At 41.0% G+C, this 68013-nt stretch overlaps 4 protein-coding genes across 5 annotated transcripts; 1 reads left to right on the top strand and 3 right to left on the bottom strand.

Annotated features, from left to right (window-relative positions):
- Window positions 1-11519: 11519 nt before the first annotated feature.
- Window positions 11520-26202, bottom strand: LOC103993174 (endoribonuclease Dicer homolog 1). 2 transcript variants are annotated; one of them, XM_065078872.1, is made up of 20 exons: window positions 25858-26202; window positions 24745-25775; window positions 24550-24663; window positions 22466-22676; window positions 21929-22323; window positions 21629-21851; window positions 19193-19365; window positions 18971-19093; window positions 18522-18682; window positions 18188-18421; window positions 17944-18094; window positions 17681-17863; window positions 15308-15469; window positions 15138-15233; window positions 14417-15045; window positions 14029-14129; window positions 13738-13931; window positions 12748-13665; window positions 12483-12647; window positions 11520-12342 (listed from the first exon to the last, which is right to left on the bottom strand). In XM_065078872.1, exons 2-20 carry the CDS (start codon window positions 25729-25731, stop codon window positions 11782-11784), a joined length of 5781 nt encoding a protein of 1926 aa, XP_064934944.1. In that variant the 5' UTR covers window positions 25732-25775; window positions 25858-26202; the 3' UTR covers window positions 11520-11781. The 2 variants fall into 2 exon arrangements, with proteins under 2 accessions (XP_064934944.1, XP_009411416.2); XM_009413141.2 differs by lacking the exon at window positions 25858-26202 and having other exon boundaries at window positions 22466-22635; window positions 24745-24885.
- A 2336-nt stretch (window positions 26203-28538) lies between these two features.
- On the bottom strand, window positions 28539-30406 carry LOC135587451 (protein CURVATURE THYLAKOID 1B, chloroplastic-like). The gene is made up of 6 exons (XM_065078873.1): window positions 30043-30406; window positions 29680-29780; window positions 29513-29599; window positions 29324-29386; window positions 29002-29039; window positions 28539-28752 (listed from the first exon to the last, which is right to left on the bottom strand). Exons 1-6 carry the CDS (start codon window positions 30218-30220, stop codon window positions 28692-28694), a joined length of 528 nt encoding a protein of 175 aa, XP_064934945.1. The 5' UTR covers window positions 30221-30406; the 3' UTR covers window positions 28539-28691.
- Window positions 30407-35113: 4707 nt separating this feature from the next.
- On the top strand, window positions 35114-37566 carry LOC135588969 (transcription factor bHLH57-like). The gene is made up of 4 exons (XM_065081300.1): window positions 35114-35627; window positions 35912-36514; window positions 36595-37029; window positions 37118-37566. The coding sequence occupies exons 1-4, from the start codon at window positions 35589-35591 to the stop codon at window positions 37202-37204; spliced, it is 1164 nt and encodes a 387-aa protein (XP_064937372.1). The 5' UTR covers window positions 35114-35588; the 3' UTR covers window positions 37205-37566.
- A 1943-nt stretch (window positions 37567-39509) lies between these two features.
- Window positions 39510-42224, bottom strand: LOC135587450 (flavanone 3-dioxygenase 2-like). Its single transcript, XM_065078871.1, has 4 exons — window positions 41928-42224; window positions 41588-41835; window positions 40331-40655; window positions 39510-40016 (listed from the first exon to the last, which is right to left on the bottom strand). The coding sequence occupies exons 1-4, from the start codon at window positions 42123-42125 to the stop codon at window positions 39762-39764; spliced, it is 1026 nt and encodes a 341-aa protein (XP_064934943.1). The 5' UTR covers window positions 42126-42224; the 3' UTR covers window positions 39510-39761.
- Window positions 42225-68013: the final 25789 nt, after the last annotated feature.

The following is a 68013-nucleotide window of genomic DNA, read 5'->3' as shown; positions in this document are numbered from 1 at the left end:
TTCAGCGACGTCGGCAACAACGGCGGCCTTATATCCATGTGAGGAAAATCCTCTATTATGTTGAGGAAAATCCTCTCTCCTAATCCCTATAAATAGGGATTATCTTCAATATATTCAAGCTAAATTTACTTCAATAATTGTTCTTATCTTCTATTATTTTCATCACTCCTAAGGTAAAAATATTATGCTTCCGATATGTCACCTGCATGAAGACCTAGGTCTGAAGGGGTTTCTTGATCTGATTTCTCTGATGCTCAAGTTAATAATATAAGGTCCTAAAATGCGGGTTCAAGTAATTCAAAAAGAGTGAGTTCCTTCTCTATTTTTCTATTTAGGATGTTGATAGGGCATATTTTGGCACAACTTGCATGGCAACGGGCAGTAGCCTCCTTATGCTGATGTGGCGATGCACGCTAACAAAGTACCTAAAATTTGAGGGCGATAGAAGTTGTACCCATGTAGCTTGGATCTATGCGAGGCAACACTACCCTACCTCAAGCCGTCCGTGATCATGCAAGATGGTGCCGCATGGTGCGGAGCTGTGTAGGTCCACCGGTGTCGCGCGAAAAGCATGAGTTGACCTCCCAAGATATCGTAGATCATTAACGAGCCTCATACAATCAACCCTCCAACAAATAAGTATACAAGCTAATCTCCTCCCCATAATAAAGGAGCACACTTCAAACACCTATATACCACCATGAGTTGACTTAAACTTCGAAAGGGTCAAGTCGAGAATCCCCCTTCCAACATTAACTTTTTTTCTTAGCAGGAAGGAGCAGTAATCAAAGGCTCGCCTCGAGCTGACCGATGAGGTGCTCCCCAACCTGACTTAGTTCTCCTGTCACATCACTAGATCCTCATATGGGTGACACTGCATCTTGAGACTGAACCTAGTCGTGCCGACTCTTTTGCCACAACATTAAGTTTCATAATAGATATGTTTTTATATTTTTGAAAGAGCAGAAGTAAGTTTATAATGACTTTCTTTTATCATAAAAAAGGAAAAAGGGATTTAGAAGAATCTATGTTTTGAAAGCCGATGGAGGATAATTTAGATCTTATGTGGGAATTGCATGTCAACTAACGATAGATTTCCTATCACATACTAAATAAGCTTTACAAAAGTCGATAACATGTGCAAAATATAAATAAAATTAATTCTATAAACGAGGATAAAACTTTAGAAAATAATTCATCGAAAACAAGTTTTAGAGTTATCTTAAATTATTTTAGCATTGCTTTTTACGAGTCCCTTATTTTAATGGCTTTTTTGGGATCCTCCGTTGTTAAGGAGAGTCCACGTTTGGGGTCCTGATTGATAAGATATGCACTGATAGATGATTGTGTGTCTTCTTTAGTAGATTCCTAGATAAAAGACAGCAAGATGTTCATTCGGCACAAGAAAACAATGCATAGTTTTGTTGATGGGATGATGCATAGTGTGTTCAACACACCTACTTTGATCCATAAAAGTTCCCCCAATACATCTCACTTTTTCGTTTGTTTTGTTGGGAAGCAATTCGCTTTTGTGAGACCACTCCAAGTGAGTAAAGAAGATAAGGCTCAAACTCCGGTGGTTACTATGTTTAGGTCAAGATAAGAATGATTACTCGTTTCTTTTTTTTTGTCGATGGGATGATGAGTAGGAACGATTAATCTGTTCACAAAGCAGATTAAGCAACCCTGGGGACTAATTAACAATTAGGAATAAGAAATCCCCAAAGCGAAAAGGCTGCCGGAATTTTATTTATTATATATGAAAATCCTTTGCTATTTGAAAATGTGTTACTTCGTCAAATAAATATCATTAAAGTTATATTTTATTCACATGACAGACTCTTAAATTTTGTAAGATTATGATCGATATAAATGTAAATCATCATTGGTTTCATTATACCACAGTCATTATTAGTATTGTAGCACCAACACATCATCATTATGATTAGTAGTATCATCTGGCTATCATATTATCATCATCATCATTATCATTATCGTTCGTCATTTTATTACTATCAATACAACAAATTTCATCATTAATCGCTTCAATTCAAATCAGTAATTATATTATCATGACACCATATCATTGTAACATCACTATCCAAGGTATCATCAGTAGTATTTCAAGCTAATCAAAATTGGAGCCTAGTTAACTAAATCGATCATGCCAAGATTCATTGGAGAGGGGAATAGTTCTTGATTCAAGAATATTTTTTTATTATTCTTACACAAGACCTCAAACTTATTTTAGCATCGGAGGAGTGATCCCATCGAGCGCACTCCCGATATTAATTTCATGACATCCTTAAGGAAGCGAATTAGGTTTTCTCGACTTCTTAACAAGCACCTTCATTTATCATCATTATCACTATTACCGGTACAAAATATGAATTAATAAAGAAAATAGAGACAATAAAGTTGAATAGTATTTTATTAGCACTACAATAACAAGACATTGCATTAGAACGTAGGAAGCATTCTTTTGTAGGCCATATAGATTTCTACCAAACAATCCAAAGAAGGAAGAGGCATAACTTGGGACCAATTCAATTCTTAGACGGCACCTTTAATTTACCTAAACTTCAAAACATAGTTGCGTTGGTTGCGCCACCATAGCAGGAGAGAGAACATGCATGCCTATCTAACTTCACTAATATCAATCCGGTCCACCTGTGTCCCATCTAAGAAACAAAGTTAGTCTTTTAAGATCTCCCTATAGCGTTCTCAACAAGGAGTAAGAATCTTTCTTTCTCTTTATACATACGTTATCATTAGATCCTGATAAGGCACATTTCGTAAGATTTAGAGTTAATTCTTATCGTTTTCAGATTAGTCGTTTGTCACTCACTCTTATTGGTAGTATGAGTTTGAAGAGAATTTTGATATGCTGTGTGTGTGTCTCTCTCTCTTTCTTTCTCGGAACTACGTGAAAGCTGGGAATTTTCTTTTGGAATCTTTTAGGCAATTGTGCGTAGATTCAATGATTATATCCCAATCGAGAAGTCACATCGAGACATGAATGATGTGGTTGGAGTCCCATCAACGAGATGAGCAATACTGATATCATTTATCATGACACACATTAAGTTCTTATAGACTAAGTTAACTCTCCTCCCACCCGAATGCTTTAAATGATCGGTTTGAGTGAAGCAACGGAGAATTCGTGATTAGTGTGCTGTGTCCCAAAGTTGAACGGGTCAAATTTCCAAGACAACGACGGATGAGCGCGTTAGAGAGAGAAAACGTAGGACAGGTAAGTCTCGTGAAGAAGCATGTTGGTAGGAAAGCTCATCGTTCCCCTTCATGCCCATGTGACATGTTCAGTCGTCTTGTTCCCTACTTTAGAAGACGTCAGACTCTTCTTTAACTTTATAGCCATTTCCTCCCACTGTTTGAGGAAGACGAAAGGTGGTGATGGTGTAATATCGACTCGAGGAATGATTTCTGGAAACGCGTTTTAAATCTCGATGGCTTCATATTTGTTTCTCTTTCGAGGTGTGTGGGACACTACTCCTCGGCTCGATCAGGATTACAGACAAAAAGATCACTCCGTCCACCGTACTGTTATGTTGTTGACTGTAATCGTTCTATTGATGAATCATCGTCACGAAAGCATTTGGTGTTGACGTCTCCGGATCTCGATTCGTTCTCCCAAGCCACAAGCTTCTCGAGATCAGTCATCAAGTAGGATGGTTTCGTGTTTGGAACATGTCACTACGAACGCACTAATTGTGGCCTTTCGGCAACTCTTTCTTTGCTCCTCCTTCCTTCCTTCGCTCTTGAGCAACACCGTGGGAGAAGATCCACCAAATCAGGCGCGGACTGCATCGCGTGGTGGCCACACCATGATGATCTTTCATTAAGAGGCCAAGCAAAAGTTGACTTGGTGCTCACCATGCGACGGTCGTGGATCGATTAGATATTGGCAGATAACATACCGCACATGTCTCCGAAGCGGTGGAATGATTGGTTCTTAGTTTGTTGAGACAGTCTTTAATATGTGATGCAATCAAGCGAGTGTAAACATTAAAAATATATATTATATTATTATTATGTAAAAAACTTTAATATCAAAATTATTAAAGATCAAATAACAATTGATTATATTTATGATGAATATCTCTTGATGTCATTTAGAAAAATCTTTATATGATATGCAACGAGACCATCCTCGGATCCAAAAATCATATCGATCTCAAAGAAGAACTAGACTTGTTTTCTTTTCTCTTTCTGTCCTTTATAGTATCATTATGATCGATGGATTAGTAATAAGAATAAATAAAAAATATCTATAACCTCTCACGTATCCACATCTTCATATTAAGTTAGTACTGTCTATTTATAACCAAGAGTAGAAGGTCTAGGATAAATAATTAAGAGAATTCATCTTATCTCCTAAAGAATCTAGTTATTATTGGACTTACTTTTTATTGGCTGATAGCTATCATCAGAATATAATCAGATCTACAATATATCTTATCTAATTAGATAGTACCACATAATCCAATATTTTCCTACTTCACCCATTAATTGATTAGATATAAAATAAATTTAAGATTAAAATAAATATAATAAAATTTATTTAAAAATAATTTTACCTAATTGGATTTTAAAAAAATATTTTATATATTGTCATTAATTTTAAAATAAGTTAATAAATCCAATAAGCATAATAATACCATATTAAATTCAACTACTAATGTGAGTCATAATGGTTGTATATTAGTAATATCATACTTCATTCTTTATAACACAATACTATTAGCTTTTCCTAATGTAGTATATAATGATATCTATAATTTATTTTATCAAGACAATCTTATTATTACATCTAACTATAATATTCATAAACATAAATGTAAACAAAATAGAAAAATAAATAACTTTAATTAAGTAAGAAAAATATTAATAATAGTATCCACCTAAGAACATATTTTTTTAATATTTTAGACTATAAAATTTTAGTAAATAAATCAGCAATTATTAAGATGGTGCTTAGGTTCTCAATTAACACTTGTTGTTTTTGGATTCTTTCTCTAACCACCAAATACTTTATCTTAATGTACTTAAAACCATTAGAATACTTATCATTCTTAGAGAAGAAAACTAATATAATGATATTACAAAATATTTTCAGGCCTGACATTTAAGTCGACCACATCAAGTCCGAAGATGAAATTCCATAGTCATAAAGCTTGATTTGTGGCCTCAAAGCATATCTCAAATTTCGCTTCAATTGTTGATGAAACAACAAGTGATTGCTTTATATTTTTTCAAGAAATTAGCCCAATTAACATGAATATAAATCCTAAAATGAACTTCTCGAGGTAATTTGTAAAATCAACATTTGAGTATCCTATCACCTCAAGTTGATCTGATCTTCTATATATGAGCATGTAATATTTCTTCCCCTATAGATATACAATTATATTATTTGTAGTTTTTCAATGTTTCATTCTTGGGTATCTACCTAATATTGTAACTGCAAAACTAAGTAGGCATAAGGAATATCTTTTATTTGATTTCTTTCTAAATCATTTTTTGGACACCGGCTTTGATTAAATTTTTTACCTCTAGTAATAAGTGTATCATTATCTGAACAAAGCTGTATATTAAATCTCTCCAAGACTCTATTAATAATTTTTTTTGAAACATTCCTAATAATATTTGAGATCTATACCTAAATATCTCAATACTAATAATATAGATTGTCTCATTCATATCAATCATCTTAAAATTCTTAGTGGGAAACATCTTGGTTTTATATAATAAATAATATTACTATTAGCAAATAAAATATCATCAATATATAAGATCAATATAATAAATTTGCTCCCAACGTGATGCGTAACTTTCCCCTATGCATCTCTTACTATCGCCTATAGTGGCGGTAGTACTTATCGCCTATGCAATGTTGTGCCACTATGTACACACATCGCTCGACATAATCGTTGGGGTGAAGCATCCAATGACATTATCGACAGCCAGCAAATGTCGTCGTAGCGACATTACTGCAATCGTCATAACGGGCACACATAGCAACGTTGTTGTAGTTGTCGTAGTTGCCATCGGAGTGATGATGTGTAGCCACCACATCTGCTATAAGCAACGGTGCTGCTATAGCTACCCTAGGTACTTTCGTTACGTACGCAACTACTACCCATGGCTAGACAGGTGATCATCGAAGACTACGGCCCTCAATAATAATATCGTCGATAGTAAGCTATCGACCGTGGTCCATTAATCAAATACAATGAATGTCGCATCGCCTGTAAGGAGGCAATAAGACAGATTAAATAGAAAGGCAGATCGATAATATGCATGGATCATTCAAGCATTGTAAATCAAAACCAATAGATCTAAGGTATATTTGATTTTAAAAAACTTGGTTCTGATTCTAATTGTAAGCATAAAAAATTATAACATGATACTGTTATATGAAAAACTTTAATGCTAGAATCATTAGAATCAAATAATAATAATCAGATTTATGAAGTGTAACTTTAAGAATCATCTAGAAAAATCTTTATCTAATCTACAGGGGCACTATCCTCGAATCCAAAAATTATAGTGATGTTGATCTATAAAGGGATATGAGTGAAGATATGTAATCTCTCAATGACCGGCTCACGTGACTATATGAGAGAATAATTGTAATCTCTCGATGATGTCACATATCTACGTCTTCACACTAAGTCTCCAAAAAATTTCTTTTATTTATAGACGAGATGATATAAAACAAGTAATTAGTAGAGTCCCTCATATCAAGATCATCTCCTAATAAAAACTATCATAATTAATTTTTTATATTGCTTGATAATTATCATCATAATCTATAAGATTTATATTATATCTTATCTAATTAAATAGGATCAAATAATCTAACAGTAAAATTTATATATGATTTACATGCAAATTTAGAATGATAAATTCAGACTAGTATATTATACATCTATGTTCGAATTGTATGTGAATGTTTAAGTACGTTATTTGATATAATAAATTAAAAATAATAAAAAAAATAGAAAGCTCCTCTTGTCTTTTCAACGTGCCAAAAGATGAGAGTGAGTCGGCGATGGAACCCATGGGTTGGCGGAAAGGGACGGCGTCATGTTCCGTCCATGTCCCATCAGTTGAAGTCGACTTTCCAACGACCACAAGAAGGACGGGAAACCAATGGGAGCAAACTGCTCTCTACCAACCGAAACCAAATTGGCCGTCGGAGGCTTGTGGGGTGGCAGCGATGGATGGGCTTACTTTGATCGACGAAGCCGTCTTTTTCATGAGTGATCGAGAAGAGAAGCACAGGAAGAGCATCCAAAAAACACCTGCAGTTCACCTCATGTAAAAGAGGCTGTCGGCCGAGCTGTAATGTGACGACGGAGTGGTGGCCTGATTGCTTTTGATCGGAGAGGGTGCAGATGAGCTATCAGTCTCAGCTACTCCACCCCGAGTGGAATAGTAAATGGCTTTGGGAGAAGATTTGTGCCGTGCGTGGAAATGACCAGCCACCGAACGCCTCTCGCGATCAGAATGGATGCATACATAAAAAAAGGACCAGCATTGGATTTCGATTTCATGTGTTAGATTATATATCGAATGCTTTCTTTAAAGGGTGATTTCCCTCATAATAAAAAAAATTAAAAATAAATAAAAATCCTCTTTTTTCATTTTTTTTTTCCACCAAAAAATTGTTCCGTATTTTGTGCCTCAATTCGTATAATACCCAAAATATCCCTCTCACCAACTCGAATGATATATATATTTTGTTCTGTTAGAATAGTTTACTAGTTTTAAACTGTTTCAGTATTTTCATTTGATTCACTTCTAATGTATTTATTGAGATGCTAAAAATACTACAAAATTATTAAAAAAATATTATAAGTGACATCATATTATATCTCTTTTGCTATTATTGCACGATGTCATGTTTTTAAACTTATAGTTAATTTGGTTGAGGTTAGAAATCCATCTGAATCATTTATAATATTTTTAAATATATTTTGTAGTATTTTATTACGAATACCAAATTTATAACATGTCAATTTTTTTATCCCTATTTAGACCATATTGTTTTTAAACTATTATACATATCCATTTAAATCTTAGTATGAAATATCAAAAATGATTTTTAGTGTGTTTTTGTTTCATTTGATTCACTCAGTGTTTTTGTTGAGGTATCGAAAATACTATAAAACTATCGAAAAACATTGTAAGTGATATCATATATTGTATCTTCCTAAAATTTAAGTTTAAACTTAGTTTGGTTGAGGTTATGAGTTCATTTATATCATTTACCATATTTTCAAGTAGGCTTTATAATATTTTTATTATTATGATTAAAATATTATAATAACTCAAAAAATACTGTAATAGATCAAAACATTGCAACGTACAGAACAAATATCATTGGAGTTGGTGAGAGATATTTTGGACATTATTCAAAACAGAGATACCATTTGGAAAAAACTTAGAAACCTTTTCTTCGGAAAAAGGAAAAAAAAGAAAGTCTTTTCAAGAAAATCATCATTTTCCCTTTTTTTTTCCAAAAACTTAAGTTTTTATAAATTATAATCATCCAATCATATATTTTATCTATCTCTTGTTTCTATTTCTAGTATATATTTAAAAATAAATATTTATGCATGTGGTAGGCTTACTTGTGAGAAAATGCTAAATTATATATTACGCATGTGCTAATTTTGTTTACTCGTAAATATTAGTATGTTTCGTGGACACAAATTATATATTAGATCCCTTCCTAAAAACTTAATATTTCGAGAATTACGATCACCCAAACATCATAGTTTACTATAGTATAATTTTGAGCCCTATCATAATTAATTAATTAATTAATTAATGCAAATTTACATTATTGATTATTTGTTTCATGTTATATTACTCGAGTTGGGATGGAAAATTATCGTCTCAAAACTCTTGCTGTTGATAATGTCTTATAGTCAGAAGTTAAATAGATTACATTCAATCACTATAGTCATTAATTTTGATCTATTTCACCGTGCATGAGCTTGGTATCGAAGAAAGGAAAGAGATGCCTCCTTTGTGCTCTGTATGCCGTCGGGGCAGTTAAACACATTGGTCGAGTAGAATTAGAAGTTCAAATAAGGGTCGTATTGTTTGTTTTATTGCATTCAGATTTTGATTTGATACTTGTTATCTCCAAGATCAATGATCTTAGTGAGATGTCGAAAATGACTCGACGTAGTTCGATCCTAAGCGAAATAAAGTCAATCACGTCTTAGATGTCGAATCGAAGCCAAAGTGTGCACTTAAGACGTATGTTGGGTTTTCCTAACTCCATTCTCTACGTAAACTTGCTATGCTACTTGACGACTTATGTCTAGCAAAACATCAAGAATGATTAGAGGAATACATTATATTAAGACATTTACTGATGTGATAGATTTGATGTAAAGAATTTTATCATTTCTTCTCACGTTAGTGTCCATATGTCGACTAGTGAAAGGATGATGTTGCACTCGTCAATATCGATTAATTATCCATATTTAAGTAGGATTCATATTTGAACCAACAAAATTTATTTTATTTATTAAAATAATAAATAACTTTCTATCCTTCCATCTACCCCCCTAGCTGAGTAGGGAGCAAATGTGAAATATATTACCAACTTAATGATAATATTTATCTTTTGGAACAAGTGAATTCCCACACTAATATATGAAATTTGAGAAATGTTCCACTATGATAAACCCTATCTATAGTTTAAACTAGTTGTTTACGTTGGATTACATGATCCTATCTAATTAGGTAAAACATATTATAAATATGATTAGATTTTTATTATGATTATTAATCAATTAAAAGTAAACCCAATTATGATTGGATTTTTTAAGAGATGACCTTGATGGAATATACTCTACACTCGTCTATAAATAATTAAAACTTTCTAGAGACTAAAAGTATAATACATAGATGATATGCAGATAAAAGGATACATGAATATATTATATTATATTATTGAAAAATTATATATCTTTTCTTATCCCTCCCGAGTCACGTAAATCTCTCAATAAGAGATTATATATTTTTTCTCATCTTTCTTTTGTTCCTAATCGAGTTCTTCTTGTAGATCAGTACCGTCGTTATAGATTTCGGATCTGATAACGATGTACTCACGCATCAGGAAAAAAAAAAAAAAAAAAAAACTTTTTGAATAATATCGATTTCAAATTTTGACATTAAAATTTATATATAAGAATAATTTTTGTACTAACGGTTGATGCCATAGAGTCGATTCGACTTTGTCTTTTTCTTTTTTTGTTCCAAGGTCACGTCATTCAAATTGGATCATCTAAGCGGTTGGATGCTCCTGCAAGATCTTACCCTTAGTTAGCCTCTCAAGTCAGACGTCACTTGCAAAACAGTAACGTCGAAGACATGTCGACGAAACCACTCCTACGCTCAATGGATATGTGGCTCAAACGAAAGAGCTAACAGAGCTCTCAAGTACTAAGAGAAATATTGCTCGAACAATATTTTTCAGTCACCGCATGCTGACAAGACAGGTCATTCTGCCTGCACTCCGATAATGAAATGATACGACTCATTCAATATCTAAGCTACGTGGAGGACATCAATATAAAATAATAGTTAAAGAAATATTTTGAGAATGAGATAATATAAAATATTTTACTCGTAAAATATTCTTCTTGATAAACCTCTTTTAAAAGATTATCTTGGACACGAGAATCGATATAAATTATATTATATTATTTTTATCGATTACTAAATTAAATATTGAAGGAAATATGTTGAATAACTCATCCGACAAGTCGATCGTGAAGAATGGGCTCGAATCCATCTCAGCCCTCAAATGGATATCTGAACCTCTCTTCCAACCATACCAGACATATTATACACATAAACCTTGAATCGAATAATGCTAATCGACATCACCTACACAATCATTATCTAGTTTTATTTGACGATTCCGAAATATAGCATTCCGATGTCCAAACTAAATTTATTCAGATCTTGTGTATGATCTCAAAACCCAATGTCTGAAGCATACCTCATGTTTGGCAATTCGGGATTCCAGAATCGAAAGCCCAATGTCTGACACATACCTCATGTCTGGCAACCACACCAGACATGTTTGACACATACCTCTCCCTTCCTCCCCACCATCCCCGGCAGCATGACGGCCAAGGTGGACAGGTGTATGCTGGTGCTCCGGCCGACGATTACTAGAGCCGAGAAGAACCCCCAGATATCGATCTTGCTATTATGAGCTCACTGTCTCATTAATTTAGAATGATCTTTACGATCATTAACCCTTCTCTGCAACCAAGGTCTCCAAGACAAGATCGTAGCCTTGAAATCCGTGTTCAATGTACAGTCAATGAGACGGGGAAGAGAGGTTTACCGGGGCAACCAAAATTTGCAACGGATATGCTCTCACCATTCTCAGCATTAAGAGAATAATTAATAGTCCTGACAATAGGGATTCCCATCACAAAATACATTGCACAGGAACGCAAAACTAAACATGATTTAGTGGTGTTGCATATAAACAAATATCCACCGAATGGTACAGAGAAAATGCTGAAGCACAAAATCCAGGCTGCTCAAAGTGACTTGGTTATAGAGTGGTTCTTTTTTCGGCACTATGTAAAAAGACCGCAACAACTTTTGTCAAAACTAATGGGAACAACAAAATGTTACAAACATACAACATCCCAGCAATTTCAAGACCCATGTTTTTCTTGCTCATCAACAATTAGCTTTACACAGCAGCATCTATTTGTTATCGGGATAGCATCTGCTAAGAAGCTCAAGAAGAAGAGTAGCAGCCGAGTCCTTGGCCTTTTTAACACTGGGCATAGGTTCTCCAATGCACTCATCGGTCCAACCACGATCGGATGTATTAACACGGACTGCATAGACAAATCGTTTTGCATGAGCAGGACCACCTTCATTAACACAACGGTACTGAGGCATGGGCCACTGCCTTCTTAAACATATGTCATTAAGAGTTTGCCTAGTGAAGATTTGAATACCATTCTTCCTCTCTCCATTTTTGTCCATATCCTTGGCTATTGCATTCTCTTTTTCCTTCTCCTTCAAGACTACTAACGCATTCCTTGCAGCCAACTTTTGTGCCATCTTCTTCTGTGGGTTTTGGGCTATGCCAATCTGAACCCCATCAATGAAAACTTCAACGGTTGCTATGTTACCTGTCCGTGTGGCTTTGTATTCTAAACCTTCTGCCTGTTGCTGGCATCGTTCTTGAAGTTCCCTCACTGGATGCATTGGAAGGGTTTCAGGAGTGACCATCGGATGCAATAAGGGTTGGAAGACCTTGTCAAAGTTCCAGCAAGAGAAAATCAATGACAAAATTCAATAAACAAAACGAGAGAATCTGATAACATGCAACACAACTATATCATTACATTCTACGATTGCACAAATAAAAATTATGCTTTTGAATTGAGAATCACCTTCCAGACGATTGATGCATCATGCTCGTTGTCCAGAAAAATGGCACCAGCAATAGACTCAACAATGTCCCCAAGAACTTTGGGAGCCTTGCAATCTCCAAGACCAAAATAGTTAAAACCTGTTCTCGATAATTCATCTTGGACATCCTTCACGAAGTCCCGTATCTACAAAATTTCAAAAGCAATTTCATCAAAAATGATGATACTACCATCGCTTGAACTATAACAGTGATATAAAAAGACTAATAGGAAAGCAGGCAAACACCTGTGCTTCCAGGGCACTCGAACCATGACGAAGATGCACATGCAGCTTGTGCTTGACAGCAACACGGGCAAAGTTCTCATTATTAACGGCAGCAGCACGCAAGTCTGTCAGGCGTCCAGGAGGTAGGTCAGTGTATGTAAAAAACAGGTGTTTTGTAATCAGATGGTCCAATACAGCATCACCAACAAATTCCAGTCGTTGATAACAAGAAACCCCAGACGAGGGCCGCGAAGCATGTGTAATGGCTTCGACGAGCAAGCCCCTATCTCTGAACTTCACATTAAGTGCACCTTCTAGTGCATCAAAGTCAACACTCCTCATAATGCTTTCAGGTATATTGTATGGTTTTGGACATGGAATGTCATGAGGGTCAATGTCCACCTGAATCCCAATCCATTTCATAAGGTGATTTGCAGCAACTTCCCCGCCTTCAACATAATACACCCCAATCAGTGCTTCAACAACATCTGCAAGAGTTTTACTGGATAGAACCCTGTAGCAGCTGGAATCACTCTCAACTTCCCCATCTTCCCTCATATTTTCTATACAATCATCAGCATAGAAGTCCTTTAGTGGCTCAGTCTCATCAGCAGGACATTCCTCATCAAAAATAGAGTGTTCTGCTTCCTTGCTGTCCTCATCAAAAACAGGAAGCACACCAGGCGCGGCCCATCTAGATGGAGCAAATCGGTCAGCCTGGATATAGGACTGAAGTCCCTTATTAAGTGCATACTGGTACAGAACCATGTTGCTAACCATTTGTTGCCTCATCCTTGTTAGCTGACCTTCATGTTTTTGGGGGTATTTGAGGAAAAGAAAGATACTGACAACCCACTTTAGGTATGCATCACCAAGTAGTTCTGCTCTTTCGTAGCAGAAGGTCTCCTGACATGAAGCAGCTGTTAAAGCTTCTAATATCTGCACAAAAATAACACCTCAGACATGATGGTATACAAGTTGACAAAAGGAAAGCAAAACTATATACAATACCTTAGTTGCAGGAACAGGATATCTGATCATATCTTTCAGCTGAACAGCCAGAAGCATACTTTCTACTCTTCTCATTATTGAGGGTAACCTCTGTGCGCCACGAACAAGAGCACCCGGAAGTGGATGAATAAGGCATAGTTCAGGAGGTAGATATACATAGTATGTTTTGTCTAAATTCTCTTCATTTTCAACTTCTGGTGATAAGACCAAAAATTTCACCATGAGAATTATAGAATAGCAAAAGCTAGAATGACAAAAGCAGGCAAACACAACTGAGATGCATAACAATACCCTCAGAATGCTCGAATCTAGGGGAGAGAAGATTTTTGCAGTACGAAACTCCACGTCCTCTTATAAGAGGTTGTCTCTTGTACATCAAGTCCACCCCATACCTGCCAATAAAACAATAAAAGTAACCTCTAGTCAGATACAGCATATGTACCTGCCTAAACAGAGTATTTTATGCCATCTGACAAAATAACCAGTCAATCGATCAGAAATATCGAAGTCATGGAAATTGAAGTCCTTACATTGATGTAAAGAAAAAATATATATCACTTATAGTAAGAATCACTTTATATTTACCATTTTAAATTCCTATTTTATATGTAAGATCCCAACAGTGGTCAAGTATTATATAGAAAACCCCTTGCAGAAGTTATTCGTAAGAAACTCTTACTTCTGTCTGTAGTAGTCAGCATAGGAACTGTACTCCAATGGCCCAAGGTAGCCCTCCTTTCTTGGAAAGGAATTCTCAGCATTCATGTCATAGCGAACAGAATCCACATAGAATCTTTTCCCTGAATGCGCAGCAGTTACGATCCTCCCTACAAGATCCTTCACATCAATCCAAGAATCTGCCAAAAACAGTTTTCCTTCACAGTGGTAAAGAAAATCTATGGGTTCAATTGATTCTCGACTGGGAAGCAATCCAGAAGCCTTCACAACATCAAACTGAGCAATAGCCCCTCTTATTCCATACGTAGGGTGAGCTTTGTGACCAAATGCCATGCCATGTCGTAATTTCCCAAATCCATATTCCCTCCTATCACCACCTAGGGTTCTCTCATTAGTGCCAAGATAAACATCTGGACGTGCCCTCTGAAGAGGATTATTCCATGCATCAGTCTCCACTATCTTCTCAACTAAACACCAGTCAATCTCTTTCAAAGGATCATGACATTTCTCAGCCACCACAGGGATAAAGAGATACGCCTTTGTAGGATCCCAAGGAGTAGTCAAAGGATCAACATCAATATCAAGAACAATGCTCATAAGTCTGACGTGAAAGCTCTTTAGTGAAACCAGCTGGATGAACACATCAGATTACCATTTAATCAGGAATAGCTACGCTATCAAAAACAGAAATGAAAAGGTAAAAGACAAAGAAAGCAACTTACTTGAGTTTCTGTGATCATTATGGTTCCCCGGAAGACGAGAGATGCCTTTGTTATCATTGTTCTAGCAACAAAGAGATCCATCGTCATCGATAAAACCTACAAGACCAACAAACCATGAGTAAGCAATTCCTCACATTACGTACATATACCAGATTGTTGCTTAGATATACCTCTGCATCCAGCTCATTTCCAAAAAGTATAGCAAAACATGAAACTTGTGTAAGGAATGGATCCTTGGAAGTTCCAACATTGACACAATTTACTGCATACATATGCAACTCGTGAAATTCCGAACTGTTGCAACCTTCACTCCCAGATAATATCCATTCACCCTGTATTTCAAATTTTGAATGTGTATAGAAAAAAAATCATACAATTGAAAATTAAAAAAGATAATCAAAGAGAAAAGGATAGGAATGAAAGTTTGTCTTTCGAATAATGTAAAGGATTGTCACATTTGAATCACATGGTACGGCCATTGAAAGTTCTAACATTTCTGAAATTCTGTACAGAAAAATATTACATTCATGTGATTCACACCAAAAAAATGTATATACTGGAATGCATGATCATCATATTAATAATATATATATCATAAATAATGTGCAGAATTTGCAAAGGAGAGACAATGGTGGTGCCTCATAACTGTGTACAGGGAGACACAAAAACATGTCACAACAAACTAAAATCCTTCAGGCTCAACGTTTCTGCACATCATATTTGCTCTTAGTTTCTGAAGTAGGATATAAGTGGATTGGCCCTAGGATGTGCAATAGAACTTAACAACTCCAAGAATACCTAGATAAAGCATTAACCTCCGGCAAAGTATGCTCTGGGGCATCAAGCACCGACAATCTTAAAAATCATTGATAATATCCTAGTCTTCTGGAAACATATATCATCACTTCATTTCTATTATATTTTTCTAAATATCATTTATTATATGCTTCATGCAATGAAAGTTGATAGTAAATCTAATATTTTCATCACTCCCATCAGACCAGCAGGCAAGATCAAAATTTCTCAATAAATTACATGCAAGAAAAAACTTGAACTTGCTACTTAGGCTGCAGTGCGAAAAACAAAGTAATCTGGGATCATTGGAGTAAGCGGTTCATTGGATTAAATACTATTTAATAAATCACTAAGGCCATATCATTGAAACGAATCTGGTTAGTAATCTTCAAGCCAGAAGGTGTTCAGCCTAAACTGAAAGTAGGCACCAAATAAGTTGGTATCATTTGAAATCACAAATACATTCTTAGACACAAAATAAACACAATTGTATATGGTTGTCAATAAATATGGACCATCCTGCAGGTTGTGAGGCACAATTTTGGTAAGACATTTGATGATCACTTGTAAGAAACCCAACCAAATTGGTTCTCAATTTAATTGTTCGCGTAAGTACATAACAGAAATAAAAGTCAAAAATCTCAACATGCAGGAAATAAATGAGCAAAGTTAGGATTAATAAGGTGCAACATTATGGTAAAGAAAGGAGAGAGAACCCACAGCAGAAAGAAGTACAGGTTTTCTTGACCACAGAAGTTTAAAGCAGTGTATCTCATTTTCCACTCAAGAGAGGACCTTGCATTTAGTGCAAGTGACAAAGTAAAACAAAATCAATTTGTAAACAGATTTCCACATCATGGCTTTGTGACCATCTGAATCCTACTTCATCTATATCAACAAATCAAACCATAAAAACCTTGTAATAAGTGAAAACCTATATCATCAAATCAAAGTATATCAACTAGTACACCAAATGTAGCTATGTATTCTAAACAATTCCATTTGTTCATTTTACTTTAGAACTTAAAAATTCAAATTACAGACTTGCACTAGTCCTCTCTTTTAGAATTGAGTTTGGAACTCAACTTCGTCTTTAATACATTAGCTTGGCATCATCCAGGAACTTAAAGATGTAAAAGTAAATGAGGATAACAAACTGACAGTCTAAAAAGATATCTTGCAGACAGAAGCATGATAAACAGTTTTTAAAAATTGAATTCAATGACAAATAAATCTACATAGACAAAGCGAGAGAGAATTGTATCACCTTCAACACTCTCATTGCTGCCAAATATGTTTCACAACATCCTCCAATTCAAACTTTTCGGGCAGCTACAGAGTTTAGAACAAGAATTTCCTGAACTTACCAACTCATATTTGATCGTTTATAACTAAATCATGTTTGGTCATAGTTCTCATGAAAAAAAAAAGGACTAAGAGAAAAATCATTTGCAGTCCTCAATGAGGTTTAACACAAATCAATACACAACCTTATGAACTATCTTGTTCACATGATAATGAACAAGCTCAATCTGCAACAAACCTATGACTATCTAGATCATATGAAAAATACATCTGCTCAAACATTAACCTTCAAGAACCTTTGCCTCACATAGTGAGATAGCCAAATTTATCAGGTAAAAACTTACACAGATTTGATGTAAGGACCACTCTGTATATGACATAAGAAAGAAAATTTTAATTTACAGGAAGTTATTCATAGAGAAGTTTACTCCAAAGGTACTCACCCGGAGAATAGATGCCACGCCTTCAGGATAGAACTCTCTGTGCCGTGCTGTTCCCGGAAGAGGATCTCCTTCATCAGTCTGCTCAACCTTTTCCCCTTCCTCTCCGCTTCCCTTGTCTGGCAAAAGCATGTCTGTGAATGCTCCCATCTCATGTAACTTCTTGCATGCTGCTAAACAAACAGCCTGCATGATAAAAATATTTGTTAGGCATGTGTAAGTGAACCCTAGGTATATTGATGGACACAACTACTTCCAAGAAATACCTGCTGTGCTATGCGCATTGAACAGCATAAAGGACCCTCGAGCTGTTGAAATGGTGCATTGCAAGGCAGTTGAAGCTTGCATGAATACTCAGTTGACCCTCCTGGCCTTTCATGTCTTTGCATAATAAATTCAGGCCGAAGTATTGAATATCTAATTTAAAATATCAAAAAGAATTGTAACAGAAGTTTACTAAGAATAAAAAAGTTTAGATATATGTGGCTTGAAAATTGATGAAATAAGCACCTGTCACTCGGTAATTGTGAACAGTAGAAGTGAATGAGTCCAACTGCAGAATTCAAGCTGACAATTGCACCAGTTGATTGCACCTGGTACACAGAGCCAGGTAAAGTATCTGTGGTAGATAATCGTTGAATATCCTTGAGATGACTAAGATCCGTTCGCTCTATAGCTTCTTTTCTCAGTGTCTCCTCACTATTCCGAGCATTTCTTAAGAAAGTTTCGTGTGACAGATTCCCTCTATAATAAATAAATAAGGCTTCAGAAAAGTTAGCAACCAACTTAAAATTACACATAAGCAATTGGTAGGCTTAACATCAACATCATAAACAATACATACCTTTCAAGCATCAAAATGTAGTCAGATCCAGGCTTTCTGGCACGACCTCGAGATTGGATATAGGCTAAAACTGTTTTTGCAAGGTCAAAACGAATGACAACATTACACTGCCTGATATCAAGTCCTTCCTCAGCAACACTTGTGGCAACTAACAAAGTAATCTGCAAAGAAAAAGCACAACAGCATAAAATGGAATGTAGCTAGGTGAAGAATAATCTACAACAGCTTCACTTTGATTGTGCTGCTGCTACATTTAGTTGGCAGCCCTTGGAAGATTCCTACTCAAATACATAAAAACATAAATCCTCATGAAATTGCAGCAAGTATTGCAAGTTCAATTCAAAATCAGACAAAAGTGCTGTTTTGACCCTTCTTGTTCCAGCTTTTAGAATTTAACCATATTCGTTGAAATCAGCTTAAAAAAAGTGCAATGCTAAAAAGGATCATACCCGGCCATCACGGAATTGAGCAATGGTGTCTTGCATTTGGCTTGTTCGCATTTCCTGGTTATTGTTGTGCCCTATGAGACTTGCACACTTAATGAAGCTTAGCGATGGGAGCTCTGAGAAGACCTGCATATGTACCACAATTTTACATCAGCATTTTTTCAGAAACAGAGAAAAATAATCCTGTTCTCAGAAATAAAAAGTAAACCACAATGAGCAAATGACCTTCGGAAGAACTAAGGCAGCAACAACACGCTCAACAAAAATGATTGCATGGAAGTCCTCAGTATGCTGATACTTAAGAAGTATCTTAATCAATGCCTGAACCTTAGGAGTAACCTTTCCATCTGCCACAGCAGCACCTATTATGACATCTACGTGCTCACCACCGGAGACAGCTGGACAATGTACAGTACAAAATGATACACAGAATCAGATGACATTGAGATGCAATTACATTCGTGTAAAGTCAGATGTCACCAAAATCTCCTAACTTTAGCAGATGAAAGATTACCGTAACCAGATTACTAAAATTTAAGGAAAAATGCTGATCAAGAAATACAAAAAATAAGAGCAAGGAGGACATGGAACCGAAAAGAAAATCCACGACATACAATTCATTAGATGTGGCACCATAAAAGGACAGTTTAGAGAATAAAAATGAACAACTAGCAGGTTCCTTTTTCATTTTATGTTTCAAAATATCATCTGCAAAAAAAAATGAAATGATATGTATACAAGAAAGAGGACAACTCTGTTGCACCAGCAGCTGTCAAGGGAATGTTTACAATTTAGCAGTTAAAATAAAATTAAACAAACCAATCTAATGATTCAAACTGGTTGAACAAGAACCTTGTCAGACCAAAAATTGGCACATTGCATTACATTGGCACATTGCATTACATAGCGATTTTCCATACCTAAGGTCAATATGCAAGCCTAAGGTCAATCTAAGGTCAATCTAATGATTCAATCTAATGATTTTACATACCTAAGGTCAATCTAATGATTCAATCTAATGATTTTACATAGCAATTTTACATAACAAAACAACAAAACGTAAATATGCAAGCCTAAGGTCAATTAAATTGGCACATTGCATTACATAGCGATTTTCCAAATTCAACAAGATGAACTTGAAAGATGCTGGCAGTTGCATGAAACAGATGAACTTTCATAACTCAGAAAAGACTTTTAACATCATATAACAGATGAAACATGACTGATGACCAGATAAACATTGACAATTTCATGAGAACAATGAATATCAACAATCAACCAGTGATAAAACGTGTTATGGGCAAAAAATCTTTTAGTTGGACAATGACAATGAAGTAACCTAAACAAACAAGATCAATGGCCAGAGAATAGCAGTATAGCCATTTGACGAATTGTAAAAGAAATATCAAAATTTTTACCAACTACAACTTTGTAATGTTGAACCAGTGAATCTTAACTATGCTACCAGCAAAGCTTGCTCTCTCTTATCATATTTAGCTATAATTAACAGATGCAACCCACTCTGGGCAAAGGTAAGGATAAGGCCATTGCTGCATGAAGTGGCGATGAAATGGACAGCTAACAGATGCCACAGTGTGAAGCATCAAATGAATGAAAAATTATTACAAGAAATCCTTATGACATATATAAATCATGATTAGAGAAGAAAAGCATTGGTTACTCAAATACAAAACTCTGTAACGTAACAGAGTGTAAAAAGAAGAAAAAAAAAACTTCATCCCAAAACTGAATTCAAGTGCATCACCATAAAGAGAAACAAACAACCAATTAATTAAATACTAAAACCATATGCTAAATTATATTGTGCCAAAAAATTCCACAAAAACAAATTAAATTAGGCAATAAAGTTAGCTCAACTTGAAGAAGTGTAGTGACAGTCTAAGAAGCCGAATGGGTAACCCAATAAACTGACCGAGGCAAACGAAAACAAATAATGTGCAACTTTTCAAAAGCTTAGATTCAAATGCTGAAATGAACTTTACTAAAATATAATCGCATATCATAACTATTCATTAATTAAAAAAAAAAAGAAAAAAGTAGGGATCAAAATAAGCTACTTAAGTAATATTTCAGTGCCTAAAGACTGGTTTCAGACAGAAGCTACTTAAATAATATTTCAGTGCCTAAAGATTGGTTTGACTGTCTCAAACAAAATGAGCCAGACTCCTTCAAAACCCCATAAAAGGTAAATGAGCGACCAAATCAAGGTGAAGCACAAAACAATACAATTTGGCTAGCTAACCATAGCTTTTGCTAAAAAATGCCATCTTGTGAATCACCCAGGATCATTTCCAAGAGAAGCTGGCATCAACAACCTTGTTCAAAATACAAGAAATGATGCATTTCCTTTATCATCAGAAGAATTAACATGCCGAATTTGCTGCAGTAAGGACTGATAGACAATTTGAATCTAGTATATAGATTTACATTCAAGAATGTATATCCACAGATTAAAACTATAGATAGGACTATCAACGAGAATAAGGTCTATATAATTATAAAAATCAGATTCACTGCAGCAATTCATATGATCAACCATTACAGCACTAATTTCTTACTAAATAGAAGACACGATTAAAACTTTAAACAACTAAGTTAATAATAATGCCCATCTTCATATTAAAGTTTAATGCCACCAACCATGACTGTTAGGCAACTCCCCCTCCTCAATTTCCTCTACACTTTGAGCATCAAAGCTGTGCACATCAGCACCATTTTTACCACCATCATTGACAGCCCCTTCAGACAGTTGGCATTGCAGTAGAGCAACAACTTTCTTCAGGTATGATTCTTGAAATTTGACATCAAGCTGATAATTTGCCCTTTCATCATTCTGCAACGCTGTCAAAAAGGAATGTGCAACCTGAAAAAGTATGCTGTCAAATTTCACAACATCAATGACCAAAAATAGAGAAAACAGCAACAATCAACAACAGATACCTTGTAAGCACACCACTGTCCAAGTTCACCTAAAGCATAATTTATAGCCCGCAACTTCTGAATCAAATTAGCAGCACCATCACTTTCTGTTCTCTCAGAAACACCATAAACCAAGCGCAGTTCATCTTTGGACCCAGCATCTCTGGCTCCCATAAACTGCCATTTGCTTTTTCTAGAGCTAGAATGAGCAGCTTGTTCAACTTCAACTTCCATTTGCTTTATTTGCTCATGAAGAGACCATAAAACAGCTGCTTTATCATACTGCACAACGATTTCCAAGGGCATTGGAACATGTTTCTCCAACTCTCTTCGGTCCTTCACTGTACACACAATGGAATCTAATTTGCTTTCAAGATTCCGAATCTTGATGGCACAGTCCTCCTGACTAGAAACTCCTGGACAGTAGATGGCAAAAGCTTAAGAAATACTGCAACAAATGAAACTCATGACAAAATAATAGAGAGTGCTAAAAAACAGTGAAACCAAGTATCCATAATCGAAAAATGAAAACAAAAAAAAATCAAATGTACACCATACCCTTTAAGTTGACAGGAGAAGCGGTCATACCAAAAACAGCTGGTCTTTTATCCTTCGGAGTTGTATGATAGAACTCAGACATTACCAAAGAATACGGGTGTTTTTTCACAGCATGATGGCACTCATCCAAAATTAAAAGATGAATTGATTCCATTTTAATTATACTGTGCCTGAGAATGTTCAACAAAATTTGAGCTGTCATAACTAGTACCTGCAATGGAACCACTTGCTTTCAATACAACTAAAGTACACTGTTGAGGTAACAGGAAGGTTGGTTTTACTTACTCTTTTGACTTAAAATGTTCGTGAGAATTGAGATGCTATAATGTACAATCAAATCTACATAGTTGATCTATTGAAATAAAAAAAGCATCACCAGAAGGGGTTCCAAAGTTGGCATTACACCTCAATAGCATACATTCCAATGAAGAATAATCAAAGAACAGGATCCTAAAACAAACAATCAATGTCCAACAAAAAGTGTGTTGGACAAAATTTATTCTGGTAGTTGTAGACAACCATATTGATATTTATAAGACAACAAAATGGTCCATCTTTAACGTGTATTTCACGAAATCAATATAAAAAATAACGATAGCAAAAATTTGCTTAACCAAAATTTTCTCTAGAGATGAAGGTACCATGTTTTATATATTATCATATATAATTTTTTTCAAGATACAAAGTAAAACATAAAACCATATAGTCATCGAAAAATAAGGTACATGAAATATCCCAAGCCCAACCATATATCATATATCTAAGGCATCTTTTAGAACATTGCTCCCAGATAAATTACTGATTAATAGAACATTGAAGCGGCCTAATATTTCAGCAAGAAGTGTGGTTAGTGATTAGTGCATCTTTTCTACTCACTTTTAAAATGAAAGGAACAAATGATGGCACCAACAAGATTTTTTAATTTAAAACAATAAAAATTTCAATATCATGAGAAATAAGCATATGAATAACATATCAACTAGCAAAAGATGGTAAAGCTTGTATCACCCAACATCGGGATAGCCTAATAGTCATGGCCTAATTGAACATTGCATAGCAAAAATGATAGTCTCACATTGCTAAGAAATTAACAGTTGGGTTAGATGAACTCAGGTGTCGGCCCATAACTTATCAACTTATGGTTGTGATGGACTCACCGCTTTGGTGTTCATTTTCTGGTAAGGAGACTCTTCCTATCATTCCTCATTAATTCAACATAAGTCCCTGGAATGCCTAAAACAGCATGGCATTACACCTCTATTTGTTGCAATGAAGAATCACCTAAAACTTATCCTTCTAAACCCACCAAAAAGAGGAAAGAAAAAATTTACCACTCCCCAGAGCATGTATAAAGGGGCAACTCTTCCTTTTATTCCATGAATAGGAGTTTTACCAACTTTTTTCTTGTATTGATTACTCATTACACAATGAATAATCTCATTTTGACCTCAGATGAAGGAACTGGCATGAAAATGCTTGAATGAAAGATTCACTCACATCAAATAATTACCAATACCATGAAGATTTCAGTTAGTTTATCGATCATTAATAGCCTACACAAGCATGTGCATCAACATTTTGATGACAACCAACCTCCCATAGCATCAAATTCACCTCCACAAGCATATATAGCATTCAAATGCAGATAGCAATACAGATTCACTTAAACTGATCAGCAATTCCCCTTTAGTCTATTCCACCTTGCCACATCTAAGGCCCTACTGCCAGATAAAATCACTTTCAGGACTTCAACAGCATTGCTTCGCCCAGTAAACAACAAGTTGGAATCACTGAAAACAGAGAATACATACACGAAAAACCTATTTTACCTCCACAATCCTTTTTTTTGGCTTAGGTAGATTAAACCAAAGCATTAAGTGGAAAGTGAAACCCACAAATTAGTTTGCTTGAATATCACATAATTCAGGATGGAACACAGAACATCAGACAATCAAAGCGTCATCTAGTTTCAAAGTTATAGAATGAAAATGGAAAAACAAGCCTTTTTTATAGAGGCAGCAACAGGATTATGATGAAACAAGTTACAATTTTTGATAGAACATCATAGAGTACAAGTGCCTTGCCTGCTTAGACTCAAATTCACGCTGCCACCTTCTTGCATCCCAGAAATCTTGACCAGTCTCTCCACAGTAATGTCCAACTTTATACCCTGTCCTTTCGCGAATAACTTCAGCTTGCTACAAGAAAATCCCAAATGATAGCAAATCAATAGAACATCAACGAAATACAAAGCAAGTTACTTCTCTTCAACCCAGTACCTGATATACGAGAGGAACTTTTGGCACCAGAAATACAGCTAACATTTTCTTATTATGTTTGAGCATCTCGGTGCAGACACTTTGGATGAGCATTACCGCAATCAGCGTCTTGCCTGCACCCGTCTCCAAAAAGGCTATCGTGTTTTTCTTCTTGGCTTGCTCAAGAACATCAAGCTGGTATTGGCGTGCTTGTTCTTCAGTCGACTTCTCCCTCTTCTCTTGAGGTCTCTTTTCGGGGCTCCTAACCTGCTCGGTAATATCCAGCTTGGCCTTCTTTGCCTCCCTGTTGGTCTCCGCCTCCCATGACCCAACCCGGAACACAACCTTCCCTGACTTATCCCGTTCCCAATACCCTCTACTCTCCCTCTCCCTCCACTCTCTATCCCTGCTCTCCCTCCACTCTCCACCGGCATCCCGCTCCCTCTTTCTACCCCACTCCCCGTCCCTCCTCCTCCGATCAACCTCGTCCCAGTGGCGGGAACGCCGCCGTCCCGGAGATTCCCTATAACGGTCACGCCGATAAGCCCTCTCATCCCCCCGCTCACAGACCCTATCCTTTCTGCTATTGTACCTCCACCCACCATTCGCAACGCTTCCGTCCCTCTCTGCGACCTTCTCATCCACGGTTTCCCGGCGCTCCTTAGCCTCATCGCCGCCAAAACCGTTCTCCGCCGCAGGTTTGGCGACGATCTCTGCGGCTCCCGCGGTGATGGTGCTTTCCATGATGACCTCCACCGGCGGCGGGAGCGGGGCGGCGTTGTGGTCGCCGTTGATGCTGTCGAGGATGCGATCGATCTCGCCGAGGAAGCCATCCTCGTCCACGTGGTCCAAGGAGGGGAGGGCAGAGGGATCGAAGTCGGCGAAGTCGATGCCGCAGAGGCCGTCGTCCTCGCAGGCGTCGAACCAATAGGAGGCCGGATCGCCGCCGCCGTTGGCGAGGGCGGCCGCTGCGCCCGCCGGCCCGGGCAATGTGGGCTCGCCCCCCATCTCCAGCTCCCCTCAACGCCGAAGACTTCTCCTCGAAGCAAACACTGGAGGGGTAGGGCGAGGAGAGAATCCCTATTAACTAGATGGACTGAGAGAGAGAAGGAGAAAGGCGGTGATAAACCGTACGAATCACGCAAAGGGGGCGGAAGGAATCGGGCGACGAGATTTTGTTCTCTGGGAAGGATTCGGCGGTGTATCAACGCGACTCTCTTTCTTTCTCTCTATTCTCCTCTTCTTTTCAGCGATATGGCTTTTTGTGAAGACCTGCCTTTTTCTTTGACTCTTAAAGACCTTAACACGTACGTGGTCGTCTCCGGCTCCTCAGACCAGCGAGCGAGAGAGACGGAGCGCAGATATGCTTCGATGATTTGGCGGTGCGAGTGGCACAGTGGGGACGACGGGGAAGAGATGCGCCAGTGAGGGAGAGAAACCTCGATCCGATTTAGGTCTGTCTATATTATGAGAATTACCAACAATACTAATATTACTGGTATTACCGGGTTTAAAGTTAAGGCGGTTTGGCCGGCACGTGCGAGGGTAGTGGGGTTCGGTTCAACTGCTTCGGATCGTGGGAACTGTTTGGCCAAGCTAAACTTCCCTCGCGTTACCCGTTTCACCTGTCGCCCACCGACTGATGGGGTCCGCAATGGACCCAATAAAACTCACCAATGCAATTGCAGGTATCTCGGCAGAGTGATTTGGACGGGTCGATCACGGACGACTTTTGGCGGTCGTTCACAACGGTGCTGATCTCTCCACGACAGTCGATCTGGATTCATAACCCCACGTTTCTTTCTCTCCCTGGCATAAATCCAGCGTCTGGTACAAAATCCGAGAGCTGTTTCTGTCTCTCCCTCTCTCGGTTAAGCAGATTGCTGTGCGAGGTCTCCATCAAAGATTAGTGATGCCCAACAGCAGTTTGCACTTCTTACAAGCTGTCCACTGCGGTGCCAGCTGGGAGCTGACAGTGTAAATGCTCGCGTCGAGAAGCCAACAAGAAGGGGTTGCAGCCTTTTCTCCCGTGGTTTCTTTTCCATGAACCGTCACCCAGCACTGCACTGCTCTGCTCTGCTCGTTGCCTTCACCTTGAAGCGTTTCGTAAAATAATGCAGAGATCAGAAGGGGGAGGAGGGTGTGCGGGGATTCACCAGGCTAGGCTACGGGCTACGTCGCGTTTCCGACGTACCGTGATTTGATGGCCATTAAATGGCGAGGGCATTTATTGCTTCTTTTTCCCTACGCCTGCTGTGAGTCGGGACGCGGACGCTGGATGTCTTGTTTCTTGCGTGTGTCCGCTACCCTGGATGTGCAGCTACCATGGCCGGGTGTGCGTCTGGGCGCAGAGAACGTGGGTCACCAGCAAAAGCGCAGGCCCCGCCCGAGCTAAGAGAGGCTGGCCGGGTGGGCCCCGCGTCACTTGGTTTTGCGGGGAGCGTGTCCCCTGCGGCAGGCGGCCGTGGTTGAAAATTTAAGGATGTCTGTCGGAAACGACGGGTGCTCTTACAGTGGCCGCGACGACTCTGGTGTTGATGAGGAGGAGGCCCGGCCATTCTTTTGCTGGTGAGGAGTAATGGAAGGGCCAGAATCGGCGACGGGTCAAAAGTTGTTGGCCGACGACTGCTCTGCGTTTAGAGTTTTCCCGGGCATCGGGCGACTGACTGCTTTACCACGGAGGCCTTGACAGGCCAAAGCGATGCATCAGAGACCACCATGGAATCATACATGATCGTGAGGCGCTGTTGGCAGGCAGAGAAATAAACTATAACGAGTAGCGCCCCACTATGAAACCTCGCGCTTCCGCAGTAGAGTGGACGAGTACTGGTTGACTAGATCGATACCTTTTTTAACACTAGGACTTGTACAAGGGTCCACAAACCCAGTTTTCTAGCGATGTGCGAGGGACCCAAAGCACGCTTCAACACTATTCCCTCCACAGGATAACATCATCTTCCAAAGTCCATGACCCCTAATCATAGATCAAGATAGATAAGACTCTCAGGTAAGATGGTGATGATTCTTGCGTACATGGACTCCTGCATTTTTCGATCATCCAAATACAGGTACCATAATTCTGTTCTTCCACAATCAAATTCCTACATTTAATGGAGATTACAGAATCTTCTCCTGTTCACGAGTGATGGTACAAAATAATGATGCTGCGGTTTCTGTGGACTGAGGTCATAATGATTTACAGGTGAAAATAAAATGGCTAAAAGTATAGAGGCAGTGATTACCCATGAACACGCCACAAGGAGAACAATTTCCATAGAAGCAGATTCTTCTATGCTTAAAATTTTGAATCCCTGATGATGGTTGGTATTATGAATCTGTGTTAATAGAGAAATTTTTTGGGCAATAATGGTCTAAGTGATTTGTATTTACTTGTGATTTAGTTCAGAGAGATTTGGACTTTCAGAGGCATCATCTATCAGAAAAAGCTTCTCATCGTCACCGGTCGGCCTATCGATGGATCAGATAAAACCTTCTCACGTGGAGATCCAAAGGCAACTGGGTCCAGTAATGACCCAATCTATATCCATTCTGGGTTTTCTATGCTAGTTTGGCAAGGCTCACAGTGCATGTTTATACATGGATTTGTATCACATTGTCCGACTATAAGAGCATCTATGCTTTACGTCTAAGTCATTACTACATAAGCTAATGGAAACCTTCTCATCTAATATTGTTAAAGCCACATATATCATCAATCAACGTTCACTGCTGTGCACAATTTTAGGTATTTACTATCAAGAGAAATATATATATATATTTACTATCAAGAGAATTTGATTGATGGACACGTTCACTAAGGTCAAAATTCAATCAAAATACTTCAGCAAAACCATGCAAGGATATATTCTTTCTTTACTCTCATGGATAGATCTTTAGATGCATGAGAAATGGCCTCAGTGGAAACACTTCAAATCTCTTTGATACCGTCTCGTCTCATGTAGCTTAGTTTAGCTGCTGCTCCCAATAATTTCACCATATATGCCCTTGATTTTTGCTATCAGTGCGTCCCTGAGATGCAGATGGGTATAAGGATTCGACAGATTAAAGCCATACAGCAGTTTATGAAATACATCAAAAATCTCCAACATTGCAGTAAATTTCACAAGAGGAAGAAGGAAAATGATATGCGGCGAAGAAAAATGCTCATTTATGTAATAGCATTGATACGATGAACAACATAATATCCTACAAAGTGGAAACAAGATAAACCATCTCGCTAAAAGAAGCTGATTTGCGAACAGTAGTTTCTGCAGATACCTGTCAGGCTTGAAAACCAGGTTGTGGTATGCGAACCACTGCAAAGATTTGAGAGCAAAAGAGAAAGGAATTAGTCTACGGAAACAATTAGTGTTAGAGACTAAACAGGGTTTAGTATTGGCGTTTCAATTACAATTAATTGCTTTCCTTCCCTTGTAGATCAAGAAATGCAAATCAATGTTTACCAATGATCTTAGCAACAGCATATGCATAATATATAAGCTTATTCAGGTCATGTGAAACGTAATCTGTATGATGCAAAGAGGATGCCTGCTAAGTAGATGCATGCAGTAATTGACTACACTTAATGGATGAGACTCACCCCTGTGTAGCCAATTCCCACAATTTCAAGAACACCAGGAACTACAGGAAGCCTATCGATAGCCTGCAGAAATGAGAACAGATTTAGGTAACATGAGGACATCAGAATCTACGAGAATTACCTGACAACATTTGACATTTACAAAGGCAAAAGATGGAATGCTGAGATTAGTTTCAGTATTAGGTGTACCGAGATCATGCCGCCTGTGCTCCACAGAGCAATAGCTCCAACAAGTGCAAGGCCGCTGATTGCATACTTGTCTTCAAGTTTGTCCCACTGCCTACCTAAAAGAGGTCAGTTGAAATCTCCAAGGGCGAGAATAATGCACATAGGGAGTATGAACAGGAAAGGCTGACCGCATCTTGTATCTTCTTCACGATTTCTGGAAGCTCGGTTGCAACTTCAGCTGATGATTCTCCTGCGGCCCTGACGATAAATTTTCCTGCTACTTTACGACCTGAACCACCAAAAATCCAGAGGAAAGCATTTAATTGCTCTTCTTTAAGTCTGTTCGTCTCTATGCCATTTTTCTGTTTGGCTATATTTATATGAGACTCGGAATGAGCTTAAGAGCAAAGATTGAGCAGAAAATAGGGACCATCCGATTGCTTTATATAACGCAATCCAGCAAACGCCATAGAAGGCTTCGCATGGACGATGAATTGCTTGTATAATGGCTTATTTAAAGCAGCAGGGTATCGAGGAACCGAAGGACTTACAGTAAGCAGCAGTGGTCCATGTCTCTCTGGCCTGCGGGCGGCTGGGCGACGCGATGTGGGGCGGAGGAGGCAGGGACGGGAGGCAGATGGAGTGCGGGGCGGACTGACGTGGGGTCACCTTTGCGTCGACCAGAGCCGGGGAGGTGAGGCCGCATGTGACGCTGGTGGTGGAAGCCATGGCTCAGCTACCAGTACTCGTCTCGCAGAGATGGCTTCCCTCCCTCGTTACCAGGCTTTGCTGCACTTAAAACGGTACTCGGGAGCGGCAGATATCGTTGATGACAGAACGTCCACCACTCGTTCCGAGGGGGGCGATTGGATGGCACAGAATATATATGGGAAGGAGGATAGGTGTTCTGTGGCATCCGTCACTGGAACAGCCAAAGGATGGAACGAGATTGCCTGCGTCTTGGAAATTACTAGCATTTATAGCTCCAGTACCGGTGAATCACTTGTTATACCGCTGTAGTGTTTGTGGTGGACCAGAAGGGCACGGGGAACTATCAGTACCAGTAGTTGTGTCAAAGTATCAACCAGCAGTAATGTATAGATCGAATAGCAGCAACAAAAAATGATAGAGGATAGACAACTCGGAGCGCAGATTGCAGGCAGGAGAGAGAACGTATCATTTGGTGGTTTAATTATTATTTTTTGCCCAACAAAGGTTCTTGTCTTTTCGGTGTTAATTCCATGATAGATTTTACAGCCGCCTGTAAACCTTTTGGAAGAACAGGTTAAATCTTTTGAAGTGATTGGTGGATGTAAAAACGTTGCATTCCTAAAAGATACATGCGATCGAATGATTGCCGATGCATCCTAAAAATTAAGACGAACTCATCTGCTATTCCATCTCATCTTCTTGTTGTCCTATTTGCTAGAAGAGACATGGCATGAAGCAACAGAAATGATCATTCCGAGATCTCTCAGAGGGGCTTTACGTCGTCATACGTGTCCTGAGGTCGATTTCTCACTTTAACTAGCTGAGCCGGTCAAGGTGATGTGGATCATCGACAGGAGGGTCGTCACTGTGCATTATTGCTGCACTGCACGGCGTATCGCCCATAGCGGATGCGCTTACGCCCGCGTCTTTTCGACGAGATCTGCTGCTTCAACTGCTCGCTGAAGGCCGCAGTCCTTCGAAAGTACCGGTCATGGACGACGAGGAGGCATGGAGGCTCAGCGAAGAACATGTGCGGCGCCAGAGGTGCAAGGCTTTTTCGCGTCCGCGCCGTGAATTATTATTGTTGGCAGATTGCAGAGAGGTCGTCGGAGGAACAGAGGTCAAACTGCTTCTTCGTCATGATGACCAGTGGTAGCTGTAGCTTTCTCTGTCTGTGGTTCATCTCAGCACATGGGAGCTTACTCTAAAGAGCGAGTTTCGACTGCAAGGGCAAATAATTGGAGTTCCCACAAGCATGCTTTCATCTTAATGAGACAAAGTTTGGGGACGTATCGACTGTGGCGGGTGTCATCACGCCGAGCACCGTCAAGTGCCTGATTGGATCTGCCACATTTCCTTACAGGTCAAACCTCCACCCCACGCCCCCGGCCCCGCCACCCACACCCCCCCGCCCCCCACCACCCACCCCAACACTGTGGGACTTACATATTTTTTATATTTAATCGTAAAATTTTTATATAAAAAATATATTAATTTTTTTATAATTTAAAAAAATAAAAATAAATAATTTTATTTATCATAACATCGTCAGCTATATATAAAACAAAATATATTGGATCGATATAAAAGTAATAGAGAAAAAAATAATTTTAATATCTCTATCGTTTTTAGCATGTGAGATGTTAGAAATTATTTTTTATTAATAAATTATAAAAATAAAATAAAAAATAATATTAAAATTTTTTTTTACCTATTATTTTTACATCGATCCAGTACATTGTGTTGTGTGTTGTGTTTTCTATCATAGTATTATGATAAATAAAATTATTTATTTTATTTTTAAAATTATAGAGATATCAATATATTTTTTTTTAAATATATAGACCGTAATATTAATAAGATCAAAGTATAAAGGATAATTTATAATTAATTCTGAGAGAAAAATGATTAGACAACATAGTACACCAAGTTGTGCTTCGAGTTAGTGTACCTCGTCTTTTCGATAGGAATTAGATGGTATCTTTTTTCTTATCGAATGTTAATAATTATTTTTAATATTTTTTTAAATTTAGATAACAAAAACTAAACCTTGTTAATACCCCTAGAATATCTTATGTGTAGTGAACGGCATGCATAACTTTGATATTGTGATTGTAATTACTGTATTTCCAACTCATGCCTTGATAATTATTGGCCAAGTAAAATAATTTGAGGTTTTATATTTTCGTAATTGTTTTTTTCATTTTTAAACAGTCGAACCTCCATACTTACATGAATATTTATTGGTTCAAATATTAAAAAAAATTACTCATGAAGAGTTACTTATGAAGGATGGTAACAAAGAATATAGGCCTTCATAATCGCTTAGATAGTTTTTATCTGATACATTGATGTGATTTAAGAAATTAATTTGATTCTGATATAAGTTTAATTGTATTAGAAGATCGATGTCATATCAATAACTAGATGCTCTCGTATCATATCGATGCTTAAGTTAAAGATATAAAGAAAATGTTAGAAGAGAGTAAAAGAAATAAAGAGTTTAATTTTGTTTAATTATTTTTAAAGGTGTTTGATAGAAGATAATATTTTTCCAAGGAAATTTCTCTATTTTGTTGAGGAAAATTCTCCATTGAGGGAAATCCTTCCTTCTAATATGTATAAATAGGAGAGGGACATGGTAATATATTTAAGCTTTTTCACTTCTTCAATAAAGCTTCTTCAATAATTATTCTTATCTTCTATTATTTTCATTAGTGTTTTCCCTAATACCATCTAATTCCCTTGAAACCTTGAGGGACTTGAATCTTAGATCTCTTGTGAGGACGTAAGTCACCGTAACCAAGACTCGAAGGGATGGGATAGAAGTGGAGCTCTCCACCAATGGAGTATATAAATTGTTTACTATCTAAAAGATGGGCCAAGGATAGAATAGTTATCAAAGCGAGTTTTCACGAATCGCAACCGTGTTTATCGATCCCATTTACCCCTCGATGCAAAGTAAGAGGGAGAAGAAAAGTTAGGATACGCTCACAAAAGTACACAAAAGGATGTTTCTATCACTTCGTGCAGTAGATAGAAATCATACGATAGCTTTGAACATTTAATTGCATCCTCGACGTCCTGTGAAACTTTTACCGTTCACGTCCCTTGTAGGTGGTGCGGCCATTAACCCCACCCCCGTTTAGTCGAACAGAATGATTGCTGTTGAAATTAATAAGTATTTTAATATTTTTAAAGTTGAGTGGGATAAATATTTTAAGATAACAATTTTTTTGTGAAAGAAAAAAATTCAGTAATTAAGATATGATTGTTGTATAAATATATCATATATTCTTGAATTTTGATAAATAGAATAGAATGAAAAAAAAAAATATTTTTGGTGTTATTGGGTTTAGGGTGTGTAGAAAGGATAGTTTCTAGAATTTCTAAAAAATACGAGAGAAAATGGTATAATTTTTTAAAAATTTATATGATATGGTTTATAAGAAAATTATGCCTAAGCGAGAATAACTCAATGTATTGTAATTGATTTTTATGTATTATATATATATATATATATATATATATATATATATATATATATATAATTTGTCTAATCATATTAAATCTTATGTTGACTTTCTAGTATGTTTTTTAGTTTATTAATCTCCGAGTATTATTTTGATTTTAAAAGTCTTCTTTCATTTCCAATATTTGGTGTCAGGCTTAAAAAATTATCATAGATTTAACAAAAATAAGTGACGAATATTGAAAGGAGTGTAAAGCAAAACTTTTTTTTTTCAGAAGGCAAAAAATAGATAAAATACTTATCAAGAAAGATATTACTGGAATTAATAAGTATTTTGAATTCCTGAAGATGAGGTATCCTAATATATAAAAAAAATTGGAGAATGAATTATATTCTGTTAATTATGACTTGATTCTTCTATAAATATTTTATATATTTTTAGATTTCTGTGAGAAAAAACAAGATGTGAGAAATATTTTTGGTATTCTTTAGTTTTTCTCTAGGATATATAAATAGAATAATATTTATGATATTTAAATAAGATACTCTCTAAGATTTTTAAAGATAATAAAAATATAATTTTTTTTTTAGATTTACGTGATGCGTAAAAAATTTGATAATTTCTTATAATTGATCTAATAAAGAATTTAATTTTTTTACATGAATATAGATAAAACTTATCAAATCACGTTAAAAGATATTATTTTTTTATAAATATATGTTTAATTATTGATCTTTAATTTTTTTAGATTTAAAATTATTCTCTCCCTCCCTACCAGTGGGCAAGTCTCTTCACATACCGACAAACTCGAATTGTTGGTGCCGTGACAGCAAGGGCTCATCAAACCGGATGCGGAGGTCAGCAGTCCTTTATCCGTGCTGTGTGACTCCATGCACAAGCAGATGGTGCCCATGGCGACGACCAACCACAGTCCAAAAACCCCTCTCCGAGGACTTACTGACCTTTCCTCGTGTCACCCTCCTATTTACCTATAATATGAATTGTATCTTTGATCCAAGAATTGTATATTGGTTCTGAATTTTAATGGATAATGTGGCTGTTTGAATTGATGTAATTTGTGTTGGAAGAGAAATATTTTAAGTGATATATCTTAAGGATTTGACTCCCATGACGTGTGTTCGGATTGGGTTATGATAACGACAGCACGTGTTGCAGGCTACGCAACAAAGTTCATTTAACTCCTCCATAGGCAGCTCTATGTATTTTGAGACACGAACATATCTTTCTTCAAATAACTGAATATAGAAGAAAGTCAAGGGAACGAGAGAGAGAGAGAGAGAGAGAGAGAGAGAGGAGCCCACGGCTGTGTTGTCTTCGTTGCTGGACAAATCTGCCACCAAACAATAATGCATGGGAGGGGCTTGTGATGGAGTCGACAGGAAGAGGTCCTCAATCCCCCCCACAGCTCTTCTGTAGCTAGCTAGTAAAGATGCAATCGCCGCTTGCTTCCCTTTTAACCACCCCATCGTGGTTTGGTTGCTTGCTTTAGTAGCCATCTTATGTTGTGCGCTGTATCACTTCGTCCACATTTCAGCTTCCCCTCGCTATCTCTTAGCCTTCTGCGTTCCATATCACCCCTCCTGACCTCTCTGCTTCTTCTTTCAACTCAGCATTTATGTTGTTGCATCCCTGCGTCTGTAGGGAGATCAGGAAGGAAGGCGGAGGAGCAGCTGGGTTTCTAACCGGTGATGATGCTTGTTCTGAATGTATTTATTGCTCCGGGGGGGTGGTGAGTAGCAGAATTTAAGAGAGAAGCCTGAACTATGCTTCGATCGTGAAGAGGAGAGGCAGAGGAGGAGCGGTCAGAGGTCGTTCGATCTGCTGCCTGGAGGAGCAGAGCAGCGGAAGTGGTCAAATTCACATCTGTTGCTGCTGCATTGCCTGCTGCTCCGATGGAGCAGCTACGAGGAGAACCCATTAATGATGTCCTTGTAAGCCCTCCCTCGAGTATCCCCAACCTTTGCTTTCGTTTATTGTTTTCCTTGTCACTTTCGCTCCTGGTCACATCTGCATGAAGAAGACCTATTTGCGGGTAGAAGAACATCGATGTGTTATGGGATCCCACTTTTGGACATTCCATTCAATGCGATGCAAGTAATGATCGCTGAACATGCAATCTATATATGGCTAAGCTTATGTTTTCTTATGTTGTTGCTTCAGCTTAAACATACTTGCCTATCCCTTCATTTCTCCTCTTTCTTTGTTTCCAAAGCAGTTAGTTAGGGAGGAGCCGAGCGCAGGGTGCTTGGAAGCAGGAGCAGCGAGCGCCACCTTCTCTGAGCATCCTGAAATGATCTATGGGAACCTGTTCTCTCACCAAATGCCTTTCCTTCAACTACTCCAAGGAGCCATGCAAGCAGGGGAAGAGGAAGTCGAGCTCCATTTGCAACAGTATCAGTATCAGCACGAAGGTTTCTTCACTTCTTGCACGCAAGAATCCAACTTCCAGCTCCTCCTGCGGCTACAGGGCCAGAACTGCTTCAAGCAACTGCGGACGGCCGAGATGGACACGTCCCGCGTGGTGGAGCAGCTGGAAAGCTGCATTACCCACGCGTCCGAGTCGGAGACGAGAGGCGTGGTCCACCATAAAACGCCGGCGACCGTTGCCGCGACCGGGCCAACGAGATCCGCGGCGGGAGTCGGGCCGAACGAGCGGCGGAAGAGGAAGAGGCCGCGGCAGGCTTCGACGTCGAAGAGTGCGCAGGAGGTGGAGAGCCAAAGGATGACCCATATTGCCGTGGAGCGCAACCGCCGGCGCCTCATGAACGACCACCTCGCTACCCTCCGCTCCCTCATGCCGTCTTCCTATGTCCACCGCGTACGCTTATAGTTCATAATTCGCAATCCCACCCTTCCCAGACAAGCTTCGACCTGATGTGTCTGCGTTGCTGCACACAGGGAGACCAGGCGTCCATCATCGGTGGTGCCATCGACTTCGTCAAGGAGCTCGAACAGCGCCTCCTCTCCCTTCGAACCCAGAAGCGGCTGCTGGAGTCGGCCGCCGTCCGATTGAGGCCCAACGACGACGAACCGCGCCACACGTCCGTGCTGCACGACGGGTTCTTCATCTCGCCGCAGTACACAGGCTATTCGCGGTCGCAGCAGCGACGGCGATACGCTAACGGAGAAGAAGCACAACAAGAGGATGGAACAGGGGTGGATGTGGAAGCGACGGTGGTGCAGGGGCATGTGAATTTGAAGGTGGCCACGCGGCGGCGGAGGGGGCAGCTGGCGCGGGCCATCGCGGCCATGGAGGAGCTCCGTCTCTCTGTGCTTCATCTCAACGTCGCCTCCCTCGAACCCTCCTCCATCCTGTACTCCCTCAGCCTGAAGGTCGGTTCACCATCTGCTCCCCGCTTCGTCTGCCACGTTAGACGTCGCGAACGCGAGCTGATGACTTCACTGTTTCTTCGGAGTGCAGATGGAGGAAGCGTGCAAATTGGGGTCAGCGGATGAGGTTGCGACGGCGGTGCACCAGATCTTCAGCTACATCAACGCCTGCTGTTGACACGACGCTGAAGTTGTCAGGACGTACGAGACGCAAGAGAAAGGGAAAGGAAAGGGTCGAAGAGATGCTTGACTGGACCACGTCTACAATTCTTGAACTATGAGGAAGAGCGCAGCAGCAGCAGCAGCAGTAGCAGTAGGAGCAGCTTTCCTTTCTTCTAATATATGCAGTGATGGGAGCTTGTACTCTTTGGGTTGCGGTTTTGCCAGCTTTTTCGCTGTTCGTTTTCAATTATTTTTTTGTCTTCGGGAAGAGATGCTGATATTTGGGCTCGCAAAGCGTTTCGAGTTTTCCTAATCATGATTGTAGCCCAATTCATCTCCTGGTATCTTAGTCGCTGTTCTTATGTCTGTAGCATTCTATTCCGCCCGCGTTTTAGATTAAGATGACAACCCTCCTCATGAGAGCAGTCTTCTTGTCTCAGGAACTTTTTACACACACACACACGTATGCATTTGAGCTGAATAACCCACCTCTACTTCGACATGTATAGCAGCATATGCCATGCATCTCAAATTCCAGACATTTATCTTGATCTAATTGTGGAAAGGACCTACTTTAAGATAGGTAGCCATCGTTCTGTTCTCTCTCCGAGTATTGGTGCCACCATCTTCTTTTCTCGTGCTGCTGCAATAGGCCCTCCCTGTCTTCCGCAGACGCAACACCGTCCATTTCCGGAGCACTCCACTTGTACCCAACGCGTGCCTGTGTCTTTCGACCGCTTCTGCCGGTTCTCTCGCGCCATCAATCGACTGTTCGAGTTGAGCAAGCCAAACCCAAATTGCCGCGGTGGTCGAGCCCAAATTGTCGAAGACGAAGAGGATTCTACTACGGACGACGAAATGAGCGTCTCGGTAGACTCTACTGACTCGGAGCCTAGTGTTATTGACTTATCATCGATTTTAATGGATTTGGGGGAACTTTAGAGGCTGTGGCTTCGTGCGGAAAGGAAGAAGGCTCGTAAACCGTGTTTGGAAAGGTTGATGAGGAAAAGACGTCGACTGCGGGTCAGAACAACTTTTTGTCTCGAGATCCTCGTTCTCTGGCTACAGTTGGATGACACTTGATGACTACTTTTTATCTATTTTGAGCACCAAATTAAGTAATACAATTCCTACAGCATAATGACAGCATGGAGGCGTATTAATTAGTCATTATGCATATATATTACGACATCGTGACCTATGTATATATATTATCAATTTTCTATTTCTTTAATGGGGTGGAGTGAGTTGAACTCTCTCTTAGTCACAAATTTGACAATGATAAACCTAACATATATATGTTTTTTTTATTCAATTTAAAAGTTTATGCTTCTAGAGTATGAATGCATGATAAATTTGTGTGAGAGAGAGAGAGATTGAGAGAGAGTGTGAGAGAGAGAGAGAGAGAGAGAGAGATATGGGTGGATGAGGCCTATGAAACTCTGCAGCCTGGCTTAGCCTGTCCTACACTTGGGCTGGGAATTGTACAACTTTTCGTTGGCTCATATATCTCATATGCAGCATTTGCACACGCATTTTCACTCTCAATTCCTTCACTTTTACCTTCACCCAAGCCTCTTTTCCAATGGCAGTATCTTAACCATGACTTCATCGTCTCGGCCAATTGAGTTTTGTATCAGTTATCGTATCTGCTTCGCTGAAGCTGCCCATTGTACTATGCCTCTCGAGCCCTCTTTTTGATCTCAATATGTCATGAATATGTACATGATTTAAATCATGCCAGCATTTATGGGCTCAAGAGGATGTAGTCGGATAATTGGGAAATACGATGCGCCAAGCTGAGACTCATAATTGGGTGTGATTTTGTAGGAAGTCCATAGTCGGCAGCTGTGGATGAAGAGCAGTGTTTTCTGCTACTGAAGATAAAGGATTTTTCTCACCCCTCATCTCGAAAGGACACACAAGCAATCTCCAGCAGCGTTCAGCGAGGTTGAACCACCATGGCCGAATTCTGCGTCAAAAGAATCGCCCGGTCTCCACTTCTTTCGTTGCCTGCATTCCACATGGTATGTTTCGCTGTTACCATGCCAAGATCCATTGACCAAGCTGGTATTGTTTCAGAAGCTTTGAGAACTATGTCCAGATGAAGATAATGATTGAAGCACGCCTTCCTTATCCACACGCTACGCTTTGGAAAATTTCCATCGACTTAAGAATTATTTGTGCTCTTCGACTGGATTCTAGAGTCCTCTGCTCTTCGGTGGATTCTAAGCCGATCAAGTGCATCCCACACAAACGATCACAACAAAATCATTTCAGATCCTCTTACTCCACGCCACTACCAGATTGGAACAGGAAAATTCGGTGAAATAGATAAGACTAGTTCAAGAGAAAACAATGGTACAAGGGATGTGAGCAGTTCAGTGTAACAGATAACATAGTCAAAAGTAAACCCCCCACCACTAAAACAGCGCGTTCGTGGACTACATGATGGATACAACGAAAGCGCTCAGGTATTTGGGTAGACTGTGTCGCCAACGAACACCGTCGTCAGCGCCACCTGATGAGTGGTGACTACGTCACGTTGAGATGTTGCAGGCGGCACAGTCCACCTAAAAAGCTTTCTCCCTTTTGAAAAGCTCCAGGCAGTGTTCGCCGTCCAAGTTTCTGCTCCAAAACTTCTTGTAGTACTCGTCGTATGTGTAGCGCCTATAAGTGGCTGGAGATCCCTCGCTGACGAGCTCCTCCGGAGGGCTAATGATCACGTTGTTGCAAGGACAGAGGAAGGATGCCACAGACATCCTTTCCTTGTTCGAGTTGACGACAGCTCGATGCCAAACGCTGTTGTACCTACCGTTGCTTAATGCCTGCATGAACAGATTTAATTGTCAGCTACTACTTGTCAAAGTTCCAACGCCGACTGCTGATCTCAGATATGAGATGGGATGGCACTACAAGTACGTATTCATTATTAAGGAAGACCAACCCATTTTGTGAGTACATAATCCAAAGTTTAGGCTAGTGTTTTAGCTTCTTGAGTGCAGGATCGCCTAAGGCCATACTGTCAATGGCCGACTTCGGCCACCTCCAAAACAGTATGCTACACAGTTCGACTAAAGAGCAATGAAAAGAGAAACAGGGGTACTTCGGTGCAACAAAAGAGTGTGTGATCCATTGTCACCTGTAGCTGGTCACCGATGTTGATGACCAACGCGCTTGGCTTGGGATCCACTGCCATCCATTTGCCGTCCCTAAGAACCTGCAAGCCAGCCACATCAGAATCCTGGAGAAGAACAGTGAGGGCATTTGGATCAGTGTGGGCCGGCAGGCCATATGTGAGCTCAGGTTCCGGGCACTTCGGGTAGTAGTTGATGGCCATATGTTGCTCTTGCTCGCCCAGCGCCCTCTCGATGAAGTCCTCCTCCAAACCTAAGCTCAATGATATTGCTCCAAGGAGTCGGAATCCCAGTCCACGAACTTGCTGACAATAAGTGCTAACCACTTCCCTGTGACGAGGAAGAAGAAGAAGCACAAGCTCTTCAAATTTGATCATCAAGAAATTAGACTATTCAATTAAGGCAATGTTTTAGTGCAGATCCCACTATTGAATGCATAGTTTCAGATGTTACCAATGTCGCTCCGTTGTCCTATCTCTTAACTCTGATTGGTTCCTTAGCATGTGCGAGCACATGCTCTGACGCTCGGTTCGAGTTGTTTTTGTCCTCACGTTTAATTGCCTATGAGTCCATAGTAAAGAAGCTTCTCTTCTCTCCCCGGGATGTGAAGGTCTTTTTTGAGTACAATTAGGTTCCTATTCTTTTGATCAGAGTCTCGTACTGACTCAGATTTTGGGTTTCTTTTACGTCAAGAAATTTCATGGTCAAGTCTGTGTCGGATGACATCCCCAAGTTGATTTCCATGTTACCTTCGGCTTTTCAACAATATGGAAGCTGAAAAGCCGGAGGTAGACTCTATCCGGCCTCCCCGGGCAGACTTCACTGGCTCAATTCCCGTGAAGGGTCAACTCAAAGAACCCATGTTCTTCTCTAATGCATGCACGATGGCTCGATTCCTGTTGAAGGGTCAACTCAGAGACCAGAACCCATGTTCTTCTCTCATGCATGCATGATGGTTCAATTCCTGTGAAGAGTAACCGATATTCTTCTCTCGTGCATGCATGATTGCTCAATTCCTATGAAGGGTCAACTGAAAGAACCGATGTTCTTCTCTCATGCGTGCATGCTGCAAGTGCAAGGGATGTAAACGCCACGACATAATGCATGAATAGAATATATCGATTTGCTGCAAACCAATCTTTTAAAATCTATTGGAGCTTTCTTGAACTTCCTAGAGAACGGCGTTGACTAGATGTTATTCTACCACATGACTCCTCTCCCACTAAAGAGGATGAAGAGGAGGAGAAGCACGAAAGACTTACTTAAATGAGGAGGGATTAGAAGGCCAACCGGGAACATACTCCTCGAGAGGATAGCAGTGAAGCCGGAGGTAATCCCTCCAATTGTGAACCAACTCCTTTTTTACATTAAAGCTCGTCGAAAGTCTAATTTTCTTCGACGGGTCATCGGAATATAGCTTCGCCTTCTCCTCGGAAGGAAGACGGAAGAACTCCAGACCAGTAGTCATCATCTTCACCATCAGTTCAGTGTCAATTCCATGGTTCACAACCTATTTGTGCACAGAAAACCAGAAACGATGCTTGAAGGACGCAGTTGAGCAGCAAGGGAACAGTTACAAGCAGGTTATCGGAATTAGTAGACCTGGAAGAAGCCGTAGGATTGGCAGGCTTGGCCTATCCGAGAGATGATCTGGGCCTTGTCGGGGGAGCCGAGATCGATGATGGGGATGCTTGCGTCGGTGATCACTTGTGTGAGGCGAGGTCTTTGAGACTCTGGTCTTACGTAGTTCTCTGGAAGGGTATGGTGGTGTGTTGCGGTGGAGAGAAGCTGATCCGCCATGAGAGATGGTAGAGTGACAGAGCGAGAGAGAGAGAGAGAGAAAGCGAGAACACAGAAAGATCTGCGAGAGGACCTTACGGAACTCGGGAAGAAGGTGAGGGGGAGCGCGAGAGGTTAGCAACTGCACCCATTTATGGTCCACCTCCCGGAAAAGGTGTTGACTGAAGTGATGAGACCGGCCCGCGACTGACGTAAGCAACCTGAAATTTTTGACGTCATGACCCACGCCATGTCATGACAGAGGGAAAAACCGTTTTCTTGATTTATTCTGCGTCCCGTCTAACAGAGGAAAAAATCGTTTTTGGATCTCGACCACGTCATGACCCACGTCACGTCACACCTCTGTCGAGTCAACACGAGGGTTGACTTTCCACGTCGAACCGAAACCTATATAGGGAGGCGCCCCCTCGACAAATCCTGTCCCGGAAAGCTCGGGACGATGCCGTATGGCGTCGCTCCACGCATACCGAGCGACGATCGAAAGTATCATCTCATCACTCGGGGGTCGGTCAACGCGCCAAGTCTGCGTATGATCGATCCTCGAGCAACAGTATTAAAACCCCTAGCCAACACCTAGCTAAGAGAGGAGAAAAACAAGACTACTGACTTAATCTACGAGGGGCCCAAGTCGAGAACCTCCCCGATCAGGGCGTGTGTGCAAGAACTCGACCACCCCCGGAGGCGTAGTCGTCCTGACCCCTGATCTAGCCGGCTCCATCACTTCTTCCAACCCATCAAGAACTCCGGACATCGACCCGTGGACCAAGCCGTGCTGACTCCTCGGCCTCGGCGTATAAGTTTACCAACATACATTAGAATGAGGGCCGATGTCATAGGAGCACCCCGCAGGAGCTCACCCCGAGGTAGAACCACCAGCTGATCACCTCCCTTTCGGACTCGGTGATCGGCCCCTCCCTATCCTCAAGAATGGGGGCATCCCGACCCCGACGCTGGATCGCTACTAGCGCCTGTTCAATGACCCAGGACTCCCTCCCCCTGGATATACTATGGGACCCTCGGTCATTTCGCTCGAGGTGTTCCTTGACCTAGCCAAGCAAGTGCAAACCTTGGTGGGAATGATGCAAATAATCATCCTGCTCATCCCGCAGATCGTGCAGTCAGCGAGTCCCCTGACTGACCCGACACCACAAAGGCCAAACGGGGAACAAGTCAGGATAGGAGAAGCTCGAGAGCAGATCGCAACCCTTAGAAACCTCCCCGAACATAGTGCCCCTGCACCTCACCGAGCCACTCCATCGCTCCCTGAGCCTGACACCTTATCATCAGACTCGGTGTATGACTCATTCATTGTCTAGCTGTCCGTGGTCAACCGTCGCCTAGACGAGTTCCAGCACGAATTCCAGAAGTCACGCAGCGAGACTGGGGAAAGCAGCTTGGGTGGATCCCCTTTTGCTTAAGAGATCCAGGACAAGCCTGTGCCGCTCAACTTTAGACTCCCGACATTAGAGACGTATGACGGCGGCTCCGGTCCCACGGAATATGTCGCTGCATTTCGGGCTCAAATGACCCTTTATGGCACTTCCGACACCCTAATGTGTCGGGCGTTCCAGACTAGCTTTAGAGGACCGATGCGGGCGTGGTTCAGCCGACTATAGCTGGCCTCGGTCTCTTCTTTTGATTAGCTCGCAAGGGAGTTCAAGCAAAATTTCCTAGCCAATGTGCGGCCCAGGCCTTCCATGGCCATGCTGCTTGCATTGTCCTAATGTGATGGCAAATCACTTTCCCAATTTATCGCGTGCTTTGCCGTTGAAATCTGGGGGTTCCCAGACGCCCACCCCTCTCTGATCATGCAAGCATTTTTGATGGGCTTGCAACCCTCAAGGTTCTTCTGGTCGTTCATCGAGAAGCCACCCGCAACCATCACTGAGATGCTCCAACGCGCCAACCAGTACATTGTCGCAGAAGCCCTAATGGCAGGAAGGCGCGAGGATGGCAAGAGGCAAAGGATAGAATAGGCCTAAGGGACAACTTCAGGGTCACCAGTAGCGCAACCCCATAGAAGGCCCCACCGACCCGAGTCACTACTCCCGAGGTCCCCGCCTTTGCCTTTAAACACCTCTCGTACTAAGATCTTCCTCCAGATCAGGGAGAAAGGGACTCTTGCGACAACCCAACCCCTTGAAAGCTATTAACAAGGACTGATCTAAATATTGTAGGTTCCATCGGGATTACGACTATGATACAGAAGACTGCCACGACCTCCAGAATCAAATTGAGTTGATCTGAAGAGGTCACCTCGGGCACTACCTGAAGGAACCAAGAGAAGCATTATCGCGCCCCAGGGGCCCCATCGAGAAACAAATCAACATCATCACCGGCGGACCGATTTTTGATGGTAGCAGCACAATGGCGAGAAAAGCATACGCCCGTAGCGCGGTGGAGAAGCATCTCAGACTTGAGTTCGAACTCGAAATCACCTTCAGAACCGAAGAGATCGAACGGTCCCACCACGGCGATGCTTTAGTGATCTCCATCTAGATCGCCAATGCTCGAGTGAAGAGAGTGATGGTTGACACCGAGAGCTATGCTGACATGCTGTACCTCGACGCCTTCAAAAAGCTCGGTGTAACTAATGAGGACCTCACCCCCATGGCATCGACACTTACCGGATTTACGGGGAATTCTGTCTCCCCACTCGGGACCACCACCCTCCCCGTTACCATCGGAGAAGAACCAAGAGCTAAGACGACGATGATTGCCTTCAGGGTAGTCGACCTTCCCTCAACCTACAATGTCATCCTCGATCGCCCGACGCACAACAAATTGAGAGCGATAGTTTCCACCTACCACCGAGCCATCAAGTTTCCAATGCCAGCGAGAGTCGGGAAATCCCGAAATGATCCTAGAGAATCAAGGCGGTGCTATCTGACGGTGGTCACTCTCTTGAAGAAGCCGCGACCCCAGCAAGCCCCAGATCCCCGTGAAGAAGCCAGAATACCAACACACTTGGAACCACCAACATAGCTCACCGAAGTTTCCTTGAAAAGGGACTGGCCCGACATGACCATAAAAGTCGAAACGACGCTCCCTAAAGCATATCAACTCTAGCTGATCGATTTTCTAAAGAAAAATGCTGATGTATTCGTATGGTTCCCAAAAGACATGCCTAGAATCAATTCGGTGACGACCCAACACCACCTCAACATCCACCCTGAAGCGCGACCTATGAAGCAGAGGCTAAGGAAATTCACCCCTGATCAGCAAAAGGCGATCAGTAATGAAATAGACTGCCTTAGTGAGGTTGGGTGCATAACCGAGATAAAATATCCTCGGTGGTTGTCAAATGTAATCCTTGTTAAGAAACACAACGGGAGCTGGAGGATGTGTGTCGACTACACCGATCTTAACCAAGCATGCCCCAAAGATTACTACCCACTCCCGAGAATAGACCAACCTGTCACAGAATTAGCTGGTTTTGCCTAAGTCATGTGGCACCCTTGCGTGTCCATCCACAAAGGTCAGCCTCCCCGAAACCTCCCATGGTCCCTTAGGACCTACAAAAGAGAAAACGGGTTAGAAAAATCGTCTCACTCGAGATCCACAAGCAAACATTTTAGAAAACACTTCATAGACAATGCAAATTACAAACAGACTTTACAAGCTCTAAACGGTTACACAACAAAGGGTCAAAATGGTCTACTACAGACCGAATATCTCTCACAAGTGTCCACATGATATAATCTTTATTTATAAGCCTAAAACGACCACCAAACTCAATTAAAATAGGGCTGTTAAGCCTTCGACCGTCCCTCTACATGTTGTGCAAAGCATAAACAAACCAAATGACATGGACATACATAAGCATTACATCAAACATCATATTTAGAATTTTGTTCGTGATATTCTCCCTCACTTATTCCTTCGACGTCCTCGTCGAAGCTTTTGTCAACATTGTAACTCCTTGCCTTTGCTAAGTTTTCAATCCTCTGCTCCAACTGCAATTTGCCTCTTGGCTCTCAGCTGCTCTTCGTTGTTGTTGTTGAGTAGTCAAACTTTTGATCCATCATGCTACTTCAACTTGCCAATGACTCTGACTCCAGTGTGAGGTTGGTTGAGTTATGTTGATCTATGTTGGTTCCTGCGGATCCTCCAGATGAAGGAAAAGACCATCCTTACTATACGCCAGTCTCTCAAATGTCTCTTGCTGCTTGAACTGGGTGGATGCTTATTGGAGTTTTAACGAGCATCACCTCATAAACTTTTGATGTTTTGGGTCATTCCTCATTCCTCCACAAAATTTGCCCATCGACTCTTTTTTCACTTAGTTGTCACTTCCAAGTAGATTCGTATCACTTTCGCTTTCGATTGGCATTCTGTTGGGAAACGAAGTGGATAATCTACTCTCAGTAGCACTAATCACCATTGGTGAAGATTTGATAACTATTATCTTCCATTATCTTCGAAGGGTCTTTGAACCTGTGCAGAGCTCCTCTTTTGGATAGATATGAGAATTGGGGTACTTGGTTTCACCCATTCTCTTAAGAGTTGGGAAGGCAATGGTTACTTGACTTTGCTTGTCTCTTTGAGGCTTATACTCCATGCATCGAGCTGGTTACTAACCTTCGCCCACTCTTTGCTCACACTTCTGAAGTACTCGAAGTGTTTGCACTCCTTGCGTTGAGTTAGCTACTATGATTCACCTTCTTAATGTCATTTAATTTTTGGAATGCAGGAAGTTTTCACCCCAACGAAGTAAGTCTCTAATAGTTTTGATCGCCTCTGGGATTATACCGTCTTCTCCATCAACCCTGCTACCTGCTCCACTGAGTAGCAAAGGTACAACATTGCGTTCTGCCTGCTTCGTTCCTTAGTTGTGCACTCTTGCACGACCCGAAGTCCTTCACTCTCGGCTATCTTAATGAGAAGCTCGTTGACATCGATCTTACGAAGTTCCTTGGCCTCTGCCCTTCAGCCTTGTCTCGGTACTTGGAGTTTTCCTCTACATGCTCCACCTCGGCCCCTTTCATGACCAAGCGCTCTCCCTCCATGAGAGCAAGGGATCAATGACTTTCACGGAAGTCCTGCCTCTGCGATACCATGGTGCTGCCATGCCCATTGCCCTACTATCCATCACCTCGCATCTACATCCTTTTTCTTCCCGATCAGTAGATATGTCTCTGTGACACTCCTCCGAGTCCACCTCCATTTTAACTGATGCTTGATTTTGGGTAGCTAAGTCCCTTTGGATCGTCGTCGCTTCCTCGCCCCTTTCAACCCCCTGGTTCAACACCTCTGTGTTCTCCAAGCAGCTCTCTTTGGTCGATGGAAAGATAGACTACAACTCCCATGCATGGCCTCTACCATCATGTTATAGGGTTTGCACCGATTATGTTCTCTTTAGCTTCCTTGGTAGTAATGTTCGCTTACTCGACCTTGTCATCTGACTTGCCGGGCTCCCTTAAGCAAATATAGGCTTTAGAGCAGTTTAACTCTCCAGCTGCTTCGATCATACCTCTGCATGATCAAGTCCCTCCCATGTGACTCACTTGTACTTGCATTCGAACTTTTATCTCGGTGGTACATAACCCTCATATGCCGATGACCAAGGCTTTCATTCGATGTAAAATTCAATTCACGCACGGGAGACCCGCTTCTGCGGTACTATGGCCTTCACTAGTTGAATCCATAGCCCTTCTTGTCATCGTGTTGATCACCAAAGTGGAGCTCCCAATAGCTCCCAATCATACCTCTGAATGACATAGTCCCTCATGGGGCTATATTCATATGTATCACATTGCCACGAATTATTCTACCACGATTCGCTACACCATGTCGCCTCTTGGTGACATCTCTATTGTATTATGATCCTTATGAGATAAACTCGGTTTGTGATCCCTCCATATGTGGCCTTTGCTAACACATCATAGGGCCTCTTTCACCTTCAATTATGTTCGCTCCTTTGGCAATCGGCCTTCATCCCCCCTGCTCTCGGGTCACACCTAGACAAAGCATCGCTCTAGGACAGTCCATCGCCTAGTAGCTTTTGAAGTTCATCAACTTTGCTGAAATTAGTGCACCATTGTTTGGATCTTGGGCCTCTGTCCCTACTAGCACAATCTCCGCTGTGTACTGCTTCCTTCATGGTAACTTGAATGATAACACTGTAGCATATTCTTCAAGAGTACCCGCCTCCGCGTCCTCTTGTCCCGTGCACCTTATGAACCCAACTTAGCCTCCGCAAGTTGAGTCTCCTTGGTTCCTCCATCAAATATTTCTCTAAGATAAGGTGTATGTGCCTAGAAGCTCCCTTCATCTTTGGCACCATGCAGGATGATCCCGCTCCATTAGAATGAAGGACCCATGGAATGGCATGATCTCGCTCTTGCCTCTGCAAGAGTTTACGTCATTGACCTCTATATAAGGAAAGCTCTGTACCTATGCTTCATGTTCTATCTTCTTGGTCGGCTCCCTTCATGTGGTTTGGGTACTTTGCCAAGTTACACCCAAGTTGCTTCGCTCCTCATTTTGCATTGAGTTGATGGCGGCCCTCGCACCCACCATTCCATGGGTTAGCCTTTCATTGAGTCTAATCTCCATATCGACTCCAAGTATGCCTTATTTGTGTTGTCTTGGATCGCTCCCCCACTTGATCTCGCAATGCATTCCCCAATGCATTATCTCAAGCGAGATCATGTGATGACTCCTCGCTGCTCGCTCAGTCCGTTGAGCTTTGTGAAGTTATTTTGAGGTACTTCTCAACATATGAGGTCCATTGCACATGCTTCTCCCTTTGGAGAGTCGGGACTAATCCCTCCTGGATATTTGTCCCATTGGAGTAACTTTTCTCTTCGCTTCCATCTCTCTGAAAGTTTTGGAGACTACCATCCACTTAGACTACTCTGACTTGCTGAACAAACTATGCATTATTCTACCTCCTATAAATGTATTTACTAGATTGCTACTCCACATCAATACAGCCCCCACTGCACCACTCAAGGCCTAGCAACATGCTGAACTTGCTACACACTTCAGCCTCCTACAGATGTATCTTTCTCGTGCCGAAGAGAAAGTTCCAATGCTCCATTGCGTTGAGTTTCGATCGCCTTAGGATGGCCTCGAACATTCCACCGTCCACATACAAGCCCTTGCATGAGTATCAAATTCTTCGAGTTAGCAATTTCCCTCGCCTCTGTGAGTTTTGCACAACTCTTTCGATTACTGAGCAACCCATTCCACCTTGCATGGTCTCATCCTTTACCAAGCACCTCGCTTGCTTTGAGCACCATCAAGTATAGTTGTCAAAGTCTAGCCATAGCTCGAACTCAGCGATCCTAACCTCTGTACGCTATACATTCTTCCAAGCTTGCTTGTTCTCATGGTGCCTCTTGCGTGAAGGGTTGGCCATTCCTTTGAATGCCAATCTCAGATGTCCGCTCCTCTGAACGTCTCCTTTTCCCTACATCTCAATGCTCGTTTTCCCCCAAATAGTCGTGCATGCTGATTGCCCTCAACGCAGCCCCACTAGGTCCACCACGTTTGCATGCCAAGTGTTTTTATAAGTGTTTGTCCCGCTCTGATACCATCTGTCATGGACTTAGCTAGTTTTGCCTAAGTCGTGTGGCACCCTTGCGTGTCCGTCCACAAAGGTCAGCCTCTCCAAAACCTCGTATGGTCCCTTAGGACCTACAAAAGAGAAAACAGGTTAGAGAAATCGCCTCACTTGGAATTCACAAGAAAATATTTCAGAAAATACTTCATAGATAATGTAAATTATAAATAGACTTTACAAGCTTTGAACGGTTGCATAACAAAGGGTCAAAATGGTCCACTATAGACCGAATATCTCTCACAAGTGTCCACATGACATAACCTTTATTTACAAGCCTAAAACAGCCACCAAACCCAACTAAAATGATGCTATTAAGCCATCGACCGTCCCTCTACATGCTGTGCAAAGCATAAACAAACCAAAAGACACGGACATACATAAGCATTATATCAAACATCCTGTTTAGAATTTTATCCGTGACAAGCTGGTGGATGCCACATCAGGCTACAAGCTCCTCACATTCATGGATGTATTTTCGGGCTATAACCAGATCCGAATGGCACCGCAAGACCAAGAGCACACTGCTTTCATTACCGATAAGGGAGTATATTGTTACAAAGTGATGCCTTTCAGCCTAAAGAATGCCGGGCCAACGTACTAAAGAATGGTCAATGAGGTATTCAAGCAACAACTCGGCAAGAACATGGAGGTATGCGTCAACGACATGATCGTAAAAAGCAAGTCAGCAAGCACGCATCTGACCGATCTAGCCGAAACCTTCCGGACCCTCAAGCGATTCGACATGTGCCTAAATCCTTCCAAGTGCGTCTTCGGGGTCCGTTCAGGCAAGTTCCTCGTGTTCATCATCCACTAGAGAGGAATAAATGCTAAACCGAAAAAGGTCTAGGCCATAATAGAGATGCAGCCTCTACGCTCGATCAAGGAAGTGCAATGCCTCACTAGAAAACTAGCAGTGCTCAGCAGGTTTGTGTCACGTTCAGGCGACAAGTGCCTCCCCTTCTTCCGAGCTCTTCGATAGGTCGACAGCTTCACACGGACCCCAAAATGCGAGGAAGTCTTTGGAAAGCTAAAGGTGTACCTCACTCGACTGCCCCAACTCGCATCACCCGAGCCAAGCGAGGTCCTTGGCCTTTACCTGGCGACCTCAGCACAAGCAGTCAGCTCGGTGTTAACCCGAAAGGCACCATCAGCATAACAACATATCTATTATGTCAGTCACATTCTCGTTGGACCTGAGGTATGGTACCTCCTGATCGAGAAGTTGATCCTCGCACTGATAAAGATGGTGCAAAAACTATGACTATACTTCCAAGCCCAAACAATCAAGGTGATAACCAACCAACCCCTATGATAAATCCTCTCAAAGTTCGACACACCCGGTCGATTGCTCTGGTGGTCGATCGATCTCGATGAATTCGACATCCAATATGCCCCCGAGATGATCATAAAGCCCAGGTATTGGCTGACGTCATCTCCGAACTAACCCCTGAGAACAATGCTATTGAACAAAGACATGACAAGCACACATGGACCTTGTATGTGGACGGATCGACAACCAACCGCTGTGGGAGCTGGGGCTGGACTCATTGTCAGGAGCCCAACCGGAGAAACCTATGAGCGGGCCCTATGGCTATGATTCAAGGCCACCAATAACAAGGCCGAATACGAGGCATTACTCCATGGGCTACGCCTTGCCCTAGAAATGCATGTGCACGACCTTGAGGCCTTCAGCGATTCTCAGCTAGTGATGGAAAACATCAACGAGAACTATGAACCCCGAGACCCAACCATGGCGTTATACCTAGCTGAAGTGAGACAGCTCACTAGCCGCTTTGATCGTCTCTCGATTACAAGGATACCACATGCACAAAATGCACAAGCCAATGCCTTAGCTAGGTTGGCCTCCGCTCGTGACTCGGGAGGAGCTCCAACAACCGAGTCCCTCACGGCCCCGATAGTGCCAACTCGGAACATCGCCGGGACCGTGGTGACCCCTAATTGGATGGAGGAAATCCTCCACTTCAAGAGGGATAGGACACAACCCGACGACCCAATGACCATGCGATGACTACGATGTGCCTAAGCCTGGTATTAAGAGATTGGCCAAAAATTATACCGAAGAGCCTTCTCTCAACCCTTCTTACGCTGCCTCGCACCACTTAAGGCTAACATAGTCCTCACCAAGCTCCACGAGGGCATCTATAGGGAACACATCGGCGGTCGAACGTTGGCCTTCAAGGCCCTCAAGCAGGGATACTATTGGCCGACTATGTGCCAAGACGCCTTGTCATACGTGTAGCAATGCCAACAATGCTAGAGGCACGCCCGGTTACAGCACCAGCATGCAGTTCCCCTCACCCCAATGGATGCGTCCTAGCCTTTTACCCAATGGGGCCTCGACATCCTCAGGCCCTTCCCCCCAGCGTCAGGGCAGCAACGTTTCCTCATAGTCGGGGTCGACTATTTTATGAAGTAGGTCGAAGCCGAACCTTTGGCATCCATCACGGATAAACAAGTTTAAGGCTTTACATGGAAAAACATCATCACCTGGTTCGGGATTCCAAAGGCTATCATCACCGACAATGGAGCCCAGTTCAACAACATGAGGTTCAAAGCTTACTGTCAGTCTTACGGGATACAACTAAGGTTCAGCTCGATCGCACACCCCCAAACGAACGACCAGACCAAAGTCATGAATCAAGCAATTTTTGAAGGCCTCAAGAGGAGGGTGACGGGGGCTCTCGGGACCTGGGTATATGAACTCCCTAGCATCCTGTGGGCACTACGAACAACTCCTAAGACTGCCTTGGGGGAATCCTCGTTTAGTCTGGCATTCGAAACCAAAGCAGTCCTCCCGCCCGAGATGGTATTCCCGACTTGGCGCACTGATACTTACGATGAAAATAACTCTGAGGAAGGCCTAAGGGTCAATCTTGACCTCCTTGAAGAAAGAAGGGCCAAGGCACACGTACGCACTCCAGTGTACAAAAAGGCCACAGGCCAACTCTACAACCACAAAGTTTGCCCGCGTCCAATCAAAGCTGGGGACCTCATCCTCCGAAAGACCGAAGAAAGCGACCTGACTCGAGCAAAGGGGAAGTTTGCCCCAAATTGGAAAAGTCTCTACCGAGTTAGCGAGGTGGTCTGAGAGGGGACTTACCACCTCAAGACTATGGGGGGGAGCCCCCTACCGAGGACTTGGAACGCATCAAATCTGAAAAAGTTTTACCCATAAAAGTAAGAAGTCAATATTCAGAAAATCTGACTTTCATTAATCAAAAGGGTGCATACACTTTGGTCGGGGCATTACAACCCAAGATTTGACCTGATTGAGACAAAAGAAAAATTACATCCCTCAGTTCGGGGGAACCTCTGGGCTATCGTCAAAGGAGACCTCCGCCAGCTTATCAACATCTTGATCCTCCGGCAAATCGATAAAGAGATTCTACTCTAGCTCCAGGGCTGGATATCTCGTATGAAAGTAAGCGAAGGCCACCCGATATCTGAACTCGTATGTCGCTTGCCCTGACCTTTGCAAACCGAGTTCGAACCCAGGAAACTTATTGTATTCAACAATCGCCCTCTTTAATTTTCTTGGCTTCTCCCAAGCACTCCTCCTTCAAAGCCTCCTTGACAGCCCAGGAAGCAGTCCTAGCGGCCTCAATATCCCGAGAGAGAGTCAATAGCTTATCATCCAGTGTCCAGATGCGGACCCGACTCTCTTTCAGCTTAGCCTTCAGATGGTTCACCTTGGCTTCCAACTCCGAGGCATGCAGCTCGGCCACGGCCACGGCTTTCGGACTGAGCTGGCTCTTCAGCTCCTCGACCTCTCGACGGAGGCTGGAGTTGGTTTCTCCGAAGCACTCGATCACACGACCAGCGTCGTAGACATGGTCGATCAGCATCATGGTATAATATTGACCTTGTGTAAAGATTAGCGTCAGAACCCATAAAAAAAAAAAAAGAAGGAAGAAGAGGGGAAGCAAAACACCCATACATACCCAAACGATAGATTTGGCTGCCTGATCCATTAGCACCACGAAAGTAGAGCCGTAGAGCTGCTTCGCCAACACCGGATAGAGAGCCCCTCAGGAGAACTCCTAAGCTACCGACCCATTGGACCAGATCCGTCTCTCAGCCTTGAGGGTCGACCACCATGAGGTATAGGGAGCTTGCGCTTCTCCCTTCGAAAGGTTGGCCATACTCAAAGCTTGGAACGACTTGCCCACGGAACGAGGTCGGATGCAACACAAGTCCCACATTGACTTCGGGCAGGTTGATGTTTTCCCCAGAGGGTCATCCCCAGACGAACCGATGCCCCCTTTCCCCCTTACCGTGCCCTCGTCGGGAGGGGCAACCCCCGCCTCGGGAATCCTCGAGGCCTCCCTCCCCCAGGTTGTCGAGCCCTCGGACATCTTCCGAGTTCCTGTCTTCGCCTTTTTCTTCGATCAACTCAGTCTCGGTGACCCCAACTTCTTCTTGGGCGTGGTCCTCTTCGAAGCATCGTCGGTGCCAGTGCTCTCCAACTCCCATGATTGTTGCATGGTAACGTTGGAACGAGGCATCCCTTTCAGCGTCTAAAGGATCACTATCTTTGCAAACAAAGAGTCGGTTGGTCAGCTGCACTAGGAGCAAAGTAAACATCCCAAAACATAAAAGCGACCGTTCCCCTAAGAGCTCGGCTTAGTCTCGCTTCGATCAGCCACTCCTTGGTCATCCCCCTAATTACCCGAGAGGAAGACAAAATCTCCTTTAAATGATTCACGTCCTCGGTCTCTCCGTCAAAAAGAAATGGGGAACATTCTTGATGGTTCAAGAAGTCCATCCATCATTAAAACCCCACCCCCAATTATGACTCATAGAAAAATAGCGGGCTTTCCACCCTTTGTTATTGGAGGGTGCACCGCTGATCTTGAACCCACCGCGGGCAGTCAGGTAGTACCCTCCTCGCCCCTTGCATAGGAGAAAGCAAGCCAGGAAGAGCATTCAGGTCGGCTCGATTCCCACCCCCCGACACTGCCCTAGGAAAGCCACCAGGTAGCATCAAGAGTTAGGCGCCACCTAGGACGACAAAATCCTCCACCCGCATAGGCACTTCTCAATGACAGTATTCAAAGGAAACCATAGTCCCGCCTCAAGGGCATCCGTGGTTAGCCTGAACCCATCGGGGAATGGGTCATAGGGACACTAAGCGGGAGACGAAGCATGGAGCCCATAGCTCATCAGGATACAATAACGGTCTCGAATCAGACCTAGGAGCTCCTCGGTTACCACCGAGTCTACATCATGCCACGACCTCATTATTTCGAGAGTGGTAAAGGTTTTGGTGTCCTCCGAGGACACACCTCCCAAGGATGAACTAATCACTTCTATCCTAGGGCTCCCGGAGGTCGACTCACGGGCCTTGGGAACCGACCGACCTGAGGAAGAAGAAGAGGAAGGGGAGGAAGACGAAGACATTCCGACCTCGAGGCTAGGAGGAGAGATCCAAGGCATGGAATAGGAAACTAGATGGTGTTGCGATGGCCGCTCCAGAAGAGGACTTATAAAGGAAGGACTCTTCTCCCTTGAGGCGACGTTTGGGCTCCCCGAGGGAAGAGATGATCACAGCATTTAAACCTGTCATAACTCCCCGAATCTCCCCAGATTCCCTAGTTTCGAGTTCCCACCGAAGAATCCATTCGTGATAGGAAATTTCTCGCTAGAACCTATGTCGTTTCGCTCGTTATGGCACGTGTGCTGTGCTAGTCATAAGTGCCCAGCAAGCTAATCACATAAGTGATGACACGTGTGACTTGACACAGAATCTTTTTGCTTATTATATTTTGGCATTTATCACACTAAATTGACTATTGCATATATGCATGTATATATTATGATGTCCTTGGATCTATGTAATAGAAATCGGATCATGATAAGATCACGATAATGAGACTGATTCGCTTCGCCTTTAAACACATATCCTAAATAATCCCGATCATAGGTTACTCAAGAGGGACGTCGAGATAACCGGACAAACTAGTGTGCTATATACCCGTCCATATGATGGATGCAGTTGATTTCATAGCTGCTCGTGTGAGGACACTAGGGATATAATACATGTGCTTATTGGAGAATGAGTTCGCTGATTGATTTACTTATGGAATGTTAGATGGTTGATGATACCTTATTGTCAGACAGCGATTCCGTAGTCCTAGTGGTGTATTTGGTCCTTAGACTTGAGACACCAAGGATGTCCTATATGAGTGCTCCATTCTTTGATACCAGACTTATATGTTTGGATGTCCTAAATCTTGTACAGTCGGTCATTGAGAGTGGTAGTCAACCTTACGAGGGATATTGAGTGTCGATAGAGGATCATCCACTCTCGGTGTCATGAGAGGAATATCCTATGTGTTCTTGCTCAGAAAAATCCCTGACCAGGGTTCGGATTGAGAGAGAAAGAGTTCTCCGGGAGAATTCGATTAGAGCGAGACTCGAGTAGAAACCGTATGGGTCTGATAGCACCATGCCCGGTATACAATCTCTAGGATATTAGATAGATGAGAGACTATAGGTACATGATAACTGAGGACAGACAAGTCTAATGTATTAGATTCCCTTGTATCGTTTGGGGACTGTGACATAGTGGCCTAGTATGTCTGTAGTTGATGAGTCGAGTGAATTATTATGGAGATAATAATTCACTAAGCCAGAAGGAGTTCTGACAGGTATGACTCATGGACAGCTCGATATTGGGCCTAGAGGGTCATACACATATGGTAGGTACTGCGATGAGTAGAGGAACAGATATGAGATATCCGTTGGAGCCCCTATCTTAGTTGATATCCAATAAGACCTTGAATTATTGGATCCTATAGATGAGATCCAATAAAAGCCCATGAGAGATTATTGGATAGAGATCCACTAATCTATGAGGCTTTGGTAGTTGGATGCATATCCAATACCCAATAGGGAAGGATCCATTAGGGTTTGATAGGGGACCTCTATAAATAGGAGGGATTCAGTGGTTTATAGGTGTTAGAACCCTTGCAGATTCTAAACTTGGGATTGATCTCTTTAGGGGATCGGCCTTCTTGGAACTCTATAGGGGTTCCTCCCTCCAAGTTGCTGCTCAAAGGTTGCAGAAAAGATTCATCTATTGCTTATAAAAAGAGGAGGAATACATGACTATTTATAAGGTTTCTAAACCCTAACTCCTAATAGGACTCCTACTCAAGACTCCTACTTCTAACCAACTCCTAATAGGACTTCTACTCAAGACTCCTATTCCTTTACAACTCCTAATTCATCTCTAAGAAACAACCTCCTAACCCTAGCCGGCCTCTTCACCTCTTTAATAGGGGTCGACTTAGGTAGGTTTTACATGAATGTCTCTCTCAATTAGGACTCTCCTAGCTAGAGTCCTAACAGACCCGCCCTCTTCAAATCAGCCTTGTCCTCGAGGCTGACGATTCATGAATTTTGGGAATTTGATCTTCAAGTCATCATAGTTCTCCTAAGTGGCATCTTCTGTTGGTAGGTTCACCCATTATATTAGCACTTTAGTAGTGGGTCGTCGTCGTCGAGTCACGATCCGTCGATCAATAATGACACTTGGCTGGGTCTGGAGTTCTCCTTGGATAGTCATTTTTGGTGGGTGGCTTTGGGCTATCTCCAAGCACCTATTTACAACTTTTGTCTGGCCGTTGATTTGTGGGTGATATGTCATACTCTTTTTCAATTTAGTACCCTGCATATGGAATAACTTTGTCCAAAATCTGCTCGTGAAGATGCAAGTAGAATTTATCATAAGCACAATGCGTCCCTTATAGTATAATTCTTTTGAGTCCCAATTGTAATGAGTCACGGAGCTTGGTGCTTCCTCCAATTTTTTTATAATCTTACTAGTCTCTGAATCTTCCTGCCATTCCATCTTAATATCCTCAAGGAAGTTGCTGGTCGGGAGTGAAATGGCCGAAACTTCAGCTTGCTCGGGTAGCTGCGAAAGCGCATCTGTAAGAACATTCTCTTTCCCCTTTTTGTAAGTTATTTCATAATCAAATCCAAGAAGTTTTGTTACCCATTTTTGCTGCTCAGGGGATGATATCTTTCGCTCCAAAAAGTACTTGAGGCTTTTATGGTCGGTTTTAATTTGAAATCGTCGACCAATCAAGTAGGGTCTCCACCTCGTTGCTGTGCGCATAATGGCGAGCATCTCCTTATCATATGTTGACTTATTTTGATGGGAGGGAGATAATGCCTTGCTAGTGTATGTGAGTGGTCGACCATCTTGCATGAGAATGACTCTAATTCTGACTCCAGATGCATTGGCCTCAATAATGAAGGGTCGGTTGAAATCTGGTAGTGTTAGCACCGGCGTCGTCGTCATGGCTGCCTTAAGTTTGTCGAAGGCAGCGGAGGCTCTATCTAACCATTGGAAGACATCTTTTTCTAGTAAGAAAGTAAGTGGTGCATTGATCTTCCCATAGTCCTTAACAAATTTTCGGTAGTAGCCCGTTAGTCCAAGGAACCCGCGCAGTAATTTCACGTTTGTAGGTTTCGGCCAGCCTTGCATTGCCTCAATTTTTGTTAGGTCTACCGCCACTCCTTCTGATATTATATGCCCAAGGTACTCTACTTTTTGCTGGAGAAAGTTGCACTTTGGTTGCTTAACAAAAAGAGTATTCTCCCGAAGGATCGTCAAAACAATCCGTAAATGCTGAAAGTGAGTCTCAAGAGAAGGGCTGTAAACGAGAATATCATCGAAAAATACCAACACAAATTTACGAAGAAAGCTCTGAAAAATATCGTTCATGAGACTTTGAACGGTTGAAGGAGTATTAGTGAGTCCAAAAGGCATTACCAAGAATTCAAAATGGCCATCATGTGTGCGAAATACAGTTTTTGGAATATCATCGTCACATACCCGAATTTGGTGGTAACCGGATCGGAGGTCCAACTTCGTGAAGACTCGAGCTCCTTTCAATTCATCAAGAAGTTCATCCACCACTGGTATTGGGTACTTGTCCTTGATGGTGATGCCATTTAAAGCTTGGTAGTCGATGCACATCCGCCAAGTTCCATCCTTCTTGCGTACAAGTAGCACCGGTGAGGAATAGGGGCTGCAACTTGGCCGAATCACCCCTGTTTCAAGCATCTCCTTTACGATCTTTTCAATTTCATCTTTCTGGAGGTGAGGATATCGGTACGGTCGAGTGTTCGCTGGTGGCTTACCCGAAAGGATTGGAATTCGATGATCATGTTGCCGAGAAAAAGGAAGACCGCGCGATTTAGCAAATATATCGGCAAATTCAGTAAGCAATTGGGCAAGATTTTGATCTTCAATTTCTATTTTCTTCTCTTATGGTTGCAGTTGGAGATGCATCAAAAAGGCACCATTTACCTTGTGCAAAACTTTCTCCATTCGTTGGTTCGAAACGGTGGTTACGTTGCTTCCGTGCTTCCCATGTAGGATGATCTGCGGGCATCTTTGGTCGCACTTTAGGATTCTATCATCGACAACCTTTACATCGAACTTGCTGCAGCCTTCAATATGCAGTGCCATCCGAGCAGCAACCTTACTATTCAGGAAGTTATTAGTGCTGCTCGTGTCGATGAGAACAGTGATCGGCTGTTGTTTGAGAAGGCCTCCAGCTTTCATCATTTGTAGGTTTGAGTAGCCAGCTAGTGCGTGTACCGTAATATCGGTCGGCTGTGACTCTTCTTCCATATCTTCTTCTTCATGTTCAAGGCTCTTTTTTGGATGTTTAATAACCTCTTCTTCTACTGGTTCAATCATAAGAAGTCTGCCTTTTTTACAGCGATGCTCGTGGCTCCACGGCTCGTCGCAATGCCAACATAACCCCTTCGCATATCGCTCCCGAAGCTCTTCTCTTGTTAACCTCTTTGGTGTAGGGACTCGGTCGACAGTATGGGGGGCTAAGGGCTTCAATATTGCTGATTGAGGAGTGACCCTAGTCCTCCGAGCTTCATGGTTCAATTGCTCCTCTTGATGTCGTGCGAAAGAGATGGCTGCCATAAGCGTATACGGTTGTCGCACTTTAATTTCTCCTCGGATCTCCGATTTTAAGCCCTCAATGAAGGTCCTCAATAGCTATTTTTGAGACCAATCATGAGTTTGATTAGATAACCTTTCAAACCTGGTTTGGTACTCCTGAATGGTGGAGGTTTGTCGGATCTTTGCTAGTTGTCCGTCAATATTCTCGGAATCGGTTGGTCTAAAGCAGATCAGCAGTCCTTCTTTGAATTGTCGCCATGAAAGGACTCCATAAGTATGTTCAAACTAGTCAAACCACTGTATAGCATCCCCTTCAAGATGTATAGCTGTAATTTTCACCATAGATGCATCCGCGGTTTTATGGTACCGAAAATATCGCTCCGCGCGCGAGATCCAACCAATCGGGTCTCCTTCTTCCCATCTAGGGAAGTCCACTCTCATGCATGGATAGTTGGAGTCGGTCATAGAGCTTCCCCTCTCTTGGGAGTCATATCTTCGGGCTTGGTGCGATTGGGCAAAGCTCTCTCCTTGATGTGATTTCTTTGGGCTTAGTGGTCGGCCCAATCTGAGTTCGGTAAAGAGCGTCCGAATCTTATTCACCATTCGCGCCTCGAAGGCTTCGAATTTAGCATTGATTACCTCATCAGATGTCATAGTATATGCCGCCAAATCTGTGATGTTAAGATCTCTTTTTTGTTGTCGGGTTAAAGGCATGTATTGGTTGAGAGAGGTGATGGTCGAAAGGATTGGTAGATTGGTGAATGTAGGCTACGGTTTAGGCTTGTTTTATGGCTATTTTGGGTGCAGTTTGAGGGTGTGGTTTGGTGGAGTTTTAGGGCTATAGATGAATGTTTTGGATCTGTGGTAGATGGTAGCAAAGGTTTGATAGAAATAAGTGGAAGTTGCAGCAAGTATGTGCTGTCTTGTAAGAGTAGAATTGTCGTCGAAGAAACAACGGTTTCTCGATGTAATTTCCACCAAAAACTTGAGAGAATTAAGGAGGGAATTGATAGCAAAATCACAGTTTATATGACAGTAAGGATATATAATTTAATCAAGAAAATTTTGGCAGTATAATAGCAAGGAAATTGGTGCAAGTTGCGATTGTAGAATTCTCATCGAGAAATTTCAACGGGTTACGACGAAAATTTACAGCAACACAAAATCGTATTTAGAGATGAATTTCTTAATATATCAATAATGGATGGAAGCCAAGATGATCTATGAAGTGTATAAGAAATTTCATTCAAAAAAGATTGCAAATAGATGGGTTAAGGCAACAATATACGGCTGAAATTTTCTACAACACAGATTTTTAAATATAGCAGATTAGACGTAAAAGATCAGTGGTTTATATTGAGAATTTTTTAATGAACCCAAAGGGAATTCTACTGTTAGGAAGTGTCAAAGCTATCATAAAAATTTTGTAGAGATTTGGATAGAAACAATATAATATCAAGATCAAACAAACATTGTTATGCGGCTAAAATTTTACAGTGCAGATTTTCAAGTATAGCAGATTAGACGTAAAAGATCAATGGTTTATATTGAGAATTTTTCGAAAAAACTAAAGGAAAATCTACTGTTAGAAAGTGTCAAAGATGTCATAAAAATTTCATAGAGATTTGGATGAAAAAAACACAGTAGCAAGATCAAATAGACGGTGCTATACGGTTGGAATTCTGCAATGTATCTTTCGTCGTAGAGATGAAAACTTTATGACGAAAAGTTTATGCAGCAATATAGGAATAATTTTTTTGGGATTTTCAAATAAGGATAACTAAATTGCAGCAGCAGTAAGGTAGAAAACCAAAACCTGTTGTAATTCACGAGGAGATCAAAAGATGATCCGTGGTGGTGGAGATGATGGCGAAATTCGGCGATGATCTTTTAAGCAATTGTAGGAATTGCTTTGGGTGGTTGTGGAGGGCTGATGAATGGCAGTGGAAGGGCAGCGAGATGCCAAGAATGCTACTCTGATACCAGGTGTTAGAACCCTTGCAGATTCTAAACTTGGGGTTGATCTCTTTAGGGGATCGGCCTCCTTGAAACTCTATAGGGGTTCCTCCCTCCAAGTTGCTGCTCAAAGGCTACAAAAAAGATTCATCTATTGCTTATCAAAAGAGGAGGAATACATGACTATTTATAGGGTTTCTAAACTCTAACTCCTAATATGACTCCTACTCAAGACTCCTACTTCTAACCAACTCCTAATAGGACTTCTACTCAAGACTCTTATTCCTTTACAACTCCTAATTCATCTCTAAGAAACAACCTCCTAACCCTAGCCGGCCTCTTCACCTCTTTAATAGGGGTCGGCTTAGGTAGGTTTTACATGAATGTCTCTCTCAATTAGGATTCTCCTAGCTAGAGTCCTAACAATAGGCTAGAGCTTTTGCTTGCTTCTCATATTCTCCTCCCCTTCTCTACCTCAGAGCAGACCTGGAGTTTTGTGGAGCATCGTCGTAGCCCTATTGTGTGGATCACCGCTAGAGAGGAGGGGGCTTAACCTCCTTCACCCTCTCTTAGAGATCTACAGGGATTCAGGGATATACAATCTCCCTAGGTAACACAATCTATCATATACGTAGTTTTAAGTTTTGTGAATTTTTGTGCACCAATTTTCGCACGACGACGAACATCTTTTTGGAAAATTAGAGATTTTATTTTCTGTTCTTCTGCTGCTCATGTGATGTTGCCTCCAAGATTTCCCAACACACTGTGACATGCACGTGCACTACTGCATGTGCATCGTCCGACGACCGTCACCCAAACTAGTCCAACCTGAGCCCGAGTTCAATTGCTCGGCCAACAGGTTCAGTTTTTGCATGAGTCGTGCAGCTCGGTCCGTCGACCAGCGACTCGCCAGTCCAATTGGAGCCCGAGTTTAGTTTCTCGGCCAACAGGTTCAGTCTTTACCCGAGTCGCGCAGCTCAGTCCGTCGACCAACGACTCGCCAGTCCAACCTGAGCCAAAGTTCAATTGCTCGGCCAATAGGTTCAGTCTTTGCCCAAGTCGTATAGATCAGTTCGTCGACCAGCGACTTGCCAGTCTAACCTGAGCCCGAGTTCAGTTCGCTAGTCCAACTTGAGCCCGAGTTCAGTTGCTCGGCCAACAGGTTCAGTCTTTGCTCGAGTCACGCAACTCGGTCCATCAACCAGCAACTCGCCAGTCCAACTTGAGCCCAAGTTCAGTTGCTTGGCCAACAGGTTTAGTCTCTACCTGAGTTGCACAACTCGGCCCGTCGACCAACGACTCGCTTGTCCAACCTGAGCTCGAGTTCAGTTGCTCGGCCAATAGGTTCAGTCTTTGCCCGAGTCACGTAGCTCGGTTCGTCGACCATCGACTCGCCAGTCCAACCTAAGCCCGAGTTCAATTACTCGGCCAACAGGTCTAGCCCCTGCCCAAGCCATAAAGTACGGCCCACCGAGCAACCTTGCGACGAATCAGTTTGATCGTCGTCTGGGTTGAGCAACTCGGCCGACGAGCCCAATCATTACCCGAAGCACCCAAGGTGAGCAACCGATCCGCATGTTGTATTTCCGTGAACCGAGCATGCCCCTGGACCCCTTGTATGGACCCTGATGAAGTCTCGGGGAGGGGGGGGGGGGGGGGGGTGGGGGGTTGTGGAGAAGTGATAGAGCATACTTTGGATCGTCATAACCCATGCCACGTCACACCCCTACTGAGTCAGCATGAGGGGGCAGATCAGCTTCTCTCCACCGCAACACACCACCATACCTTTGATATGAAAGATATTAATAGTTCATCATATTCTAAAAATCAAAATAATAATATTATTTTATATTTTATATTTTATATTGGTACTTGTTTTTATGCATTCTCATGCTTCTAGTGCCCTTAAATTCTTTGGTTCAAATTATACAGAATAATTAAAGTTTATGTAGCTCACGTTATATGTATTAGGTCTTCACCTAGCCTTACTTGTTGAAAAGCCCATAGACTTAACTAATGAAAGTATTATAGAATAAATTAATAAAATAAATGCTCGGAAAAGATCTAATAAGCTTAGTCTAATACTTATAAGAATAATAATTATAAATAATATTAAGACTTCATTATTTCCTTCACCTAGCGCACAGAAATATTTAAGAGCTATTAAAGATAGGTTGAAATATGTTGACAAGTCATTGGCGTATATATTAATAAAAGATTTAATTATGACTTCGTATAAGAACACTCAAGTAATTCAAGATCACATTTTTAATATGATTGACAAGGTTATGAAATTTAAAGCATTAAACATAAATACAAATGATTTTTTTCTAACATAATTCATTCTTATTTCTCTTTCTCCTCAATTTAGACAATCCAAAATTTATTACAATATAAATAAGGATAAATGAAACTTGATTGAGCTAACTAGTATGTGTGTTCAGAAAAAATTAAGGTTAAGGTAGGATAAATCTTATAATATTTTGACTATTACTCAATGAGCTAGCAACAAAAAATAAGATTGATGTTTTATCTACCAAATAAATTTGTCGAGATTAGAAATGCTAAAGAGACTAATAAAAATAAAGTCTTCATAGTAAATCACTTCTTTTATAACAAGAAAGGATATATAAAAAATGATTATGTTAAACACAAAGCTTTGTTCAAAAAGAAATATATAAATTTGGCCTTTGTATATTTTGAAAACATTATAGAGGTTTCTTCTGATACTTATTAAATTGATTCTGATGCTTCAACTAATGTTATTAAGAATATGGAGACATTTCTTTCAACCCGAGAATCAAGATAATAGGAAATATTCATTGTTTTGGGAAATAATCTAAAAGCGAAAGTAATAACAGTGAGAACTTATCGTCTACATCTAGAGATGGATTTTTTTATTGATCTTGTAGATACATATTATATTTCTATTTTTTTAGAGAATTGATAAGTTAGGATATTATCTTTTTTTTATGATGATAAACTTAGTATATTCTATAATTCAATAAAAGTTAGATTCTAAAATTTTGTATGATGATTTATATAGAATTAATTTAAATCTTGAATTTGAAAAGATATTGATGACCCTATAATAAAATATGTTGGATTGAAACATAATTTTAATAATGAGAAATCTTGTATCATGTGAAGTAGATGTTTAGGATATATCTCTAAGGAAATAATCAAAAGATTAGTAAAGAATAATATTTTAAAAGATTTAGATTTCACTTATTTTAATATTTGCATAGATTACATTAAAAGAAAATAAACTAAATACATAAAGAAAAATATCACAGAACAAAGCTCCTTAAGATTACTCATACTGATATTTGTTTCGCATATTTCCTATCTTAGTACAGAGATATTTTATCATATTTATAAGTGATCTATGAAGAAATGACTGTGTATATAATACATGAAAAGTTTTAGGTTGCTGGGGCTTTTAAAATATACATAAATGAAGTTGAGAGATAGTTAGATAGAAAAATTAGAATTATAAGATTTGATTAGGGTAATGAATTCCATAGTAGATATGATGAGTCAGATTAGAATTCTAGCCCTTTTCTTATATTCCTATAAAAATGAGATATTTATACTTAATATGTCTTATCATGTATGTCATGGTAGAATAATATTATTGAAAGATAAAATTATACTTTTTATGAACATGATTAAGAGCATAATGAGTTATTCCTCTATATCTGAGTTAATATGAGATGAAGCTATTAGAAAAACTATGTATATATTGAATAAGGTTCTGAATAAGATAGTTTTATAAACTATATTTGACTTATGGACTGGTAGAAAACTATTCAAAAATATCTAAAAGATATAGATCTTATTGCTTTAATTATAGTATAATAATAGTAGAATCTGATAATGTAATATTCATAGAAAATGATAAGATCAATAGAAGTGAAAATTTTTGAAAGATTAATTTTGATATAAAGGTGATATAGGTTGATGCTTTTTTTTTGTTGAATCTCAAATTTTGATAAGGAAATCAATTGATAAAGTTATGATTTAATTAGCATTTGAGTGACGTAGGACTAACTTCGATCATGGAAAGAGAAATCGATTGAAGTAAAAGAATTAGACATTGGGCTGGAGAGCGTCATGTCAGAAGATTGGGTCGAGCTAGAGGACTGGTCGACATGCCGGAAGGACTTGTTAGAGCTGGCCCCAGAAAATTTACCAAAGGATAATTTGGCAACCCAATAAAGATAATAAAGTAGAAAAAAATAAAAGAGATAAGAACACCATATTTATGTGGTTCGATCAATTGACATACATCCACGGACGAAGGATGAGCAAATCACTACTATAAAAGGGACAATTATAAATGCCTTAGAAAAATATTTTTAGGCCATAAAACACCTAAAACTACTAAACAAGAAAAGCTCAAAGCAAACAATTAGGTTTTCTTTTGGTTCATCTGACTTCAAAGCCTATGCCCTTATTTATAGTTGCAATAGGATATAACAAGCTTGATTTTCCCAATGTGGGACTATGTGGGACTTGCCAAACTAACAAATCTCCACCTTGGCATGTCCCAACAAAATTTGCTCCAGTTTCTTCACAAAAACCCTAACGAGCAATCACCAATAATTTTCTTACCCGAAGGCGGCTTCACAAGATCCCAAGTTCTATCCTGATGGAGAGATTAAATTTCTTCATTCATCGAAATCAACCACTTAGCGGAATTATCACAAGAAACTGCATCTGAGTATGTAGTAGGCTCACCAACTTCACTTATTTGTTCTGCAACAGACAAAGCATATGCAACCAAATTTGCATATCTTTATAGTGGTCGAATATCTCTCTGTGGTCTATCCTTGGTTATGGAATATTGCTCTTCCTCTGGATCATTTTCGTTAGTAGACTCGGGATCATCTACTAGCATTCTTTGAGTAGAAGAGTTCGACTGAAAAGAATCAGAACTACCAATCTTAAGCTCCACCTGCTTCTATGCACTATCATTTGTACAACTAGTAGATTCCTCTTTGGAAGATAACATAGACAATTCATCAAAAGTAACATCTTTACTAATTACAAATTTTGGGGATTTGGGATTAGAACACCATAATCTATATCCTTTTACCCCAAAAGCATACCCAAGGAAAATGCACTTTTTAGCTTGAGGCTCTAATTTTTCTTCATTTACATGCATGTATGCTGGACACCGAAAAATTTTTAAATCAGAGTAATTAGCAGGAGTACCTGACCAAACTTCCTTCGGAGTTTTAAAATTAAGTGCTGCAGAAGGAGCGCAGTTGACAATGTAACAGGTCATATTAATCACTTTTGCCCAAAAGTCCATTGTCAACCCTGCATTTAAGATCATACACCTTGCTCTCTCCAAGAGTGTTCTGTTCATACGTTCGGCCACACCATTTTGTTGAGGTGTTATCCTAATAGTGTGATGCCGAACAATTCCTTTATTTTTACAGAATTCATCAAAGTCACATTAACAAAATTTCATACCATTATCTATTCGAAGCCACTTAATCTGTATACTTATTTGCTTCTCAATTAAAGCGTTCTATTGTTTAAAGGTTAGAAAAATATCATTTTTATGCTTTAGAAAATAAACCCAAATTTTTCTGCAAAAATCATCAATGAAAGTCAATATATATCTGGCACCACCCTTAGATTGAACACGAGCTGAACCCCAAAGGTCTGAATGAATATAGTCAAGAGTACCTTTCATTTTATGAACTGTCGAAGAATTGAAGCTGACTCTTTTCTGCTTTCCAAAAATGCAGTGTTCACAGAAATCTAGTGGCCCAGTACTCTATCCATAAAGAAGACCCCTTTTGTTCAATATGCTCAAACATTTTTCGCTCAAATGACCCAAATGCATATGCCATAATTTGGTGATGTCAGAATCAGATTATGATGATGATGAGACTGCAACCGAGCTTATGACAATAGTTCCCTACAAAATACATAAGCTACCAGACCTACAAGCTTTTATAACAACAAGGGCACTTCTAGAAACTTTCATAACTCCACATTCAGCTGTGTATTTACACCCAAGAGCCTCTAGGACGTCCAAAGAGATAAGATTCTTTTTTAAATCAGGAACATGTCTAACATTAGTGAGCATCCTCACAATACCATCATACATTTTAATTTCGATTGTGCCTCTACCAACAACATCACACACGACATTATTGCCCATCAAAACAATTCCACTATTATAAAATTCATATGTGAAAAATAAATCTCTATTGGGACACATGTGAGAAGAACAACCCGAATCTAAACTTCATTCATTTTTAGACCTCGTCCTGTCATCAGTAGCAAAGAAAATATTTCCAACATTCTCATCAGCTGCTACATTGGCTTCAGCGGACTCAGTAGTTTTCTCAATAATTTTTCTATTTTTCTTTAATTTA

The sequence above is a fragment of the Musa acuminata genome, chromosome BXJ1-8 (assembly GCF_036884655.1).
Source record: "Musa acuminata AAA Group cultivar baxijiao chromosome BXJ1-8, Cavendish_Baxijiao_AAA, whole genome shotgun sequence".
NCBI lineage: Eukaryota > Viridiplantae > Streptophyta > Magnoliopsida > Zingiberales > Musaceae > Musa > Musa acuminata.
Note: the sequence above shows the minus strand (reverse complement) of the source record. Positions and strands in the feature narration are given on the sequence as shown.

Excerpts from the sequence above, each read along its gene's own strand:
- LOC135588969 (XM_065081300.1), top strand. The coding sequence starts at position 35,589 with ATGGAGCAGCTACGAGGAGAACCCATTAATGATGTCCTT. Across the intron at positions 35,628-35,911 it reads AACCCATTAATGATGTCCTT|TTAGTTAGGGAGGAGCCGAG; the intron begins GTAAGCCCTCCC and ends TTTCCAAAGCAG. Across the intron at positions 36,515-36,594 it reads CGTCTTCCTATGTCCACCGC|GGAGACCAGGCGTCCATCAT; the intron begins GTACGCTTATAG and ends TGCTGCACACAG.
- LOC135587451 (XM_065078873.1), bottom strand. The coding sequence starts at position 30,220 with ATGGCTTCCACCACCAGCGTCACATGCGGCCTCACCTCCCCGGCTCTG. Across the intron at positions 29,600-29,679 it reads TGAAGAAGATACAAGATGCG|TGGGACAAACTTGAAGACAA; the intron begins GTCAGCCTTTCC and ends TTAGGTAGGCAG. Across the intron at positions 29,040-29,323 it reads TGGGAATTGGCTACACAGGG|TGGTTCGCATACCACAACCT; the intron begins GTGAGTCTCATC and ends AAATCTTTGCAG.
- LOC103993174 (XM_065078872.1), bottom strand. The coding sequence starts at position 25,731 with ATGGGGGGCGAGCCCACATTGCCCGGGCCGGCGGGCGCAGCGGCCGCC. Across the intron at positions 19,094-19,192 it reads CTGCCTTAGTTCTTCCGAAG|GTCTTCTCAGAGCTCCCATC; the intron begins GTCATTTGCTCA and ends GTACATATGCAG. Across the intron at positions 15,234-15,307 it reads GAAATGAGCTGGATGCAGAG|GTTTTATCGATGACGATGGA; the intron begins GTATATCTAAGC and ends TTGGTCTTGTAG.
- LOC135587450 (XM_065078871.1), bottom strand. The coding sequence starts at position 42,125 with ATGGCGGATCAGCTTCTCTCCACCGCAACACACCACCATACCCTTCCA. Across the intron at positions 41,836-41,927 it reads AATCCTACGGCTTCTTCCAG|GTTGTGAACCATGGAATTGA; the intron begins GTCTACTAATTC and ends GTGCACAAATAG. Across the intron at positions 40,656-41,587 it reads TCTAATCCCTCCTCATTTAA|GGAAGTGGTTAGCACTTATT; the intron begins GTAAGTCTTTCG and ends TCCTCGTCACAG.